Source organism: Lycium ferocissimum, chromosome 10, assembly GCF_029784015.1.
Source record: "Lycium ferocissimum isolate CSIRO_LF1 chromosome 10, AGI_CSIRO_Lferr_CH_V1, whole genome shotgun sequence".
NCBI classification, from domain to species: Eukaryota; Viridiplantae; Streptophyta; class Magnoliopsida; order Solanales; family Solanaceae; genus Lycium; species Lycium ferocissimum.
This window is the reverse complement of record NC_081351.1, coordinates 6,393,963-6,466,051: the sequence shown is the minus strand read 5'-3', so window position 1 is coordinate 6,466,051 and position 72,089 is coordinate 6,393,963. Positions and strand designations below refer to the sequence as shown.

The window sequence follows — 72,089 nt, the reverse complement described above, 5'->3', positions numbered from 1 at the left end:
GCCATAACATTTTACTCGCAAGTCCTTTTAAGCTCCACTTTACATATTTGGAAATGTCTTTCAAAGATATACAACTTCTAATAGAGGAAGTTTTCCCAAATTCTCAACAGATTTTCACGAAATTGTCCTACATGACAAGTCAACAAAAAATAAGCGATTTTAAGAACTCTTACGAACTTCACTACTAGGTCTTGATCTTAACTCAACTATTTCCACCCAAAATCATATTGATAGGACTTCATATGCATAAAATGTCACATTACTTCTCATTTAATACATTCACACCTAACTCAGATTTACGGAGTGTTACAAGTACACCACACTTATAAACAGGAGGCTGTGGGATATTTAGGAATATTGACCTTTCTTTCTCATCTTAGACCGTGCGATAGAGAGATGTTATGAGGATTCCCTTTTTCCTGACCATATGCTATGATTTTAGTAATGCCTGTGATGAGGAAAGCATCAGCGGCCTAGACGGGCAAGTCAGTGTCAGGTAGGAGGACTGGTCAGGTACCGCCTGTAGAGGTTGAGGAGCGCGAGTCCCAGAATGAGGTTCCATCTCGGACCTCTCATGCTCCGCCCTCTCTAGTGGAGCATAGAGGAGCTCCAGCCTCTGCTCTAGCTCCAGTACCCCCAGTTCCTCCACATGATGCCTTAAGCCAGGAGATGCAAAAGGCTATTTGGTTGTTGACTCAGTTAGTAGTCGCTCAGGCCCAGTGGCAGGTACAGGTTATTGTGACACGACTATTAGTGACAAGGTTCGAGATTTTATTAATTTAGACCCTCCAAAATTCTTTGGATCAAAACCAGACGAGGACTCGCAGAATTTTATAGATGGGATGTTGAGGACGTTACGGGTGATGAATGCTTTAGACACTGAGTCAGTAGAGTTGGCTTCCTATAGATTAGGGGATGTTGTCATTCACTGGTATGAGACCTGCATATAGTCAAGAGGGATTAATGCCCCCCACCCCCACCCCCACCCCCACCTCCACCCGTGTGGTAGGAGTTTACAGATGCCTTTTTTCTGCATTATGGCCCGAGCTGATAGGTTCTTGAACCTTAGATAGGGGAACATGAGTGTTTGGGAGTACATTCTTCATTTTAACTCTTTCCCTAGATATGCTCTAGCTGTTGTAGCAGAGATGGGAGATCGTCTTTACCGGTTTATGAGTGGATTAGGGCCACATTTGATTGATGATTGCACGACGGCCTCTCTTCAGACAGGGTTGGATATTTTCCATATTTTGGCGCACGCTCAAAATCTAGAGGAGCGTAAGAAGCAGCGGAGGGCCGAGCGTGAGCATGATGGGGGTCAGAGTAAGAGAGCCAAATCTTCAGGTGCTGCCAATGAGTTGAGTGGTTGTCAGAGATAGCACCACCATAGGCATTCAGGCAACTCAGCGGCTAGTTCACCTCCGCAGTTTGCAGGTCAGAGATTTGATCGATCTACTTATTCAGGACCAGGTCAGGTTCCATAGACTCAGGTCCTCAGTATAGAGGTGATTCAGGCCAGATGAGGCTACCTTTACCATGATATACTCAGTATGCTAAGTTACATATGGGACAGTACCTCTTGGGTTCAGAAGTTTCTTATGTTTGCGGTCAGCCAGGCCATATTATGCGTGAGTGTCCGTCGAGAGGTGGTAGAGGTATAGTTCAGCCTACAGGATTGACAGCTGGTTCATCATCATCTGTATGGCCTCCGGTGAAAGTCTCTCAGACATCAGCAGGTTATGTTAGAGGCAGGGGGAAGCGTCTAGATCGAGCGATAATCAGAAATACATCTATGCATTGGTTGGTCGACAGGATCTTAAGTCTTCACCTAATGTTGTTACAGGTATACTATCAGTATCTTCTCATGATGTATATGCGTTGATTGATCCAGGTTCTACGTTGTCATATGTTACTCCTTTTATTGTTGTTCATCTTGGGGTGAAACTCGAGTCAATTAAACTTTTTGAGGTATCTAGACCCGTTGGTGATCCAGTGATAGCTAGACGGGTATATAGAGTTTGTGTGGTTATAGTCTGTAATCGTCATACTATGGCAAATTTGATTGAATTAGATATGGTAGACTTTGATGTTATTATGGATGCGGATTGGTTGGCCTCTTGTTATGTTAATGTTGATTGTAGAACGAAGATGATCCGATTTTAGTTTCCAGGAGAGCAAGTTCTATAGTGGAAGGGTAATACAGCATCACCGAGAGGTAGGTTTATTTCCTATCTTAAAGCAAGGAAGATAATTGCCAAGGGTTGTATTTATCATTTATTCCGAGTTTAGGATACAGAAGCAAAGCCACTGACTCTTCAGTCTGTTCCAGTAGTTAATGAGTTCTTAGATGTATTCCTAGATGAGCTTCCAGGTCTTCCACCAGAGCAGGAGATTGATTTTTCCATTGACATATTACTAGATACTCAGCCAATATATATTCCTCCTTATAGGATGGCGCCTACTGAGTTGAGGGAATTGAAGGAGAAGTTGAAGGAATTGCTTGAGAAAGGCTTTATCACGCCTAGCATATCGCCATAGGGACCACCACTGTTATTCGTGATGAAGAAAGATGGATCCTTGCGGATGTACATTAATTATAGGCAACTGAATAAGGTGACAATAAAGAACAAGTATCCACTCCTGAGGATTGATGATTTATTTGATCAATTACAAGGTGCTAAATGGTTCTCGAAGATAGATTTAAGACCAGGCTATCACCAAGTGAGAGTTAGGGAGAAAGATATTTTGAAGACAGCTTTCAGAACCAGATATGGTCACTTCAAGTTTCGTGTAATGTCGTTTGGGTTAATCAATGCACCGGCGGTATTTATGGATTTGATGAATAGCATATTCAGACCCTTCCTAGATCTGTTCGTGATTGTGTTTATCGATGATATTCTAGTATACTCTCGATCAGAGGAAGAGCATGCAGACCATTTACGTGTTGCCCTTAAAGTTCTTCAAGATCGAAAGCTATATGCAAAGTTCTCTAAATGTGAGTTTACGGTAGAACTTTGTGACTTTTCTGGGGCATATTATTTCAGTTGATGGTATTGGGGTGGACACGCAGAAGATTGAAGTCGTAAAGACATGGCCGAGACCCACAACACCAACGGAGGTTCATAGTTTTTTAGGCTTGGCAGTTTATTATAGGAGATTTGTAGAGGGTTTTTCTTCCATTTCTGCACCATTGATGAAGCTGACTCAGAAATCAGCTAAGTTCCAGTGGACAGATGCTTGAGAGCATAATTTTCAGGAGTTAAATAATAGATTGACTTCGGCCCCAATTTTGACTCTTCCAGAAGGATCGGAAGGTTATGTTATTTATTGTGATGCTTTAAGTATTGGGTTAGGTTGTGTATTGGTGCAACATGGTAAATTTATAGCTTATGCTTTAAGGTAGTTGAGGAAGCATGAGAAGAACTACCTAACCCATCATTTAGAGTTAGCTATGGTGATTCATGCATTGAAAATGTGGAGGCACTACTTGTACGGCGTTCATGTTGATATTTATATAGATCATAAGAGCCTTCAGTATATTTTCAAGTAGAAGGAGATGAATTTGTGTCAGATACGATGGCTAGAGCTAATGAAGGATTATGATGTCAACATCTTGTATCATCCTGGGAAGGCGAACGTAGTAGCCAATGCCCTTAGCCGCAAATCTTGAGTAGTTTATCTTATGTTCAGCCGAAAAAAAGGGAGTTAGTTCATGAGCTTCAGCAGTTAGTCAGCCTAAGAGTTCAATTATTGGACTCGGGCAATATAGGAGTTACTATTCAGGATTTGGAAGTCTTATCTCTAGTAGTTAAAGTTAACGAGCGCCAGTACGAGGATCCTGTGCTAGTTCATTATAGAGACACAGCCCCTCAGAAGGAAAATTCAACATTTGAGATTTCTGTAGATCGAGTTCTCAGATATCGAGGTAGACTATGTGTTCCTGGTGTTGTACGGCTAGTCGTCAGATTATGGGAGAGGCCCATTACTCCCGTAATTCTATTCATCCAAGGAAAACAAAGATGTATCATGATATTAAAGAAGTTTATTGGTGGGATGGAATGACGAAAGACATAGTAGCGTTTGTATCTAGTGTCCTAACTGTCAACAGGTGAAGATTGAGCATCAGAAGCCCGGTGGACTATTACAGGCTATCGAGATTCCGACATGGAAATGGAAAGTAATTAATATGGATTTCATAACAGGCTTTCCCCGTTCTCAGCGTAAGTTCGATTCCATATGGGTGATTGTTGATAGACTTACAAAATCAGCCTATTTTCTGTCTGTCAAGACTACTTACTCAGTTGAGGATAATGCGAAGCTTTATATCAAGGAGATAGTAAGACTTCATGGTGTTTCGGTGTCCATTTTCTCCGACAGGGATACGCAGTTTATAGCTAACTTCTGGAAGTCCTTCCAAAAGGGTTTGGGGACTCAGGTGAGTCTTGGCACAGCATTTCACCCCCAGATAGATGGTCAGGCTGAGCGTATCATTCAGACCCTCAAGGATATACAACGGGCATGTGTGATAGACTTCAGTGGTAGCTAGGATGATCATTTGTCACTTATTGAGTTCGCATACAATAATAGTTATCATTCCAGTATCCAAATGGCCAGCTTTGATTCAACAAGCAGTGGAGAAGGTCAAATTTATTCAGGATCGACTATTGGCAGCCCAGAGTCATCAGAAGTCTTATGCAGATAATCACCGACGAGACTTAGAATTCCAGGTTGATGACTGGTATTCTTAAAGATATCGCCTATAAAAGGCGTTATGATATTTAGCAAGAAGGGTAAGCTTAGTCCTCGGTACATTGGGCCTTACAGGATTGTACATAGAGTGGGCCAAGTGGCCTATGAGTTAGATTTAGCTCCAGACTTAGAATCAGTCCATCCAGTCTTTCTTGTATCGATGCTTCATAAATGTATTAGAGATCATTCCTGAATTGTACTCATTGATGATGTTTAGTTTACCGAGCAATTATCGTATGAAGAGGTTTCCATTGCCATACTAGATAGACAAGTACAGAGATTGAGGACTAAGGATGTAGCTTCAGTGAAAGTCCTTTGGAGAAACAGGAATACCGAGGAGATTACTTGGGAAGTTGAGGAAGATATGAGATCCAGGTATCTGTACTTGTTTTCATTTCTAGAGGAGGTCCAGACAGAGACACCATTGCCTTCAGGTGCGTATTGTCTCATTTCTTATAATTACTGGTAGAGTGTGGCCATTGTTGTTATTGCTTGTGGTGGCCTTGTGTGGCGTTGTATACTTTGGGTTGCTGTGTTGGTGGTTGGTAGTGGTACAGTTACAGGGGAGACTCTGCTGAAAATCTTTTAAGACCCCAAGGAGTTTAACATTCGAGGACGAATGTTCTTAAGAGGGAAGAATGTTACACCTCATCTTTCGCATACGTTAAGGTTTCGTTTTAAGACGGTTGTCATAGGTTCATATTGGAAATAATTTGGGAAGTTGTGTATGAGGATTATAGGTGTATCTTCGAGTTATATAAGTTTTTAAACATGTTTGGAAAAGAGTATGAAGGTTAGACGTCAATCGAATCAGAAAAAATACGTTTTGCCGGAAAATTGGACCAAGGCATTTTCACGGCCACTTCCATGGACCGTGAATAATTTCACAGGCCGTGAAAGAGGTAGTTGGCTACCGTGAATTAGTGGCAGTGGATGGAAGCCACTGGAATGATTTCACGGCCACTTTCACAACCAGTGAAATAATTCACGGTCCGTGAAAGTGAGCCGTGGAATTGAGGGGGTGGAAATTTTCCCCTTTGTTATAAATTAATGGGCCATGACTTGGGATCATTTTTCACCAAAATCATATCCCTAGTACCTCTCCAAGCTCTCTCAACCATCCCTAATCATCCATAAACATCCCAAATCATATAAGAGAAGATCAAGCTCTAAAACCCAAAGCTAGTTCATGAAAATGATTGTTCTTGCTTCTACTTGATGTTGTGGTAAATTTGTTCTTGGAGTAAGTTGTGTGAGGTGAAATTCTTTAAGTATAAGGTATGTTATTCACTCTATTACTTATGTTGAGTTGAATAGGAGGTTTAGTAAGCATTAAAAGTGATAAGAATCATGGTAGAGAAGTCATAAGTTATTAAGTTGAAGTATTGGTTATGGATTAAATTTGAAAGGAAGTTTTGGAATGATTTGAGTTTGATTTGAATGTAATCTTTTGGCTATGGTATCGTTGATGTTGTTATAGATGTTTGGGAGTTGTTTTGGAATTTGGTTGAAGTAGATGATATAGGGGAAATGCTGCCCGATTTTCGTTAGCTCACCAGTTAATTTAGTTTGACCTTATGAGAGTTTCAATGACTTAACCTTAGTATGAATCATCTTGAGTATAGATTTGCAAGCTCGGGAGGATAGACATTAAGTGGTTAAATAGACGAAGAGATATGTTAAGGTTGTCCCTTTCTTTCTTGTGGCATGATCTTATTGATGCGAACTTAGATAAACAATATCCACGATGATTCCATCCTTAGAAATGTTAGGAGCTTATCTTCTTAATCCTCTTATGGAGTTATTGAGCTTTATCTTATGATTGTTGATCTCGTCTTATGATTATTGATCTTGTATATTGTTGTTGATCTCATCTTATGGTCATTGGTTCTTCCAAGGTGAGATGTGCTGATAATGATAGTTTCATAATGGTAATCGGAGGTTTACCGACCTTACGTAACTCCAATGGAGTCATAACGCTTCTTTGAGCTCTCATGCATGCTTTATATATATATAGCTATCTTTTGACACCAAGTCGCGCTATAGCCGGGTACGGCACATATTGTACACACCACTACAATTGGGTACGAAGAACACCGAGCCTATATTGGCCGGGTACGAATGACATCGAGCCTATTATAGCCCGGTACGGTATTATGATATATATATATATATATATATATATATATATATATATATATATATATATATATATATTTATGTGTGTGTGTGTGTATGTATGTATGAAAATGTTTTTTTAAAAGGAAAGCATGCATGTTATCTGCCTTAAGAGGCATTCAGATGTACAAGTTATTTCTCTTATCTCTTGTTACTTTCATATCTTTATTATGTTGTTCTTCATGCCTTACATACTCGGTACATTATTCGTACTGACGTCCTTTTGTTTGTGATGTTGCATTCATGCCCGCTGTTAGACAGAGAGATGGTTCAGACCCTTAGGCTGCCTTTTCAGCGCTTGTACAGGAGCACTCCACTTGTTCCCGAGTTGCAGTTCAGCTTGGTATGATTCTGTTGTGTATATATGGGCATGGTGGGATCCTGTCCCATTCTTATTATGTTATGTACTCCAGTAGAGGCTCTAGACAGATATGCACAGTCAGATGTTCTATGACCTTCTTGGTCCATATTTTGTTATATCATTTTGACAGCCTTGTCAGCTTGTATACTTGGGTTCAGCTTGATGATGTATATACATTGATCTTTTTGGGCTTGTGACCCTTAACAGTTTATGATATCTATTAGTTAGCATTATGGTCCACTCAATATGATTATGTGATGGATGTATGTTTTGGGTTGCTCGATTGGTTAGCTCCGGGTGCCCGTCATGGTCCTCCAGTTGGGTCGTGACATATACAAAATGAATACTACCTCAAATAAGTATATCTACAATGCCATTCTTTTCACTACATCATATTGTGACATAACTGCCCAATTGGCCGTAGCACGGTGGTCAATGCATAAAGCCCAACCAGTCGTAGCTCGGTGGTAAATACATGACAGCCCGACCGGCTATCGCCCAGTGATAAATGCATATAACATAACTACCCAACCGGCCGCAAATCGGTGGTAAATACATGACTGCCCGACCGGCCCTAGCTCGGTGGTAAATGAAGATGTAATAATCAAGCCTGTATACGTACTATATATATATATATAGTATCATGTCTTACTCTTACGAAAGTACATAAGGATTAGGAAACCCTTTAGGATCTTTAGAACTTCCTTCGGAGTGACATAAGGTCGTTACACCTCTGATTACATTATGAATACTAACATCATTACCATGAGTTTCAATAAGACTTGAAATCCGATATACAACATGCTTGAACACTATCTTAAAAAATGAATGACTTGGAGGACCTTGCTTACTTGGAGTGGAGTGTTTTGGAAAACGTTCGTTTACATTTCATTTCATTTTAAACCATGCCAAGAAGGAAAGATTTGCCTTAACGTACCTGATCTTGACCCACCGTCTCTAGAGCTCAACTCGTATCCGCTTCACGACCTCATATAGTAGCTCCAATTCAAAATCCAAGAGTTACCAAGCTTACAAACACCCTTAATGGCACTACAACATCATAGAGATAGTTTCCTTATATTTTCCACACTTCTTGCATTGGATTTAACTTGATTATGCTTGAGTTCACCTTTGAACCTTTATTAAGTGTTTAGGGTCTTAGAGAGAGATTAGGGTCGAGGTTTGGATGAGAAATTATGAAAAATGAACTCTCCGACACTTTTAAAACAAGAAAAGTCAGCCACCGACTCCCATGTATGCCCTCCATGTATGTCCCGTACTTGGATCCCATACCTGGATGAAAATTTCCAAAATCTTACTCAACATGTACGTGATCCAACCCTCCAAAGTACAATTCGTACTTCTATGTACAGGCCATATAATCCCCCCTCAAAATTGATTTTCAACGAAACGCATTCTCTTCAATTCGTTTAGCCCCTAAACCTTAAGGTGCATACTAAACACTTGTTAAAATTCCTCCCTAATCTTATAAGAGTTCCATGGCCTCATTGGGTTTACACTAATTCACTTACAATGCAAACAATGCGAAAATTTCTAAGGTGCAACAAATGCACTAGCCAATAATAAATGTCGGTACACATATGCTAGCGGTCATTCCGTCTAGTGATGAACCATGGGGGAATCGCGAGGTCCATATACCCCTCACTTCCATCCGGGATTTTCCATCGGAGGGTGAGAACCATATCATATCATATATTATCACATTATATAATGTCGAATCATATCACTCGGAACCATTTCCCAACAGGCTGTGGGAACATCATTCTTACCTCTTTACGGGTCTCAAAGGACCAACTCGTACCTCATTCAGTGACTCACTTCAATAAGTACATATGTATGTATGAATGAGTACCGCATGCACGGTATCATATGCTAAAAATGTCATGAGAGTATGAAATGGGTATGTGTATACCATGAAATTACATAATATCAACTCAAATATCAAAAATGATTCCTCTTTCACAAATTATATGAAATATGGAGTGATGAAGGTACAATGAATCAATAATCACAAGTACGAATCAAGCATGGCTATCATAGCCTATTTAAACAACAACCACACCAAATCAGTGAATTTATCACCACAACCAATGCTCGTAGGCTCAACATGCTTACCCCGTCACAATACACTTCTTTACATTAATTATCCGAACAAATACACCTATACCCACCTAAGTGCTCATCTCGGTCACTAAGGTGGGGCTCCCTTTCACGCCCAATATCCCTTCAATATTTATAAACTATATACGTCCTCTAATCAGAGTCTAAAGAGTAAACCGTAACCTACCTCGAAAGCTGCGCGGGAGCTGCGAACACTCAAACCTGAGCCTTTTCCTTCTGAAGTGCCTTCGAACGATCAAAGACTATCAAATACAAATTCTACGTTAACACACGAGTCCATAGACACCCATATTGCTATACATCTATTTGGAACCCAAAAACGGACCCTAAAATAACCAAACGTAACACCAGCCCCAAGGGAAAAACTGGAATTTCAACTTAAATTCATCTTACCGATAGTCTAAATAGTAAGAATTCTAGAAATCATGGAAATCTGATCACATTTAAGCCTTCAGTTTCATGGAAACCCCTCTCTTAAGATTTAGGGATAAAACTCCCACTTTTCTACTGACCCTAACATGAAGACTAGGCTAAATAACGGATTAAACTTATGGGAAACATTAAAATAGAAATTATAAACTTACCACCCCCCCCCCCCCTCTCCCCCGAAGAAACAAAGCTCTAGCACTTCAAATCGCCTCTAGCTAAGCTCTCTAACCCAAAATGTGAAATAAAGAAGTCTAGGTTCGAAATGGGAATTTAAATGGGTTCTGTTCCTCGTAGATGCGACATATTTTCCTCCCCTACAAGGTTGCTTCTACGCACAAAAGCTCGTAGATGCGAGCCTCACTTATGACTCACAGCCATAGGTTCGCAGGTGCGGACATTCAAGCGCAAGTACGCATCCGCTCCTGCGGCCTACCCTTCGCAGGTGCACAAACCTACCCCTCAGCCAAGTCTCGCACCTACCGCCCACCTTGTGCATGTGTGCTTCCCTCTACGTAGGGGCGAAGCACCAAAAACTAGCAATAGCCTAGTCCCAAAAATCCCAAAAACTTCCGATCCAACACCCAAAACACATCCCCGACCCCACAAACACAAACTAAACATGCTACCCAAGTATAAACGACGCTACGAACTTTCTTGTGCACTCAAAACACTAATCCGACATCATTAAGGCACGTTTTTCCACAATATTACCCTAACTTTCTCAAAAACCAAAACTTAGAAACCAAATGTCCAAAACCTTCCTGAACCCCTTGGGTCACGTACTAACCACTCAACTAAGTCAAAAATCACGTTCCGGACCTAGTGGAACTATCGAAATTCGACTCCAGACATGTTCCCCAAAACTAAACTTTTAGTCAAACTTTTCAAACTAAAATCTTCAAAGACTCAAAACTTAGGTTTTCTTCTCTGATACTAATACGATTGCCTAGGTAATCGCGTTGCCCATCCCTGTAGGTCAAACATGCCATAATAAAGCTAAGAGAAGGGTCGTTAGGGTAAAAAGGAGTAAAATCCTCAAAACGATCTAACAGGTCGTTACGGTTAAATATCTATTTGAGAAGGTTGTAAAACTTATTATAGTCTTATTTATAAAAGAAATTCTACTAAATATTTATTAATCTGAAGAGTTAGCTAAAACGTCTGAGTCAATAAGTTGGAAACAAATTTAGTATGTGGCCTAGAATTCACCTCAAGCTTCACGTATGGCCATAACCTAATATTCGTGGATAAATGTTTCTAAGCGGGGATAATGTAAAGCTCCGTTATTAACGTGCTAAAATAACCTCGAGGAGTATCCGGGACTGCACGAGAGTAGCTAGGATGTTTGGATGAGTGAACGTGCATAAAAAACCACTGGGAAAGGCTAAGAAGGAGAAACGACCCAAAGGAATCGAGAAAGTAAGATCTGGGAAATACCAGATAATCGGCTACATCTCTAAAGCATCTTAGGACTTTAGAATTTGTGGGAACTGACCTGGGAGCTTAGGCCTGGCACCCTTATGTGAAGGAGATGTGATACATAAGGGGCTTCCAGGAGATATAGTTGCAGCGATGTGATTCATATGTGGTACATATGAGTTGAAATTGGTCTGTTGTTATAAAAAGGCCATTTTGCATACAAAGAAAATTAAATGTTTTTAAGGTAATTTGAGCTCTTGAGGTGGAGACTCGGATAGGACAATAACTACCCTTTAAGGTGAGTCATTTATGATATTTTGGATTAGAATGCTTTCATTTAATTCAAATCATTGGAATCTTTAGATTCTTCAAGGATTGTTTAAGAACTCAAAGAGGAACAAAATCTAGGGTTTTCTTCAAGAGGTAAATTACTAATTTCTCCCTTACATATGAGGAAATGAGTATTTGAAACACGTTTGGGAGTAGAAATCATAAGCAGTATTTATTAAGTTATGGAACAAACCCTTATAGTGGGTGCTCTTGAAATGGGAAGAACACATGGAAGAGAAGTTGAATAGCATCTTTGGTTGAATTATGAGTTGAATATTATTCCCAAGGGGTCATTTGGCATGTGGGATAAGGATAATCATCCCGTGATAAATTTGAAATTAACTTTATCCTATGTTTGGTTTGGGATATTTTAAGTTAATTCCGGGATGATTTTATCCCAACATTTGTACTAAAATGGTGGGAATACTATCTCATATAGAAGGTGGGATAAAATAATTGCATAGGATATCTTTGCCTATCCATTTCTCATACAAAACGTCCCCTAATAGTCTTGTAAGCTTAATAATCATCAAGTATTTACATATTAAGTGCGACTTGTAATGATATGATGTTTAGGATGAAAAGAGGGTTCTTAGCGACTCTATGAAGTTGAGCTAGATTTTCTCTGAGTATGAATTAATGGAAAATCTATTCTTAGTCTATATTGAGTTGAATTGAACTTGTCGAGCATTGTTGAGGTAGCTGTTGGAAAGATAAGCATGGTAAGTTAAGATGTAGATCCATTCAAGGAATATTTGTAAAATGCGTGAAAGATAGGATAAGGTTTGGACATGAGAATTATTCACTTTTTCCGGAAAAAATTCCACTTTATTTGAAAATCATCGTTTGGCCGTGAAAATTTCAACTACAACTTCAAGTTGTATTTGGAATTTAGTAAACAACTAAAACCATTTTTCACTTTTTTTACTTTTAGTACATTCAAATAATCAAATATTCTTTGCAAAAACTATATATAACCAAATACAACGCCATCTGCAACTTCAAAAATTTCATATAAAGTGAAAAATATTTGGTTTCTATGGCCAAACGCCTACTTAGTTCATGAAAATATTTAGAAAGTTTGTATAGCTTCGTATAAGCGAGCTTTGAATTTCATATTTAAAACGAGTTGTGCTGCCGTATAGTTAAATTTATTATAGGATGAAAATCATTTAAACCCCTCAACTTTGTTTTAAAAAATAAACTCTCCTCTCAATTTTGAACAACAGACATTATCCCCATGTATCCTAGTTATCTTATTTAAATGCCTATTTGCCCTTACATTATCAACCTTCGTCTTTCTTTTCTTTTTTTTAATTCTTTAAAATCATGATATTCTTCGATTTTTTATATATATAAAAGTTCCTATAGAAAAAATTGTAGCATTTGATTCGTAACTGGTTAGGAAACTTACGGGTTTCTTCATAGCGGAAGGGGATCTGCAGCAATCACGACTCGTGTCACTTGTCGTCAGAAATTCTCATGAAGCGCTAGCGGATGAATCCCCTCTGTCCACAACCTAAAGATCGCTCTAACAGATGATGTAGAGATTCTTTCATTTATTTATTGTAAACCCTTACCGTCAACAATATATGAAAAATCATTTGTTTTCCTGCACCCACAATGGTGTATTTATAGGCTAGTAATGGAATTTTAGGAGAAGGACTAGCTAATAGGTTAACAGGTTAGTTAGCACCCCTTATTGGTGGACCCGACCCAATAGCAATTTTTCAACCTAAATAAATATTATTTTCAAGACGAAAAAGAAAGTGAGAGGTAACAATTGAGAATATAAGTTAATGACATTCTATAATGAAATAAATAAGCAGAATAAAAAAAATTATTAACATTAAACAAACCTCTAATATCTTATGGGTGATAATAACTAATTAAAGTAGAGGTATGTCTTATATTAAATCGATGAAATGATTAGGCTATAACTAAAATGTTGATCAAAGCAATTTAATTTAAACTATCAAGATTAGTATTATAAATGTGTATAGAAATGAGAATTCAATTTAAAGATATTTAATTATTGACTGAACAAATTAAATATTGAACTAATTATAATAATATTTAGTTATCTCTATGATATTGATTTTCTTACTAAGATTATGTCTTTGGTAAGTTTTAAGATTCATAGGTTTTGGTCTAATTTTGATTTGTGATCAAATCTAATGTAAACCGATATAAATAAGGCTATGTACAAAGTTCTCAAATTTCATCTTGTAAAAACACCTCACGTCAACTATAAAAACCCTTCTTTTGTTCCTTTAATTTCCACTAACGTAATGTCCAGTAATTGTCAACGATTACTTGAATGAATGCCAAGGGTGCAATTGTATTTCAAAGGCCTAGATTTAGTTATTACTACTTCTTTATGTATTTTCTTTTTACTCCATTAAATAAATAGCTGTTAAAATAGTAAAAACATAAACTATATATGCCGTTTTTACACTATTTTAACTGCTATTTATTTAATGAAGTAAATACAAAATATATAAAGAAGTAGTAATACATACAAACTAAATCTAGGCCTTTGAAATATAACTGCACCCTTGGCATTCATTTAAGTTGTCACACCCTAACCTGTTAGGGCATGATAGGCACCCGACCCTTACTTAGGGCCGAGCTAACCGCTGACTCTCGTTATACTCGTAATCATGCAGGGCCCTTAAATCATGACATGAATGCATACTGAACGTTTTTCAAACGAAACATGATCCTCGTCTTTTTCCAAATCAAATAAAATCTGTACTCATAAGAAATCTGTCATATAATGCATAAGGGTACATCGGCTTATAGAGCCGCTTACAATCGACATATTATACACGTGACTCTGTCTGTAAAGTCTCTAACATAGAACAAGCTGTCATAACATAACCACTCTGACTCGGCAGCACTCCGGAGGAAATGGAGCTCGCCAATCCAGCTGGAACATCTTCTGCTAACATCCTCTACTCATCTGTAGGTACACGCGTGGCATGAAACGCGATCCCGAAGAAAGGGGGTCGGTACGGAATATGTCGAGCATGTAAAGCATGAAATACGGAACGGGATCATAACCGAAATAGGGATTACGAAACAAGTATACTAACCGAGAAACACCGTAAAACGTGCCTTTGAAACAGAAATCATGCATGTCATTGTCATATCCAATTAATTATGAGACTTAGAAACAAAAGTGAAAATCATCTTTTACATATGCATATACATAACGTGTCCCGGCCCTCTAGTGAGGGACTCGGTAAATAAAATCATCTTATGCGTGAACAAATAACGTGCCCCAGCCCTCTAGGGAGGGGCGCGGTAAGTAAAATCATCATATCATGTACATATAACGTGCCCCGGCCCTCTAGTGAGGGACGCGGTGAATGAAGTCATCATATGCCATCCTGGCCGCCTCCCCCATATCATCATATCATGTAACGTGCCCGGCCCTCTAGTGAGGGACGCGGTGAATATGCGTGCCCCGGCCCTCTAGTGAGGGACGCGGTGAATAATGCAGTGGAATTGCACGAATACATGCCCTGGCCCGAGACGCAGTGAAAGAAGTAACAACAGCTCGCACGAGCAGAGTAGTGAGAAACCATATGCACACAAATCATCTTTTAAGACTCGATGAAATAATCTAAACGAACTGTCATTCGAAAGTTGGGACAATAGTGATATCAAATATCTTTCGGACGCCACTCGGAAACATATCAAACATCATAAACATATTAAAGAACCGTAAGGACCATAGTCATAGATCAAACCAATCCGAGCCCGCCTATGAGAGTTACGCGCATTATACGTTATAGAGTCATTTGCGAATATATCAAAGCAATCCGGTTCTGTCTATGAAAGTTACGGACATTTTTATACATAGGATCTTTTAAGAACAAAAATCTTTATGCAACCTTTAAAATCCAATCGCACAAATGACATAAAAACCATAGTTCTAGTACACTAAGAATGCCATCATTAAGAGATGAATAAGAATCGTAATCATGCTCGGATCATGAGAGTGGAGTTACCGAGGCTCGTATCATAGCCTACTTACCACTAAGACATGCCAAAAGAAAGAAGGGATTAGCTTCACATACCTTGTCCGCTTCCTACGCTAATCAGAATTTAAGTCTCGGCTTCTCAAAATCTACAACAACATCATTGGACATCAAACATTAGTCGTAAGCACTGAAGGATTCAATTCCAAGCCATCATTTTATCTACTGAAATTTGAGGCGACATTTCCTATAAATTAAAGCATCAGAATTCAACTCGGCCAAATCTTCAACAACAATACCAACAACCATATAAACAACATCAATAATGAATTCAAAACGCATTCTAATGTTAGTAACTCTTTTCTACATAACTCATCAACATTCCACTTATCTTCCATTCAACTACATACATTCAAGTCAACATCGACGCTCACATATTCAAATACTAATCCGAGATCATTCAAACAAGATTCAAGAATACTTCCAACAACCCGCACAATATTCAAAACAATCCAATCCACATACAACACAACCCGAACCTTTCCAATATCAATGGAAACGACAACAATGCATTTCTTTCTTCCGAATTCATAAACTATACTAACAACCACATATTACAATATCATTCATGTAATGCAAGAAACTATATTACCAATATACTAACTTCTACATTAGCTCACAAACGGTTCCAACTTCAACTTGTATCATCCAATACCTTCATTTTCATCACAAAATCCATAACACAACAATCAAAATACTAAATAAAATTAATTCTTCACTCCTACACAACACCACATATACACGGCCTAACACCCACACACACGGCTCCACTTCAACATACATAATTTCATAAATTTCATTCATTTCCACACTCCACAACATGTACAAATCATTCATAACATATGAAAAAGAGGATTGAATCTCACCTTGTCCACCTAGTCCCTCCCTCGGCTAGAGTTGAGAATTGCAAGAACGAACGCTTTGCTTGCTTCAACAACCACTCCATATTATAGAGGGCCTTCCAATTAGTAGAAAAGCTAGGAGAAAATAATTTTTCTTGGTCAATTTTTTCTTGCTCTTGCTCTGCTCAAGCTTGGCCGAATGGTCTCTTGATGTGCCGTGAAATTATGGCACATTCGATACTTTTTGGCTATAAGTTTTACTTGTTTTTGAGCAAGTCTAGGTCATTTTTGATGTGTTTGTGACATGTTGCGGTGTTTACCGTGATTCGAGCAAGTCGTGAAAATGGAGTGAAAAAGATGTTCGAAAAAGAAATTTACGAAGACGAGTTATACGGAGGAAGATACGGACCGTAGAATATTCACGGTCCGTAAAATCATCGTACATGCTCAACGGAATGAGTCTTTGGATGAAGCAAATGTCAGAAGCGAGAAGTACGGACCGTATAATATTTACGTCCGTAAAATCCACCGTATATTGATTCCCGAAGAGTTGTTAAGCCAAAGAGATTTACGGGCAAGTTATACGGACCGTATAATATTTCTGATGCGTGAAAGTTGATCGTACATTGGACCTTTGAAGAGATTTCACGGAAGGCTTTCATTGTTTCTACGGACCGTATAAAAATGCGGTCCGTACATTGGTCCGTCGAGGCAATTTTGTCGATCCGGTTTTGCACGGTTTTGACTCTTATAAATACCGATTTTAGGTTTTCTATTATCATTCATTACGAGTTCGGTTTTTCTTTTCCCTTAGTATTAGCACTCATATTTTTGAAGTCTTTTGGAGATTACAAACAATTAGAATTCAATTCTCTTCAATTCCAAACAATCAATTGTAAGCATTATGTTTCTATTCTTATTATTATTCTCTCTCATTATGAGTAGCTAATTTCCCTTACTAGGGTTGTGAACCCAATTGATGGGTGTTTTGTGATTGGGTTGTGATTGATATACACATAATGGATTATTAGGGTTTGTTTATTCTTCATTCTTCATTCATAATTAATGGTTGCAAACATTGATTAAAGCCAAAAAAAAAACCTTGATTTATTTGGGAAAATAATCAGGGTTGGTAAGAATAAATAACAAGAACTCAAAGCTTTAAACTTTGTTTAATAAATTCACTTAGGAATAAGAAGAATTTACTTGGCATGATTAATCGTTCTTCATAGTTACTTTCTTATATTTGGGAAAATCATAGAAAGAAATAATCTTTATTTATTGGGAAATAGTAGAGATTCATATAGGGATTAAATGCATTCATATAATGATCCATTAGAAGTATGTCAAGATCAATGCCCATGATCATACACTCTATCTAACGGGGACACAACCTTAGTTTATTTTACCATAAATTCACAACCAAAGCAATATTTAGCAATTAGTTACTAAAACACCCAACTTTTACCAAGATCATCGGATTAAGACATTAGACCTAAACATAGCATTCTACGAATTTAGTACCCTTTTCACACCTATTCCTGTGGGATTCGACCCCAACCTTGTTGGGTTACTATATTTGACAACATCGCGTTATACCATTAATCGGTGTAATTTGAGCGTATCAAATTTTGGCGCCGTTCTTGGAATACGGTTTTGAAATTACTAAATAGTGTTTGCTTTATTGAAGTCTTTTGCTTATTCCATCACACCTTGTTTGCTACTCTGTGTAAACCGGGTGAACATGAATCGAATCGGCAAAATCAACGCCGATAACGGGGAATCGGTTGAACAATCGGGCGAATGATTCGGACGATGAGAATGTTTTACGAGCTCGTTCCGAGAGGAAGATTACGCATACGCTATTGTTCGGCCTCGAGTTAGAGCTGACCGGTGTGAAAATTAACTCCCTCTTTATATCGTTGTTGAAGCTTGAGGGATATTTTCGGAACTACCGAGAATGATCCTCAACGCCATTTGTAGAATTTTTGTGGACGTGTGTGCTAGTCATATCCGAACAACGTTCCACAAGATGCTATCCGGTTAAGGTTATTCAAATATTCCTTACCGGGGAGAGGCAAGAACATGGTTCGAGAAGGCGCCCCGTAATTCGATTACTACATGGGCGAGAGATGGTTGTTGCGTTTCTCACAAAATGGTACCCCACAGCAAGAAGGCTAAAATTCGGGACAAGATCTATGAATTCAAGCAGCGACCGGGAGAACAATTATATGAAGCATGGGAGAGATTCAAGGATTATTTGTAGAAGAGCCCAAATCATGGTTTTTCGGAGAACATATTAATGGAAAAGTTCTACCGAGGGTTAGATCCAGTGTCGCAATCAGTTGCGAATAATGCAGCAGATGGTTGTTTCATGAACAAATCTTATCGACGGGTAACCACCATACTTAACAAGGCGACAACTCATAATCGGGCTTGGCACTCAAACAATGCGATGTGGTACCGTTCGGTAGTGCTATGATCCAAAATATAGTGAAGGAGAATCGGGACACTCGGCAAAACTTGCAACAAATATTTCCTGGCGACGAAGAAGTTTGATGAATCCCAGATCAAGAAGGTCAATGTTTGTGAGGAGGAGGCAATTTTACCAAAAGGGATGTACCATGCTCAAGATGGTCCATTCCACGAAGGGCCTCCTATGCAGATTGAAGATGCTAATTATGTGAATAACTCTCAAGGGGGTTACCAGAGACAGAATTACCAGGGTGGTTATCAGAGTCAGAATCAATGGCGACCTCAACAAGGTCAAGGTGCTTATAACAACTGCGGGAACTACAACAATAACTATGGTGGTGCGAACCAAGGGAGTTACAACAACAGCAACAACTTTGGGAACAAAAGTTCCAACCCTTATATACCACCGAAAAAGGCGGTCAACGAGCGAGGGTAGTTCAAAGGTTGAAGCAATGCTTGAGAAGATTCGGCAAATCGGTCTAAGTACGAAAGAACTTTATCGGGGTGAAAGAGAGAACGGTGGGCTCATCGGCGGCCCCTATTAGAAGCTCGAGTCACGGATGAGGGATATTTCTAGAGAGCATCCTCCTAAAAAGGGAGGACTTCAGTGATACTATTCCAAATCCAAAGAATGGGGAGGCGGTGTAGACCGTGTGTTTGCCATCACTACTAGGAGTGGTAAAATACTCCAAGGGGCTGAAAAGAAGGTGATTGATCTTGAGCCGATAGATGAAGATGAGGTGCGGTCTCAAGCACCATTCGTTGATGAGATTATTCTTACGAAGAAGGGTGCCGATATTCGGAGATAGTGAAGGCGGTCGAGAACACAAGTAAGCACGGCACAAAAAGGGGCTCTCCGCCCTTTGACTCAGCTTTTCAAATATACACCACCTTTTCCTCAGAGGTTGGTGAAGAAGAAGGAAGATGCTAAGTTCAAGAAATTTCATGATCAGCTGAAGCAGTTATCTCTTAATTTCCCCTTCTTGGAAGCTGTAAAGGAGATGCCCGATTTTGCTAAATATGTGAAGGATTTGCTCACCAAGAAGAAGACGGTTCAACATGAAACCGTCAGTTTGACGCACACTGTGAGTTCCATCATCTCAACGACTACTGTTCAGAAAAAGGGAGATCCTGGGGCGTTCACCATTCCTTGTTCAGTTGGGCACCATGATTTTGCTCGCGCTTTGTGTGATAATGGGGCGAGTATTAATTTGATGCCCCTTGCTATATACAAACAATCAGGCTTGGGGATGCCAAGGCCGACTACTATGAGGTTACAAATGGCTGATAGGTCGATCAAAAGACCTGTTGGGGTGGTTGATGATGTATTTGTGCGGGTTGGAAATTTTATGTTGCCCGCTGATTTTGAAATTCTTGATTGTGCTGTTGATAGGGACATTCCAATTATTCTGGGGAGACCTTTCCTTGCTACAGGGAGGGCTTTGATGGATTCGGAGAAAAATGAAATCAAGTTCCGAGTCAACAATAAAGAAGTGACTTTTCAGGCCAGCAAGGGGATGAAGTTACCCAGTGCTTATGAGAGCATTTCGGTAATTGATTCGGTTGACGTTATTGATGAAGCAGTAGAGTTCAAGATAGAAGAAGAAAGTTTGGGTGAAGCTCTAGCTGGTATTCTAGTTAATTTTGATGCTGAAGATATGGAAGGTTATGTGGAGACTAGAATTCGCTTCTTCGGGTTGGGATCATATTCTTACCAACCAAAGAAGCGAATCTTGATCCGGAAAATAGAATAACTCCTCCAAAGCAAAGCCTTCGATCATTGAGCCACCTAAATTGGAGCTTAAACAACTCTCCTCACATCTGAAATATGAGTTCCTTGGTCCAGACAATACATTGCCAGTGATTGTATCAGCTCTACTGACTGAGGAGCAGATTTTACAGCTGTTGGAGGTGTTGAGGGAGTACAGGCGTGCTATTGGGTGGACCATAGCAGACATTCGGGGTATTCCATCTGGGATCTGTGAGCACAAAATCCAGTTGGAGGAAGGTAGCAAACCAAGTGTAGAGCATCGAGGCGGACCGAACGAGAACATGTAAGAGGTAGTTAAGAAGGAGATCATCAAGTGGTTAGATCTTTGGAGTGGTTTACCCAATTGTTGATAGTAAATGGGTGAGCCCAGTCTAATGTGTTCCTAAAAAAGGCGGCATCATTGTGGTGCCAAATGCAAAGAATGAGTTGATCCCAACGAGAACCGTGACTGGATGGAGAGTTTGCATGGACTATCGCAAGCTCAACACAGCCACATGCAAGGACCATTTCCCCATGCCTTTGATTGATCAGATGCTTGATAGGCTAGCAGGGCGCTCCTACTATTGTTTCCTTGATGGTTATTCGGGCTACAATCAGATCAATATTGCTTTGGAAGACCAGGAGAAGACTACTTTCACATGTCCTTATGGGACATTTGCATTTAGCCGGATGCCGTTTGGGTTGTGTAATGCACCAGCCACTTTTCAGAGGTGCATGATGTCAATTTTCTCTGATATGGTAGAGGATTACTTATAGGTATTCATGGATGATTTCTCGTAGTGGGGATTCGTTTGAAGAGTGTCTTGGCCATACGGGTCAAGTCTTTGAAAAGGTGTGAGGAGACCAATCTCGTTCTAAATTGGGAGAAGTGCCATTTCATGGTAAAAAGTGATCGTCCTTGGTCACAAAATCTACGAAAAGGAAATTGAGGTACATCAAGCGAAAATCGATGTGATTGCAAAACTTCCACCACCTATCTCGATCAAAGGTATTCGAAGTTTCTTGGGGCATGCGGGTTCTACGGCGCTTCATCAAAGATTTCTCCAAGATTGCTAACAATGTGCAAGCTTCTTGAAAAAGAGGCGAAGTTTGCATTTGATGATAAGTGCCGAAAGGCATTTGATGAGTTGAAAGAGCGTCTTACTACTGCTCCCATTATCGTTGCCCCTGACTGGTCCTTGCCATTTGAACTAATGTGTGATGCTAGTGGTTTTGCAATAGGCGCTGTGCTTGGGCAGAGGCACAATAAAATTATGCACCCGATCTATTATGCGAGCAGAACACTGAATGCTGCCCAGATGAATTACACAGTGACGGAGCAAGAGCTGCTTGCCATTGTGTTTGCCTTTGAGAAGTTTCGGGCCTATTTGTTGGGGTCCAAAGTCGTGGTTTACAACGATCATGCGGCCTTGAGATATCTCATGGCAAAGAAGGAAGCAAAGCCGCAGCGATCGGATGGGTCGCTGCCGCAAGAGTTTGACTTTGAGGTCAAAGATCGCAGAGGGCACCGAAAACCAAGTTGCGACCATCTCTCTCTCTTGAAGAGGCCGGGAGACCTTACGATGAGCTTGACATAGATGATGCTTTTCGGATGAGAGGGTGTTGGTTGTGCACATAGAGGTGGAACCATGGTATCTTTGATATTGCAAATTATTTGGTCACGGGTATAATTCAGAAGATATCAAAGCCTACCAAAAGAAGAAATTCTTGCGGGATGCTCGAGAAAGTACTTGGGACGAGCCTTATCTTTTCCGAACATGCGCTGACAACATCATTCGGCGATGTGTTCCGGAAAGTGAAGTGATGGCGATTCTAAAGGCATGCCATGACTCTCCTGTTGGGGGTCATCACAGTGGAACGCGGACAGCAGCTAAGGTACTTGAATGCGGTTATTATTGGCCGACCATATTTCATGATGCTAATTTATTGGTGCGGTCTTGTGATCAATGTCAAAGGCAAGGGAACATAGGCAGAAGGCAAGAGATGCCTATGAATTTTGTTATGGAGGTAGAAGTGTTCGATGTCTGGGGATTGACTTCATGGGACCCTTTGTGAGTTCAGGTGGCATGAAATACATTAAGTTCTTGTGGATTATGTGTCAAAATGGGTAGAAGCGGTGGCTTTACCTAATAACGAGGCCAAGAGTGTCATGGGGTTCCTCAAGAAGAACATATTTACTCGCTTCGGTACTCGAGAGCTATAATCGGCGATGGTGGATCCCACTTTTGCAATAAAGCTTTTATTTGGATTGATGGAGAAATATGGAGTAAAACATAAGGTGGCAACACCTTATCATCCTCGAACGAGTGGGCAAGTTGAAGTGTCCAATAGGGAGATCAAGAGTATTCTAGCAAAAACGATCAATGCAAATAGACGGCGATTGGGCCCGCAAGCTCGATGATGCTCTATGGGCATACGGATAGCTTCAAGACTCGATTGGGACTTCACCCTTCAAGCTTGTATTCGGAAAAGCTTTTCACTTGCCGGTTGAACTTGAGCACAAGGCTATGTGGGCTTTGAAGAAGCTGAATATGGATTGGGAGGAAGCAACCAAGCTCAGGTTGTTCCAACTAAATGAGATGGATGAGTTTCGGTATCAGGCATATGAGAGTGCAGCACTGTATAAAGAAAGAATGAAGCATTACCATGATAAAAAGATCTTAAAGCGAGAATTTTACAAGGGTGATCCGTATTCCGTTTAACTCCGTCGAAGTTCTTTGCACGGTAAGCTTAAATCGAGGTGGTCTGGTCCATTTGAGGTGGTTGGTGTTTCACCCCATGGAGCGATTGAGTTAAAGTCCGGAGATGGGACTCGGACGTTTAAGGTGAATGGGCAGAGATTGAAGCACTATCACGGGATGGTTTCGGAGGATAGGATTGTCGATCGATACAGGTTGAAGCACCTCGGAACGAATGATGATCTGGTGCACACTGATAAAGAGTGAATGGGCACCACCGTCGTGCTGCGACGTTAAATCAAGCGCTTCTTGGGAGGCAACCCAAGTGTAATGTTTATTTTTCATTCTGGTTTTCTTTGTTTTCAAAGTATAGGGTAATGTTTGTTTTGGTGCAGGATGCAAAGGATAGACACTGGAGTTGATTTACGCCAGAATATACGGTCCGTATATTATTTACGATCCGTATATGGAAGCGTAGATTGAAGAAGAAAATTGATGGTTCACTGTTAATGATCTACGCCAGAATCTACGGCCCGTATAAATTATACGGTCCGTAGATGGACGCGTAGAACATGAGTCAGACAAAAGCCCTTTCTGTCCTTGATTCACGCCATAACATACGGACCGTAAAATTTATACGGAACGTATGTTCCAGCGTGAACCAAGGACAGAAAGATCGAATCACCGTCGCACGTCTACGGCCAGATCTACGGCCCGTATAAATTATACGGTCGTAGATTTGGCTCGTAAAAGGCCAGGTAAGTTTAAGTGATTAAATTTGCGGAAAAGAAAAAAAGAAAAGAGACAAAGGGTATAAATCAAAGACGTTACTGTATTTGCTTCAACTTCCACTTACGTGAAATCTGCCTTCTCCCACTCAAATTCAAATCCCCTTAATTCACTCCCCCAATCCTTCCACTACCAAACCACATCCCTAACATCACTCCCCATATTAATCACAAAATCTCCCCTACACCACCATATCCACTAAACCGAACCATATCCACTAAATCGAATCACCAACCCCAGTTGAAGCAAGCAACGATCAGGCTTTTTACCCTTTCGTACCAATTTTCATCAGTACAGTTACTCATCTCCGTCCTATCAGGTTTGTTAATCCCCTTATACCCTAGTATTGATCTCATATGTATCTTGAACACCTTTATGGGTGATGTCGGGAATTTTTTTCTGGGCTGTAAAGATTTTGAAATATGATGGGGCGGGGATTTGGTTGTATTGATTAGCATAGGCCTCATGGGAAACGACCAGTTCGACAATCCCATTGGGTCGGTGGGCATTGTGAGTGTGTAGGTCTGTAAAGGATACATCCATTTGTGATGCCCACCAACTGTCCGATAAAATGCTTGAATGAGAAAATAGAGTAGATTGGGGTGAAGTCTGAGTAACCCCGACATGATACGAGCAAAATAATACGGTTCCATGTCTAAAATCAAGTTTTGAATGCGTAGGGTCGGGGAGAAACATGGGTGACTGATTACAGAGAAAGGGTATATATACGGATGGATTTACGAACCGTATAAATTATACGGACCGTAAATCTGTATCGGATATATGTCATGTTCAGTGAATCTCTCTGTTTCTGTTTTACGACATAACTTACGGACCATAACTTGTGTCATAAAACAGTTGCCTCAGTTCCCATGTTTTCTGTCCAGAACTTACGACGAGTTTTACGGACCGTAAAAATTATACGATCCGTATAAATTCATCGTAGACTCACCATGATAAACATGTCATTCTGTTCCAAATCTACGGTCTGTTTTACGGACCGTATGTTTTTCACGACCCGTACATATAAAAAAAAAATTCTTTTCTTCTTTGTCTGCTTTACGAGTACTAACATGTCGTCCACAGGAATGGCTAAAACAAGAGGTCGTGTTCAGGGCCGAGGTCGTGGCCAAACCCAAGTTCAATCTAGGCTCCGTGATGAAGACGAGGCTCCTGTCGCCCGAACCACACGGTCGCGAAGAGCTGCCCAAACTTCAGACCATCCACCGTCTGATGAAGGGACTAGCAGTGATGGGGAGCACTCATCAAGCTCTCCTGATTTGCCGAGTCGAGAAGAGGCGACTAATGCACCGGATGAATCTGATGCTGAAGAGGCGGCACGCCTCACGAGAACGAGAATGAAGGAGCGATCTGAGCATGCCATTAGGTTCTCGGTCCCAGGTTTAAAAGAAATATATGATAAGGGGCTAGAACCAAAGGAAGGAGGACAGGGTTTCCGCCGGAACATCTATGAGGAGCGGCGAATCAGTTTCGAAGGGTTGGAACACTTCCCAACCATACAAGCCATTATTGATCACCATGGATGGGGATTCCTTAGCCAACCACTCGGTTCATATGAGTCCACTGTTGTGAGAGAATTCTACGCCAACTATGCGGCGGAGATCAACAACAGGTACAGGCCATCCCAACAAGCAAAGACAGTGGTCCGGCTCCAAAAGGTGACGATTAGAGGTGAACGGGTTGATTTCTCCAGCAAGGCCATCAACAGCTTCTACTTCGGGGACAACTACGAGCCGCCGGCAAACACTGATGAGTTAGACTACAGATTGGCAGGAAACAGGGCTGACCAGATGAGAGAACTACCATGGGTGGCCTCGGTGATTGCTAGAGGAAATCCAGTGTGGCGCACAAATTCGAGTGCCCCGATAAAAAAGAAAGATCTTTCGGTTGAGGCACAGTTCTGGTGGAGTGTCCTAATGCACAGGCTACAACCAACTCAGACAGATAATCAGCTAACCATAACCCAGGCGATTATAGTGGCGGCCATCATGTCCCGGTATGCAGTGGATATAGGAAAGTTGATAGCAGATGAGGTTCGGGTGCGGGCAACTCAGCTCGGCCTTTCCCTAGTGTTCCCATGCTTGATTACCGCTCTTTGCTTGAAGCTTGACATCCAGAAGTTCCCCTACTGGGACCATAAGTTCGAGGCTAAGCACATCTATAGTTTGATAAAGAGCAAGGATCAAGAAGTGAAGGATAGATTAGCTGCAGCCCGAGGGGGTATGACAGCCCCAGCATTTGTGCCATCTGAGTATGATCAGACTGAGGAAGAGGGCACTACATTAGAGGAGATCACTGAGGGTGTTGAGGCTGGCACGCCACGGCATGCGGTCCCGACAAGCGTTCGGAGTCATCGTCGGGCCCCGCCTCTTCACGCCCCCTGCGGTTACTGCGAGCCGGTTCCACGCTCGCACCACCTGTCACTAGAGTGACCTCCACCTCTACGGCACTTTCTGGGGGTATAATGATTCCATTTAACAGACAGAACTTCCACGACTCCTATGTGAAGGCGGACAGAGCCGATCGACAGATCACTAGCCTATTGGGGGAGTTGGAGGAAGTTATAGCACGGGCAGTTCATAAGGAAATGGAGTCCCTTACCCAGTCTCACCGTCAGATACACTCACGGATTGATGGTGTTGAGAGGCGAGTTTTAGAGTTGGAGAAGGTTTCGTCTTCAGCAGACCTGAATTCAGTCAAGAAAGAGATTTCTCAGCTGAAAGACGATATCCTTGCGATTCAGGTAAAGGAGGGGGGCGTGTTTGAGAACCCCCCTCAATCAGCTATGCCGATTGATTTGGCATCCTTGGTGCCCGTGGTGCGATTATCTAGGGAGGAGCCTTCGGCCCAAGACAGAGGAAAGAGGCCGAGGTCAGAGGACGATGATGACAAGGTTGACATAGTGGAGTTAGAGGAGCGCCAGCTGAGGCATGCCACGCGGCAATCCTTGGTTGACTTCCACTACACAGGGGCGTCGAGCAGTGTGGACCCCCCTGTCGAGCAGACGGTGCCTAGCATTGGGGTGCCAGAGGAGGCCGGGACTTCTGTTCCACCAGCGGACCCACTTTCGCAGACTCAGACCGAGACTCCCAGCAGCACAGTTGACCCAGCACCCACTGAGACTGGTGCAGTGGAGGCTCCGCAGGCAGAGCATGGCACATAGTGTGCTTCAGGTAGTCCTATCCCTTGTCTTGTTATGCTTACGATGATGCACTGAGGGCAGTGCCTGATTCTTCAGTTGGGGGTGGGACTATCTGAGTTCAGTATAGTGTAAATACGTGTTTAGGAACCCCCTCGGCTTTTCTTTGCCAGAGTTCTTTTCCTGAGGGGGATTTTATTTGGTTGAAACTGGCATGTTTAGGATGTTGCTTAGGTTGAGTAGAGTAATTTTGACTTATTTGGTGTTATTCTGTAACTGATGGCATGTGTTATGATTTGTTTGAAATTTTAGAACCCCTCGAAATTTGAAAAATACATACTTAGAACAGTTATTGGTTGACATGATTGATTCTTTATATGACATTATGATTATTGGGGTATTGTGTGTGATGAATGACTACTTGGGAGGTCACAAGTGCAAAAAAAAAAATGATTGTCCTTATGCCAATGTGTGTGTGAGTTGTTAGTTGGATTCTGTTTATGCATGTATAATCTAGAACTTGCCCGGTTGGTCTTGTTTGAAATCCGGAAACGAGTTTGGTTGTGAAATGATCTTAGGCTTCCCTTGTGTAAATAGTCACTTTGCCTAAATACGCCTCACCAAAAGTAAAAGTATCCCTAGTTTCCCCTTTTGAGCCTGTTGACCTTTTTCTTGACTAGCCAACTGTGAAACCGTTCCCTTTGTGAAATAAGTCCATCTTCGCACCCGTTCCCTCCTTGATGCTACGAGATAGATGAGGCAGAATGCCTACGTTGGGGGTGAATTAAATGTGAAATAGATGTTAAAAACATAAGTTGGGGGTGGTGGAGGTTGCTAGTGGAGACTCGATGTGATAGTTGTATATATATAAAAGAAAAAAAAAAGCAAATAAAAGCAGAAAATTGTAACACAAAAAGATTTGCGAAATGGTTAGGAATAAAATCACATCGAGGTCGGAAACTTGAAAGGAAATAAAGGGGGTGGAAAGAAAAGAGGTGAAATTACGGTGAAGAGATGTTGTAGTGTTCAAGGAGGGTGAGTCACTAATATCCAAAAAGTATCCTACCCGTCCCTAAGCCTACATTACAAGCCAAAACAAGCCCTAATGTGATCACGACCGAACGAGCCTAGGATGAAAACATAGAAAATAAGGGCAAGCCTATGGTATTTGCATGTGTAGATGTGAAGTTCTTTGTGAGTGTGAGTGTTTTTCTTCTCTCTTTCGTCTTCGTCCCCGTTCTTATGGTATATATGTTTGTTGGGACATTCGTTGGTCTTTGTGAGGGCATAAGGATGAAAATTGAGCAAATGAAGTGACCGCCTAAAGTAGCGTTTGTGTGCATCATAATATACTTGATAAGGTAATGTCATGCATTGAAGCTTCATTGTTAGTTATAGCGTTCTTGTGTATCTTTGCTTTAAAAGAGAAAATTGAGGTGGTCCTTGGAAGAAAAACATGCATGCCGGTAGTTCAGAGTTAAAACCAATGTAGACATTGTTATTCTATGATATCTAGGTGTTAGATTGAGTCATTGTTTGGGATGACTAGCTCGCGGACAAGCAAAGACTTTAAGTTGGGGGTGTTGATGTGCCGTGAAATTATGGCACATTCGATACTTTTTGGCTATAAGTTTTACTTGTTTTTGAGCAAGTCTAGGTCGTTTTTGATGTGTTTGTGACATGTTGCAGGTGTTTACCGTGATTCGAGAGCAAGTCGTGAAAATGGAGTGAAAAAGATGTTCAGAAAGAGAAATTTACTGAAGACAGAGTTATACGGAGGAAGATACGGACCGTAGAATATTCACGGTCCGTAAATCCCATCGTACATGCTCAACAGAATGAGTCTTTGGATGAAGCAAATGTCCGAGCAGAAGTACGGACCGTATAATATTTACGGTCCGTAAAATCCACCGTATATTGGTTCCAGAAGAGTTGTTAAGCCAAAGAGATTTACGGGCAAGTTATACGGACCGTATAATATTTACGGTCCGTGAAAGTTGATCGTACATTGGACCACTGGAAGAGATTTCACGGAAGGCTTCCATTGATTCTACGGACCGTATAAAAAGTACGGTCCGTACATTGGTCCGTCGAGGGCAATTTTGTCAGTCCAGTTTTGCACGGTTTTGACTCTTATAAATACCTGATTTTAGGTTTCCTGTATTATCATTCATTACAGAGTTCAGTTTTCTTTTCCCTTAGTATTAGCACTCATATTTTTGAAGTCTTTTGGAGATTACAAACAATTAGAATTCAATTCTCTTCAATTCCAAACAATCAATTGTAAGCATTATGTTTCCTATTACTGCTTATTATTCTTCTCCTTTTATGAGTAGCTAATTTCCCTTACTAGGGTTGTGAACCCAATTGATGGGTGTTTTGTGATTGGGTTGTGATTGATATACACATAATGGATTATTAGGGTTTGTTTATTCTTCATTCTTCATTCATAATTAATGGTTGCAAACATGATTAAAGCCAAAAAAAACCTTGATTTATTTGGGAAAATAATTAGGGTTGGTAAGAATAAATAACAAGAACTCAAAGCTTTAAACTTTATTTAATAAATTCACTTAGGAATAAGAAGAATTTACTTGGCATGATTAATCGTTCTTCATAGTTACTTTCTTATATTTGGGAAAATCATAGAAAGAAATAATCTTTATTTATTGGGAAATAGTAGAGATTCATATAGGGATTAAATGCATTCATATAATGATCCATTAGAAGTATGTCAAGATCAATGCCCATGATCATACACTCTATCTAACGGGGACACAACCTTAGTTTATTTTACCATAAATTCACAACCAAAGCAATATTTAGCAATTAGTTACTAAAACACCCAACTTTTACCAAGATCATCGGATTAAGACATTAGACCTAAACATAGCATTCTACGAATTTAGTACCCTTTTCACGCCCTGTTCCCTGTGGGATTCAACCCCAACCTTGTTGGGTTACTATATTTGACAACGTCCGCGTATCATCTCTCTCTCTCTTTCTCCATGCTTCTTGAATTTTCTAAGGTGCTAAATGATGAAGATGATTTAGTTAGTCATCTTTTGTGTGCATATATAATGTATCCATGTGGCCCATGGCCCACTCCACCTTGGCCGGCCACTTGGCTTTTAATTTCATGAAATTTTAACTTTCCAAAATTAATTTTTAACCCCAAATTTTCCTTAATATTCCATGCCAATAAAATCACAAGCAACTTATGCCTTGTCCATAACTTGTCGCAACCAACTTAAAATATTCCAACGTACAAAGTAAGGGATATAACATAAGTAACCGTTAACAATAACTGAACATTACCTTATTGGAAACCAAAAGAACAAAAGAAGGGTTTCTATAGTTGGTATGAGGTGTTTTTACAAGATAAATTTGAGAATATTATACATATATATATATATATATATATATATATATATATATATATATATATATATATCGGTTTACATTAGAGAAATCATAATTAGACCAAAACCAATCAATCTTAAAAACTTACCAAAGACATAATCTTAGTAAGAAAATCAATATCATAGAATGAATAACTAAATATTATTATTATTAGTTCAATATTTAATTTGTTGAATCAATATCTAAACATCTTTAAATTGTATTCCCATCTCTATGTACATTTATAACACTAATCTTGATAGTTTAAATTAAATTACTTTGACTCAACTTTTTAGTTATAATCTAATCGTTTCATTGATTTGTTATAATATACATCTATTTTAATTATTATCTATTACCTGCATTAAAATATGTTTATAAAGTTATTATCACCTGCAAGATATAGAGGTTGTTTATTGTTAATAATTATTTTTTATTCTGCTTATTTATTTCATTATAGAATGTCATTAACTTATATTCTCGATTATTACTTCTCACTTTTCTTTTTTGTCTCGAAATAAAATTTATTTTTCTATTAAAAAAAAATATATATATATATATATATATAAACGAAGAATAAAGGCTCGGTGTGGCGGGCGGCCGGGGGGGGTGGGGGTGAAGAGCGGAAATGATTTTCTTTATAGGAGTATATTCTAAATGATGTTGGTCAAGTTATTGCGTTGAAATTAAAGATAACACGAAAGTGAAATGATGGAGCTTACTGACACTTTATGTTCACATGTTTTAACTTGAATTCAAATATTTACTATTTGTTTTCAATTTAACGTTAAAGTTATTTTCCACAGTTGATGCTGAAAACGTCCATGGGATATATAATCCAAACTCTTGAGTGTTTATGGATCTAAAATGGTCAAACAATGACGTAAAATTAATGTTTTGGGAGAACTTGAACACTGAGAGGGCATTCATTTCTAACAGTTAACATGTTTATCTAGAAATTACACGTTCGGATGTAGAACAGCAGTTAAACAAAAAATGATTACTACTCATACCAACTTCAAAGAAAGGGTATATTTAGGGTGGTAGCCCCCGTAGTGTTGCCTTGCCGTTGCATGTCAATTGTCCCTCGTGATACTTTTACATAGCATAACTATGATGATGATGATAATATATAAAGGAATTTCCCAACAAAAGTAAGAAAGTTAAAATTTTCTTTGACTTATGTTATTTCTCACCTAACTTGTTTTTTAAATTTTGAGTTGTTTAAAGCTTTAATTTATTAAAATTCATTGTGATAACATGTCATGAATATCATTTATACCATATCCCAGAGTTTCAGGGACATTACGCAAAAACCTTTTTTGGGAGGAGTCAATGATATTTATGAAGTTCAATTTGATAAAAATTATGCTCAGCCTTCTTCATGGGAAAACTTGTGGTTTCATATCCTACTCTTTGTGGTGTGTGCTTAGGCGTCTTCTCCATCCTCCACATTACTTTTGGTGAGCCACACTACTACTTCGTCGGGATCGAAACAAGCAAAGATCTAAGGCTTTCTTTGCTCTGCCTCTGGGCCCGAGAGCGAGGTCCAACGATCCACTTTTCAATCTCTTACTTACTCTCTCGTGCGATTAACTCTCAAGCCATAGCGAACAAGTAAAGAAGGAATGACCGAACGAAGTCGCTTCTTGGATGAACAGGGATTCATGCTCCTGCCACCATTCTCGTGTACTTTTTTAGAGGTCCCAGCACATTGTGGGTGGTCTATGTGCATACATGAGATCTATCATTTTGTTTCCCGTGTTACGTTAGTTGAGGTTTGTTATTTCCTTTTCTTTATTTACTTATTGATATGGGAACTGGGTAACTAAAACAAAGTAGTCCGCTCGTTGTAAATTAAAGGCACTTGGTGCCGACTGCGCCTACCTTAGGAGCATGACACTATAGTGCAAAGAAGAAGTCTTGATTTTCGAATAGTAACCTGAAATAACAGATGCCTACATAGTAAAAGTGTTGGAAATTTGGGAGAGCAGGACAAAAAACTCACTAAAAGAGAAATGGAGGAAAGATGATTTTCTATTCAACTTGACTTAATCCAAATGGCTAGATTACATGACTATTTATAATTAGTGAATTCATCCATGTATCTAGCCTAGCATAGATGTATCACTATTAATAATTTCACACTTCACATCCTCTAAGTACATGAATAAGAACTCACTAGACTAATCTAGAATTTTTTACCAATTCATGTATCTCCTAATACATTAATTTCCTAATTTATGAACTAAATTAAATATAATGCGAACAAATTAAATAATGTGAACAAGTTTATTTTTTCAACAAAAAGTTTGTGAGATGTAATGGTGAGGCGATGGAGGACGATTGTAGTGAAATCACAGTAGGGACTGGAAGATGTTTTCTAGGTAGGAAACATGTTATTGAGGGGCTGTAGATTCTTGTTCCAAAAAATCGTCCCTCCATGGTTTATCTATGTGTGTAGAGGAAAATGAGCCCCGGGTGACTAAGAATTTGAATTGAAAGAAGGTGACTTTGACTTGGTCAATTGATATTAAATGAAATATGAGCCTAATTATAACAATTACTCCTTCCATCTCAATTTATATGAGGGTGATTTATTCATGAAACCAAACAACTTTTTCATTGATTACAATTAATTTCAAAAATAGATTCTTTGAATATTTATAATAAAATTATATTTTTGAAAACTACATAAAAGGTACTATATTACAGCATAATTACTAATTTAAAATATATAAAAAGAGTTGGAGAAAATCGTAATTAATAAAAAAAAATTGGAGAAAATCGTAATCAAAGAAAGACTTGTTTGATTCTCCAAATACCCTGATATAGAATGAAGAACTTGGGGGTATCTTATGTGAGTTGTGAAATTGTGTCAAGTGAGCTGTGAATTGAAAAATAGAATGTGTGTCGCTGGTTGAAAAATTTTGAGAAAATGTCCAACAAAATGGAGCTGTTCCGAGATCTTTAATGAGGGATCGAAATTAATGGAAGTAAATGGGGACTAACATAAGAAATTGGGGAGAGGGGAAGGGGTTAGTACCAGTAATATTTTAGCAGAGGGTGGGTAAAAAGGAGAGGGGAGGTAACCAGTGGGTTTTAAATTCGCCCCACGTAGTGAACACGTGGCAGAATCAGGTGATAGACAAGGTCATAGGAGACTAATTAATCTCTAATGATTTTTACGTCTGCAAATAAGGGAAAATTTCTCCCAATTTGGTAATGATAGGAATATGTTTGACCGTAATTATTAACGGAGAAAAATGTAGATTATTTCGCATAGTTCAAGTACAATTTTAAATCTTTTCCCAAAAATCATAGGCAAATAAGAATATTTTGACGACTCCCACAACCGTGAAAAGAGAATTTTGGAATGAGAAACAAGTGGGACTAAATTTTACACCAAGGAAATTCAAAAAACGACAATGAAGTGATGCTAATGAAGTTCGAGAACCTCATACAAATCTTGGACCTCCTTGACTATTACCCTAGATACATTCCTTATTTTAAGAAGATTCGAACGAATTTTTATTTATGCTTACATTGATAAAAGTGAGTTTTTAATGAAATGGATTCAATCCACTCTAGATTAGAAGTTAGTGAAGAATAAAGTGACACTTATGATGAGCAAGAAGATCTTGTCCAACTTTATTTTGAATATACATACTAGCTATACTTGCTAGCTGTCGAGTTATTTCTTGGGCAATATGGATTATGTAAGTGTGTCCATAGAGATTTATAAAAGTCATGGGTCATTCCACCTATTACATTAAAGGTTTTTGAGTTGGAAATTTAGATTTGTTTTACTTAGTATTAGAACAGGCAAAAATTATACGTTCAAGTTTCAGCGCTATCCTCGTCAAAAAGAGTTGCCACATACTTGGCTCAAGGAAACGATACGTGCTTGCACATGAGGTGCGATATTATTGACGTCACATAAAAAAATATGTATTCCTTGTTTAATATTATATTTTAACCTTTCAGATAAGAAAGTGACACGCTTCAACATGCTATAAAAACCAGTCCCTCTCATATGTCGGGCCTCTAATTTTATGTTATCCATGTAGGCATGTGGGGGGAGAGGGTGTTAGAGTCCCACATTAGTTGAGGACCTGAGCTTTTCGCTTTATATGGTTTTGGAAAAAATTCACCTTATGAGCTAATTTTTAGAGTTTGAATTAAGTGCAAGGTCTATTTTTGGTTCATTCGGACAAATGCCCTATTTCAAGGTGGTCTTTAATTTTTGTCCCTCGAATCTATGGTCTTTAATTGTTGCCCTCCAGCAATTTCAGTAAAAATAAGAGGATGAAAGTGCCCCCTAACTCCGATATGTTACGAGTATAGTTATGTTGTAAATGATATTAAGAATATGGGAGGAACGTTATAGGTGGATGAATGTAATGTAGTATTATGACCATGGTTATAGATGCCCTTGAAATGGAAGTAGGAGAATTGAACAATGTATGGTTGATAAGATTGTTGAGTATGACATTATGAATATTGTTATTGATGTTTGGGAGTTGTTACATTATATGGAGAAAGTTGTAGAAACAAAGGAAATGCTGCCCAATTTTCGTTAGCTTTAGCCTAAGCTTAAGTATGCTTCCGAATATCTAATCGTAGCACGAATTCCTTTGAATGTAGAGCGACGAACGTGGAAGGAAGCGTATAGTCGACAAGTTAGAAAGACGAAAAGGTATGTAAGGCTAGTCCCTTCTTTTCTAAGGCATGATTCTTATGACATGACTATCCTTATTCTCCATGACCTTCTTACATTTCGGAAAATACGAGTGAAAGTTTATAAAGATTCTAAGGCTTATGCTATGTTACGAATATGATAATGATGATGATGAGTTTAAGTCTAAAGATTCTAAAGCTCATGATATGATATTTCCACGAAGTTAATGATCCTTATATGGTTTCTTTGATGTTATTCATTATTGCTAGACCCACCTTATGATGCTAGTTCCTTCAAGGTGAGGTATGATGATTATGATTTCTCCATAATGGAATCGGGGGTTCTCGACCTTACGTCACCCCGATGGAGTTATAGTTTGTCTTAAGTTCTTATGCATGCTTTATGAGACGTATATGATGATGAGATTACACCGTGCCTATATGGCCGGACATGTCACCGCAAAGATGGGCTGCATACGATTCCACCGTGCCTAGATGGCCGGACATGTCACCGCAAAGGCGGGCTGCATACGATTCCACCGTGCCTAGATGGCCGGACATGTCACCGCTAATGCGGGCTGCTTATGATTACACCATGCCTAGAAGGCCGGACATGACACCACTAGTGGGCGGCGTGCGATGGTTACCCGGACGCGGGTTAACGATGATGGTATATGTGATATGTATGACATGTGTTTTCTTTTAAAGGCTAAGCAGGTTGTATCTCCACCCCATGCTCCATTATTTCTCTATTATGTCTGTATTATTCATGCTTTGCATACTCAGTACATATTTCATACTGACGTTATTTTCATTTTGGACGCTGTGTTCATGCCCACAGGTAGACAGGGAGACGGTGCAGATCCGTAGGAGCTTATCAGCGGATTCACATGAGCACTCCACTATTCCGGAGGTGCTACTTATGATTATTCTTTTGTGTATATGTTTGGGCACGACGGGGTCCTGTCCCGTCCTTATGTCTAGTACTCTAGTAGAGGCTCGTAGATACGTATGTGTGGGTAGTTGATGTCCCACGATGATCACATTGTACTTCTGTATATCATTTTTGCAGTCGTGAGGGCTTATATATATATGCATGTGATGCCTTCGAGATTATATGTGTTCAGGATAAGTACGATGATTGGCATAATGAGTGGTGCTCGATAGTCAACTCCGGGTACCCGTCATGGCCCCCTAGTCAGGTCGTGACAGAATGGAGACTTATCTTGAGGCTTTAGATCTTTGAGAGGCCGTGGAAGAGGATTATGATGTTCTTTCGCTGCCAAATAATCCCACCCTGGCCGCATCAAAAGCCAAAAAGAAAAGAAAATAAGAAAATCAAAGGCGAAAGCAACTTTGTTTGCTAGTGTGTCTGCAACAATTTTCACAGAGTTATGGCTCTCAAAACAGCAAAAGAAATTGGGATTATCTAAAGGAAGAATACACAGGAGAGGCATGAAGGTGTTGAATTTAATAAGGGAATTCGAATTGCAAAGATGAAGGAATCTGAGACAGTCAAAGAGTACTCAGACCGGCTTCTTGGCATTGTTAACAAGGTAAGGTTGCTTGGCACTAAGTTTAAAGATTCAAGAATCATTGAAAAAATTCTTGTTACGGTGCCTGAAAGACACGAAGTATCCATAACTACCTTGGAAAACACAAAAGATCTGTCCAATATTACTTTGGCAGAATTGCTAAATACATTGCAAGCACAAGAGCAAAGGAGGCTTATGAGGCAAGATGGTATGGCTGAAGGAGTCTTGATAGCCAACCACAAGACTTGAAGCAAGGGTGATAATTCAAAGAAAAATTACCCACCTTGCCAGCATTGTGGCAAAGGGTCATCCTCCATTTAAATGTTGGAAGAGGCCAGATGCACAGTGCAAGATCTGCAACAAACTTGGTCATGAAGCAGTGCGAATTGCCCTTCTTTTGGGGTGGTCTTTAAATTTTGCCCCTTATATTTGCTGCGAATTGCCCTTCTTTTGGGGTGGTCTTTAAATTTTGCCCCTTATATTTGAAATGTTTAAATTTTGCCCTTCGCTAACACCCATAGGTTCCAGGTTCGAACCCGCGCCGAAATTTTAAAAAAATTCGCAAGGCAATTTAAATTTCGCTATGCCGCCACAACAAGATACAATTGTTAAGGAATTACATTTTATAATACTCATGCAAAGACTTGGCATAAGTATGCGGTCCGCATAACTTTGATAATTCCTTCACAAAGTTATGCGGTGGGGGCATACTTTTAATGGGCAAACTTTTATGCCGGACCCGGCATAACTTTGTGAAGGAATTATCAAAGTTATGCCGGACCCCGCCTACTTATGCCAAGTACGCCCGTAGGCATAAGTATGCGGGGTCCGCATAACTTTGGTAATTCCTTCACAAAGTTATGCCGGCGGTGGGGGCATACTTTTAATGGGCAAACTTTTATTCGGATCCGCATAAACTTTTGAATGAATTATCAAAGTTATGGGACCGGCATCTTATGCCAAGTCCGCCCATAAGGCATAAGTATGCCGGTCCGGCATAACTTTGGTAATTCCTTCACAAGTGTATGCCGTTGGGGGCATAGCGAAATTTAAACTTGCCTTGCGAATTTTTTTTAAAATTTTGACTGCACGTGGGTTCGAACCTGGAACCTATGGGTTTATGCGAAGGGCAAAAATTAAAGATTTCAAATATGAGGGGCAAAATTTAAAGACCACCCCAAACGAAGGGCACTCCGCGCAAAAAAATGAAGCAGTGATTTGCAAAAACAAATCTCCAAAATATGAAGCAGATGCACAAGTCGCCAATGAAGAAGAAGAAGAAGACCACTTGTTTGTGGCAACATATTTTTCAACCAAGAAATCTGATTTTTTGGATGATTGACACTGGTTGTACAAACCACATGACATATGACAGAAATATTTTTAAAGAGTTTATGTCAACGAAAAATAAGAAAGTCAGAATCGGGAATGGTGACTATATTCCTGCAAAAGGAAAAGGGACTATTGCAATCAAAACAGTTCGTGCACAAAAATAATTTCGGATGTTCTTTACGTGTTCGATATTGATCAAAATCTGTTAAATGTTGGCCAGCTAGTGGAAAAAGAATTTAAATTGTTAGGCAATATAAGTACGGTCGAATCTTTGATGCCACTAAGCAGGAGATTTTACGATTTTAAATGAGGGGTAAAAACTCTCGTTTAATCCAACGGAAGATGAACACATGCCGTAAAAACCGCAAGACCAAAGATGAATTGGCGATTTGTTCACGAAGCCAATTAAGCCAAGTCTAGAGTTTGTAGTTCCAAAACCAAGGTGGAGTGTTAGAATATTTGCTTTTGGATCAGCAAAGTAACTTTGTTTCATCGCTTTTGAATAAACTTTGTTTTACTGTTAGTAATTAGTAAGTTAGAAATATATTTTGCAGCAATATTCTAGGTTAGGTTGGTTAGTTAAAGATATACTCTGCAGAGATATTTTAGGCTAGTTTATGATTATTTTTTTATTTTATTTTTTCCTATAAATGCAGAGCTAAACATAGCTAAATAATATAATTCCTTTGACCGCATTGCAAAAGATATTTTTCTCTCGCATTTTTCTCTGTTATTTCCTACGTTTCTTTGTTAAAAACCAACAATTTCACCAAAAGCTTCACGGCCAACCTTGAACATCCTGCCATTTGTTGCTTTTCGTCAGCAAACCAAGAGGTCACCCTGGAAAGATCGAAACCACATTCATAGGCCGACAATTTTTCTGGATAGGTCAAACTATTTGAAGAAAACAAGAAAAGGAAGACCGAGTGAGATCAAAGAAACTAGCAGACTGATCACTAAATAGATACAAATACCGGTAATTCTAAATCATGAATGCTTGGGAAAGAGCCGGAGAGTTTGGGATTGTCCAGAAGAGCATGGTGTCTCCAATTGTTGGAGTACTTCAGAGCAGCCAGATCCAGTTGTCGCTGAATTATCATTTTGCTCATCTGGAGAGACTTCAAAAGTTTGAAACTGTTCGGAAGAGCTTGGTGCTGCCAATTGATCAAATACCATGCAGGAGGTAGCCTCATTTATCACTTCATCAACTCGCCGATCAGCTGGAGGAAGCTGTATAATTTGGGGCTGTCCCCAAGAGCATGATTCTTCCCTTTGTTGGAAGCTTTGAGCTGCAGAAGAGCAAGGTGTTCCCAATTGTTGACAAGGAATTATTTGGAAAGTTTCATCACTGGGAGAGCATGAATCATTCATCACTTGACGAAAATCAAGACGTCTTCTCTTAACAGAAGCATCCTCCATTTTCAGGCCTTGATCATCATTAGATTCTCTAAACAGGTCAGCATCCCGAGATTCCACATCACGCTGGACTGCAATGGTTGATTGATCTATCTGTTGAATTTTATTCTCATACACCAAAAGGAGTCCCCATTTTGTTGCAATGTCCGGGTCTATAGATGCCTCAAAGAAGTAATAGTCATTAGGCTTCTTGCCTTTCTCACTATCAGAAGTATGCCATGGTGCTACAAAAGGTATGTAGCTAAAGCAAATGGCGTATTTACTACCATGAGAGCAAAATGTTTGGCGAGCAAAAATCAAACACTTTTTCTGGAATACATCGTGTTCTTGCCTGTTATATCTTTGCACTAACTTAGCAGTAACTTTAGTGCATCCAAACCTGCGACTTCCTCGTCGTGATTTAGCATCCGAAGGCTTTTGGTTCTGAACAATACCCAACGGCACACGGAAGCATATAACAAACCCTTTGAATTTGCTTTCGTACCAACATGGATCAAGTTGAATGGAGAATCTTTTCGTTTGTTCTTTTCGGTAATAAGTGAACCTGTTCCATCTTATATCTCCAGGGAAGAAAATGCTAAATGGCGGCCTTTTCTCACACTACAAAAAAGAAACATGTATCAGCTCCAATATCCCTTAAACATAATAAGATAACGTAGGAAATTCTTTTATTTGAACTCTTTGAAAGATCTCTACAATTCTCCTCTACTTCTCTACTACATGAAAATAGCTAGCAACAAACCTATTTAAAATAGTGCATACCCTAGTTTAGTTGGGACCGAGAAAAACAATTCGGATACCAAATCCTAAACAAACTTGGTTTCCTACAACTTTGAATTCTTCAATAGATAAGCAGAAAAATCACGAGAGAGAGAGAGAGTTATACCTGTGATGCCACACTAATTGAGCGGATGACAACGTGCAAGATATCAGTCAGTTCACCTCTGTTCTCAGTATGGCGTGTGAATGACACTGAATGCAACTCTGAATATTTGGTAAGGAAATCAGGGATACTTTTCAACACTAAAGGATCACATGCATATAACTCCTTTATGCATGGTGGAAGTTGGGGTAATGCAAGCTTCTCACAAAATGTTATATCTAGGTAATGAAAAAGCTGATTGGTGCTTTCACTGACACTAGTCAAATCCAAGTGAGCCAAAGAAGATAAGCCTCCAAGATCCTGAAAATGTTCTCCACTACATAGCCTGGAGTATTTATTAAGCTTTAACACTCTCAACGACGATACACCTGATGCAGGGGGTAACAGAAAAGTTGCACCTTGTCTGTATCCAGACCAACGAGAGAACGATAAAAAGTTTAGTTCACCAAGGTCTGCAACTGAAGGGGGTAACTGGGAAATTGCAGTACCAGATACTAATAGTTTCTTCAATAGTTTCAAGTCACCGATCTTTTCTGGCAAATCCACTAATCTTTTGCAGTTGTAGATCAGAAGAACTCTTAGATTCTTCAGACAACAAAAGCTGTTTGGAATGCTTACCAGATCTTTACAATGACTTAATCTTAGTTCTTTGAGGGAACGAAGATTTCCGATTGACCCCGGAAGCTCTACTATTGGAACATATTCTATAACAAATCCCTGTAAACCGTGCATCATGTCGGGTGGAGGCAATGTTGTTATTTTTGGAAGACAAGAAAGTTTGAGAGTCTCAAGGGATTCCATATGATCAAAACTTGGAAACTTCTCAAGGGTTTGACAATTAGTTAGCTCTAATGTCAATAAACGGTGCAACCCTTTGGTTTCTGGCAGTTCCTTCAATTTTGGAAGACAAGAGAGTTTGAGACTCTTAAGGAATTCCATCTTAATACAACTTGGAAGCTTCTCAAGGTTCGGACAATCTATTAGCTCCATTGAAGTGAGCTTCATGAGAACTCCAAAGGATGGGCTGACTTCTCTCAAACTCTTACATCCCTCAAGCTTTACTTTCTCTAAATTTGGCATCATTTCAAAGCTTGGAACTTCTTCCAAGTGCTCACAGTAGCTAAGGTACAAAGTTTTTAGTTTGTCCAAACCCTATTTAGAATGGGAAAAAAAAATAAGTATATGATAACATCAGCCAAATTTAAATGAAGATGACAGACATCTCGGGCAAAAGGGCAGCCCAGTGCAAAAAACATCCGACGTTAGCAAGGTCCAGTGAAGGGCCGCACCCCAAGGGGTGTGATGTAGACAGCCTATCCTAATGCAAGCATTAGTGGCTGCTTCCACGGCTCAAACCCTTGACCTATAGGTCACACAGAGACATATGACAGACACCTCATAAAGAACAATTTACCTTTGAAATTGACCAGAGCTTCCGAAGTGTAGTACTTTCAAGTATTTCAAGACGAAGAAGCTTTGAAGGTTCAAAACTCTGTGGCAATGAATTTAGAGGGCAACCTTCCCAATCAAGCCACCTTATGCTGCTAGGAAGATGAGGGATGGGGTCAACAGAGCAGAAATTTGTTGCTCTAACTACAAGCACCCTTAATCTTTTCATTCTCCCAAATGCTTCACTTATGTTGTAATATGATATATCCTGTTTTGGAGTGTAATTCCTTGGGATCCATAGGCCCTCCACAGCTTCTGCATCCTAAAAAGGAAACAAAAGAAAACCTTTAAAGAACACTAGTTTGTAAAATCATTTCCACAGCCAAAAGTTAGATTAATACTTGAAAAGTTCATGTCAACATGAGTTTGCAAAAGAAACATCTGACAACAAAAGAATGTGATTTCTAGTAGAAAGAATACTCAGATGTATGAGTTTGTGTCTGTGTATCAAAATGATTTAATTAAACATCATAAGGGAACCAAATCTGAAATACAAAACTATTGTACCCATTATGCACTTGTGAATAACAAAATTGATCTCATTCAGTGAACTAACCAAAAAAAAAAAAAATGATATGAAGTACTAAAAAGTGATATGATTGATGCAAGTGAGAAAACAAAAGTACAACACTATTATGTGGCAAAATAATTTAAGAAGAGAAACTCGGGAAATAACGCCAAAGTGCATGATGGCTTCAATACAGTTCATATGTATGAGATAGTGACATATCTTACCAGATTTCCAGTAAACAAATCCTCGATGTCCTCAGGAAGCCAAATTCTACTCATTGTTGTGTCACCTTGTCTCGCGATGTGCCAGGCCATTTCTTGTATCAAATCATGCATTTCGATTGTATCATATGGTGAGATAGATAAGAGAGACTTTTCAATTAAGACTCTTATTGTAGATCCGATATCACAACTCTCAAGCATTTCCTCTACATAACTCCTCAATTTTCCTCTATAAAAGCATCCAATATCTAGAAATAGTCTCTGATCAGAAGAACTCAGCCTTTCAAAACTTATCTTAAGCTTAGCAAGAACATGATCCGGGATATCCTTAAGTCTGTCCACTGTGCATCTCCAATCATTCTTGTCTAGTCCGTAGAGAGACGAACCTAGAACTTTCAGAGCTAAAGGGAGCAAACCGGAATTCTGTACAACTTGATTTAAAAGCTCCTCAAAATCCTTCTCAGGAATTCTTTGCTTAAAGGCATGTAGACAGAATAGCTCAATAGCCTCATTAGGAGTCATCAAGTTGACTGAATACACTTCATCCACCCCGTGATTATGTAACAGTTGTTTATCTGTTGTTGTAATCAAAATTCTACTGCCAGTACCAAACCAGACACGCCCTCCGACTAACATTTCTAATTGGTCTTTTTGATTTACATCATCAAGAATGATCAAAACCTTCATTGAGCGTAGCCTTTCCTTTATGATTTTCATGCCTTCATATACACTTGCTATAGTTAACCTTACCTTGAGGATTTTTGAGATGAGAACACCTTGCAGATATTGCAGTCCACGCGTCCTTTGCACTTCTGCAACATTATCAAGAAAACAAACACCTTCAAATTGTCCAGAATATTTGCCAAAAACAGCATTTGCAATTGTTGTCTTGCCAATGCCGCCCATACCCCAAATTCCAATAAAACGAACATCAGGTTTTTCCATCCTTAGTAATGAACTTACTTCACGCACTCGAGATTCCATTCCCACTAAATCATTTTCAATGGCTGGAGTAACTTGACATAATTTACTCAGTATGTCTTCAACAATATGCTGAATGCAATTAGATTCATACCTGTAAATGCAATGGCAAAAACAACATGAGACATCACAAACAGAGTGCAAAGTTGATATGTGTTATTATTTCTAGTCCTTCCAAGATCATTTCATGGCCTCCAAAAGGTTTATATTTCTAATCCTTTTGGAGACCATGAGAAATCAGAAAATAATGTGGAACTAATGTGTTCAATCATTTCTCATCTCTCTGTTCACATACTCTCTTTGGTTCTCTCCCTGTTAATGGTTGAATCCTTATTTTTCTCATGTAACCACTTTTTCATCATTTATAGATTTATCTTTTGAGAAACGACCACACTGTTCAGAAATTAGACTTCACATCTAACTTAACCCCAAAACCTATCTCATGACATGAGAATTGACCAGCATCATATGAGGAGACAATAACTCATATCCAAAACTAATGTCGGACTCCAACACCCCTCACACGTCCAGAATTAGACATTTGGACAACATAATAGGGGATGAATTTGACTCTAATTAATACCATGTTAAGAAAATGAATCTTAGGCCAAACTCAACTGCAAAACTAGTTCATGAAGTAAGGATTGTCCAAAACCATATAAGGAGACAACATCTCATACCCTCAGCATATGGTGGTACTCTTAAACACACAAAGCAGCATTTTTTTTCAACCATCTACCCTTTCTTTCTCTATTTTAAATTGCATAAGGATAGTATAACTACTGTAGTTTCTCTAAAGTCATATGATTTTAGTAATAGTAGTGATGTTCAGCAAAATCCTGAGGTCACTGTTTAATCGATGATGACTAAGCTTTTAAATTGCTTTCCCAGTAACTCGTTAATATGGCTGACTGAGAACACATGTCCAGTATACTGGCTAAACTACAGGAATATTTGTCCTGTAGTTTATGCAGAATGAGTTCCAAACTTGCCCTGACGACCTCGGAATCTAGCCAAATTTTGCCGATAAGTCCCAAATAGCTATCCCAGGCTACCAAAAGTTTTGCAACATGATTTGGACTTCAAAAATAAAAAAATGGTCGGGTTATCACAATATTTTTCTTCAGTGAGAATTTTGTTTTCGTCACATATATTCTACGCCTGACAACTATGATCCCCCTCACTTCACTACCCTAACTATTTGAATTAATTATAATGTGCTAAAAGGACTCGGAATTTAAAAAAAAAAATACAAAAGAGAGCCAATTGTACCCGTCGTAGGCATTTGGTAAATCATATCCTGCTATTTTGCCTGCTTCACGAAATGCATCCCTCCAGCATTGTACCTTCTCCACATCATCTTTCAAATTTTCCTCATGTTTGGCAAATGATTTAGCAAAACTTCCACTTTGCTTGCTTACTTCTGAAGGATCTACATCATAAAATATGGGCATCACTGTTAGTCCCAATTCTTTCTTGCATTCCATGATCTTTGCAAGTTCATCCAAACACCATGTGGATGATGCATAATTCTTGGAAAACACAACTATGGTAAATCTTGATTGTTCAATAGCTTTCACAAGTTCAGGTGAAATGGACTTTCCTCTCTCCAGCCTCACATCATCTTTGAATGTATGAATCCCTTTTTGTTTTAGAGCATAGTAAAGATGACCCACAAATGTTTTACGCGTATCTTCACCTCTAAAACTCAAGAAAACATCATTCTTCCAATTTTGAGAAGTAGAAGCCATTGTAGATGATTATGAAAATTGTGTTCTCGATTTGCAGTTGAAGACACTCTCTTTATTACTGTTCTTAAGTCTTTGGTTGACTTGTCACACGGTTTCACAAAGACCTACTGGCCACCCAATAATTCTATATTGAAGAAAGTCAAGTCTGCTCCTTTCTTTATGTAGGCCTATATTTTAGACGTTTTGTCACTTCTTGGTAAATTCCACCAAGGTACCTTGAAACAACATTGTTCCTTGGGAAGGTGTACAACATAAAATTCCAATAAAGTAAGTAATTTTTTAAAATTTATGATATAAAACAAATACTCCCTCCATTTCAATTTATGTGAACTCATTTGAATGGACACGATATTTAAAAAAGAGTAAAGACTTTTGAAATTTGTGGTTCAAAATAAGTCGAGTCCGGAACAAAAATGGCTTAAAAAAAAAATTTGAACCAAAATCCCCCAACAAAAAAAAAAAAATAACGTATTTTTTAGCAATTTTTGCGCTAAAGCAAAATAATACGGATAATTTTTCCAAAAAATAGGAGTTTTTTGTCCTACTTTCTTTGCGTTATCTTTTATAGCGGATTTTCTTGCGTTATCTATATAAATAAAAAAAATTATACTCTTCAACATAAACCGATCGGGTTAAATGATGGTCCCCTAAGTCGGTTTTAAAAAAAAAAGAAACCGCCATTAAGAGAAAAAAGAGATGGCCCCAAAAAACGTCACTTTGAATGAACTATTTTTCAAAGTTAGAGGGTAATATTCCCTTTTCCGTAAAACAAATACCCTCCATTTCAATTTATGTGAACTCGGCGAATGAGAACACGATATTTAAAAACAAAAAAGATTAAGGACTATGAATTTTGTTATTATTTTATTATATACATTATATTCTAAGCATGCTTAACAAATCTTTGCTATGTTTCAAAAAAAAAAAAAAAATTGTTCTTTTGAACCAAAATACTTTTGCCAACATTTTTTTATTTTTTTTTTTGGTTTAAAAAAAAATGTTTATGAATTGTTAATTTGTTAAATGTTTATGAAATGTTAATTTGTTATATGTTTATGAGTTGTTAATTTGTTAATTATTTATGAATTGTTAATGAATTATTATTTTGTTAAATATTAATTATGAATTTATTAGTTGTTAAATATTGTTTATGAATTGAAAGAAATTGATTGGTAATGAATTATTATGTTGGTAACACTTTGATTGGATGATTGTTATGTATTATTTTGACATTTTTCGCGTTCATATTGTATAGGACCAAATCAATGGTTACATAAAATAGGACCTTTACTCGTTACATAAAAATTAAAAAAAGTAACAATCAAAACAAATATTGTATTTAAATTAACAACATAAAAAAAAAAGTAACAACCGCCGTATAAGTTGTAAATGATTATGAATTGTTATCTATATAATTTTAAAAGCGTGAATATATATATGTTAAATAAAAAAAGATTATCTAAAAAAGAATAGTTAAAGTTCTTCGGTATTTCATAAATACATAAGTTAACGATAAAAATGTAAAGATTATCTAAAAAAGTAACAATCAAAACAAACATTGTATTTAAATTAACAACAAAATAATTAGCATTGAATCAACCATAAGATAAGTTTAAATGATTATGAATTGTTATTATATATTTTATGAATATATATATTATATTAAAAAAAATTGCTTAACATTTAATCTTCTTTTCATAAAAAAAAAAAAAAAAAATTGTTGTTTTATGGTCGACGAATATACTCTTTTAGTCTAATTTTATTTTTTGTTATTTTTTTTTTCAACTAAAAATATATCAATATTCAAAAATGTTTATGAATTGTTAATTTGTTAAATGTTTATGAAATGTTAATTTGTTATATGTTTATGAGTTGTTAATTTGTTAATTATTTATGAATTGTTAATGAATTATTATTTTGTTAAATATTAATTATGAATTTATTAGTTGTTAAATATTATTAATTAATTGAAATAATTGATTGGTAATGAATTATTATGTTGGTAACACTTTGATTGGATGATTGTTATGTATTATTTTGACATTTTTCGTATTGTGTCATATTGTATAGGACCAAATCAGTTATTATGGTTACTATAAAATAGGACCTTTCGTCGTTACATAAAAATTATCTAAAAAAGTAACAATCAAAACAAATCGCGTATTTAAATTAACAACATAAAATAATACAATAGGTAACAACCATCCGGCCATAAGTTGTAAATGATTATGAATTGTTAGCTATATAATTTTAAAAGCGTGAATATATATATGTTAAATAAAAAAAGATTATCTAAAAAAGAATAGTTAAAGTTCTTCTTTTCATAAATACATAAGTTAACGATAAAAATGTAAAGATTATCTAAAAAAGTAACAATCAAAACAAACATTGTATTTAAATTAACAACATAATATAATACAATAGCATTGAATCAACCATCCAGATAAGTTGTAAATGATTATGAATTGTTATCTATATAATTTTAAAAGCGTGAATATATATATGTTAAATAAAAAAAAAATTATCCAAAAAAGAATAGTTAATGTGTGTGGACTTCTTTTTCATAAATACATAAGTTAACGATAAAAATGTAAAGTATGTAGAAAAAATGTATTTTCTAATATCGTTGTACGTTATATATACTCTTTTAGTCTAATTTTATCGCCTTATGCGAGGAGGTGTTGGTTATTTGGTCAACTAAAAATATATCACATATTCAAAATAGAGTTCTAAACAAATATTACGATGCGGTAAAACAATTTCGATTCTCAAACTAATTAACTTAAGATGATTCTCAAAAATGTCTTTGCCATCACATATGTGTCCTTACTATCACATATTAAATTTGCCGCATATCCATGTTAATTATTCACAAGATATATAATACTACATAATTCACATATTCCCTACAAATTATTAATTAGTTAATATAATTTATCTTTCATTTCAAGAATAATGACTAATTTAGTTTTGTATGTATGTTCGGACTCTTTCATGGATCCGAATGTTCCCCATGCAAGATTACGGGCCGGATGTTCCCCGAGGCCCGATACTTACGGGGGGCCCTCTCGTTCACGAGGGGACCTTTATTTAGATTTATTTAATCGCATTGAATGTTACGTTTTTAAAAAATAACCTTTTTTTTTACATTGAACACAAACTTATTATGGGTCGCGTTTAGGCATGTTGGGGGGATATATGCCTTAGGCTCCGCCCCCGTAGGCTTGCGGCGGAGATGGACGGATATCGGAGGACCCCCCACACCCTCGCGTCTTGGAGATATTGTTTCGGGGCGCCGGGAGGAGGACCGCGTGTCCGTTGGTCGGAGTACGGCCAGGATTGGGCGCTGCATCCGGGGACGCCATGGTTGAGTGGTGGAGGCCGGTGGTGGAGGACACCATACCTAGATGAGGCGGATGAGGCCGATCCCATTCCGAGAGGAGGGCGTTCACGGTGAGTCCATCCGATTACACTTCGTTCCGGATGTGGAGGTCCTATTTGGATTGCCTACGTTTAGATGGAGAGCCGAGATACCGGGTATACATCTTACCGGTACGAGTATACATGGAGGAGCGTGATAACGTTGATTGGGCGACGTTATGTCACGCCCGAACCATGGCACAGGCGAAACACGGCACTCGGTGCCGTGCGCGTGCGACCGAGCGAACCACGTGGCCGCATTAAATCATCGAGGCATACATGAGCGGAATATAACGTGAATGCATAATGAGCCTTTATAAAACGTAGTAAGTCATAATACTTAATAAAAATACTTGTTTAAACATGAGTGCGGAAATAACATGAATGAGCCAAAGATGGCTAAACACTTGTACGTCTAACATAACTAAACCGACTAGTCTTGAAACCCTAATCATGAATCTTGACCGAAAAACGTACTTACGTTATTTATTTTTACCTATAAATGCATGACTAGTAAAATAAAGATAACCGACTAAACCCGGGAGATGAGATGGGGCTCTGGGGGGTCGATACGAGCAAATCTTTACGATGCGTGCGGCGTCCGAGCGTTGTCGTGAAATGCGCCCCCCGGCACATATGTGTGTGGATTTTTCGGTTCTCCCGTAATATAACATGAGACATGAAATAACATGATAATATAGACAAAACTCGGACATGAAAAGACGAGCATGAGTACATATATATATATAACATATTTTAAAACATATCGTTGTACAGTTTCATGGGCATGGGAAATCACCACGTTTTCGTGGAGCTGTACCTGGGCCGGCCAGTAGCATCACCTCGTATAAGGTAGTAAATCACTTACGTGGGCGAGAGTCCGGTGGACGGCGGCCCCATTTTGATCGGGATGTGGTATCGTGCCCGATGGGTATTGTAAAATTAAGGTATCGTCTTATCGGGCGGAGCGATCCTTGTCACGGTGGCTACGTAGTTTCGGGTAAAACAGCCTTTTAAATTTACATCCCCAAAACATTAACATAATATAAAGAAGTCTTTTCCATAATTTTCGTGAATTAACTTGTACTTGTCTTGTAATCATGATTTCACGAAATAACTTGTAAACATGGTTTCATGAAATAACTTGTAAATATGGTTTCATAATATAACTTGTATTTAGCATGTATGTATCTTGAGTCATGGTATGGACATAGTTATAAAGTACAATTGCATGAAAACTTGTAGACATATAGGATATTCATGAAATAAGCATTTTTATTCAAAAACATGCGCAAGAACCCATGGAATACAAGATATGGGTTTTCATAGATTACGGATGATTCTCAATAATCATAAAGAAATATTAAGAACACAATGATGGAATTATAACAATTCATACATAATATAATCATGGACATGGACCTAGGGTTATCATGAGCACGGTATTGAAACCCTAGTTTTGTATTGAAACCTAGTTTAGTAGAGAAATCATAATTTTATGGATTTTGAGGCGCGGGGAAGAACAATGATGTTCCCACACGTAGATAGTAACTCTACATACCTTAATTGCTCCAAAACTTGAATTAAAGACTTGAGCTTTGAAGAGAATTTCCAAAATCTTGAATTCTTGAACCTTGAGATGGGTTTTCTTGAAAACCCTAGTTTTGAAATGATAAATTTCTTGTTTAGATTACAAGGATATATGTTAGAATGGAGTTGGGATAATTAGAATGGACTTACCTTGGTGTTCTTGGTGTTGGAGGAGAGTAGGAAGGTCGTTCGGGCTTGAAGGAATGAAAAATAATGATTAGAAGCGATATGGACGAATATATATCGTTACGGAAAAATAAAGGGCCTATTAAATAGGCGTATTTCAAAATACGGGCCGTATTTGGAAATGCTCCGTATTTTGAAATATGGAGATCGCTCGTTCAGTAAGAAATGGCCATAACTTCCGCGCACACGGATGTCCGTTTGACCCCCGTAAGATACCGGTGGAAAGGTATTTCAATGCTCTACAACTTTCATCAAGGAAGTTTTCTCAAATTCCAAACACGTTTTGAAATACGGCCGTAAAGTGAAATACGATCCGTATTTAACCATATGACCTCAAAATGTCAAATTCCGAATGTTCGTAAATTCTTGGTTTTCGGCTCACGGCACCGTTCATGGGCGTAAATTGGAATACGACCCCGTTCAGCGGGCGTAAACCACCATATCACGGTCGAACGGAAAAATCTCAATTCCCACATTCTTTATCTGATTTTCTAAGTCTAGGATCGTGGTTAAAGCTTAGGTCAAAGATACGGGGTGTTACACGTTACGCGCTTCATTAGCTGATGAGCGGCCTGTGAGGAATTTAGAGGGACCCAGGATTCTTGACTTCGATGAGTTTTTGATCCCGGTTAGTATTTAAAATGCTTATTTGTTCATTTAAATTATTTATTTAAATATATATATATATGTTACTCATTATGTAGTAATATTTTATATTTTAGGATTCGGCGCCAGCAGGTCCACCAGAGCCACCCACTCAGGCGTTTTCTCATGGGTCTGTCGAGCCGCCGGTGTCTTCCCATATGACCACCGAGCCACGGGTAGGCTTTTTATTAAAATTTCTTTTATTCAACATAAGGTCAATATAATATATATATATATATATATATATATATATATATATATATATATATATATATATATATATATATATATATATATATTTGATTATTTAAAGTACTTATTTTAAATATGTATGTTACTTATTATTTCGTTATTTTGATATTTTAGGATTCGACGCCAGCGGGTCCACAGGAGCGACCCATTCAGGAGCATTTTGGTCAGCCTGCCGAGGCAGAGGTGTCTTCTCATGAGACTACTGAGGCGCATGTAAGTTTTTTACTTAAAACTACTTTTATTCAATATAAGGTAAATATTTATTTAATTTTTATAACCTTTACTTGGACTTCGAACAGCATCTCGTCCAGGAGACTACCTCATATTCACCATCACACTCATCTGAGGAGCCTACAGACCCATCTGAGGAGCCTACTCAGGCGCCCGTTGACACACAGGTTTGATTAAATAAATAACGTTAATGTATTCAATATAAATAAGAAATGGTACTAATTATTATATACCTTTCAGGTTCATCCTTCGGCGCCTGAGGTGGCGACTCCAGACGAGGAAGTGGTTGAGTCTCCAGACCTAGCTCGGCTCGAGGTTCGAGCGTGTCGGCGGAACAGATCCCCGAAGAAGCACGTTCTAGTCAAGGGCGCACGGGCTGGGGAAGAGGAGATGATCATGACTTGGAGCGTCCGGTTGTTAAGAGGAAGAAGGACGATGGAGACGATGGCGAGGGCGGTGGGGATGGCATGAGCCTTAGGCTAGTGGATAGTCTCCGCATACTACATGTGGGACCCATCCACGATAGTGTATATACATTAGTGTTATACAATTTATCGTAAATATTATATATTTTTTGCATATTTATATATATTATCTTAGTTTTTATTATTGTTTATAGTTTCACATCCTAAATTGATAAAAAAAAAAAAAAAAAAAAAAAAAGGTGACACATTCGAAATAAAGTTAAGCATTAATTTAAAAATAAGACGAAACCCTAAAAGATAAATAACGTAAAGCTAATAACTACAAGTCTTCAAACAAAAAAGGACTTCGAGCACTTTTCAACCACTAAAACGACAATCCAAAGTATTGCGTATTCTTTATGTATTGAGCCTATCTTATTAATTGTACAAATATAAGTAGGGTTCTATATAAAATATTGAAGTTTCGGAGTATCAAAGCATGATTAATATACGGCTAAACTACGTAAAAAGGAGTGAAATGGAAAATGGCGGACTACTATAGCGAAGAAAATAATGCGCTATAGCTAATATCCATCTATCTATAACGCAAAATACTGCGTTATAGGACAGCCAAGAAAACTCCTTTAGCGCAGTATTTTACTGCGCTAAAGCACTTAACGGTACCGTTACGGTTAAGTGCTTTAGCGCAGTATAAAGGTACATTGGTAACTTTTTTTTTTTGTTGAGGTATTTTGGTTAAAAAAAAATTTTTAAGCCATTTTTGTTCCGGACTCAAATAAGTCTTGAATATTTGTGTAGTTGTAAATCACTTCATAAAGTAAATTTGTTTCCAAATTAAGAAAGAGGTCATTCATTTTGACACAGACCAAAAAGGAAATAAGTTCACATAAGTTGAAACAGATGGAGTAATACATATTGTCATCTCATTAAGCATATAATAAGAAGTTTAGAGTTACAATATTTTTAAATATAAAAAAAGAGTCATTCTTCCTGAGGAATGACTACTTACTACCAACGTGGCTTTTACTCTTTTAGATTTCTTGTATTTAGAAGAAAATAACGACATTCAAAGGACGTGCATTCATTAGAACGCCTTCGTTGCCTCGCAAATGATGTCAAATAATGGTCAGCAAAATAGCTAGACCCGATTATAGTGGCCATTTGGCAAAGTTCCTAAATTTACTTGTTCTGGAAGCGCTTTTATAAATAATACTCCATCCATCCCAAAATACTTGTCGTCCTTGTCCCAAAATACTTGTCGTCTTTGTCTCAAAATAGTTGTCGCTTTATTTAACCAAGACAAAATTAAATAGCTTTTTTCTCATTTCACCCCAGCACTCATTAGCAACAGTTAAAAAGTTCTCATCATTGATGTAGAAATATTTACTGAGAGATTACATCATGAAATATGTTAAGAGGATAAAATAATCAAAATGCTACACTCATAAATGCTTTCTTAAGGGCGTGTAAATGGAACAAATGCGATAAGTATTTTGGGACGGGGAGTATTCAACTTGTTTCCCCTTCGCGCTCAAAAAAAGTAAATCCTCACCAGTCGTTCATTTCCTGTCCATCCAAAACACGCTCAACCATCCTATCATTTCTCCTCTGCACATGCTCCCAAAAAACGTACTTAGTATACTTTTCATACCAGAAAGTCAATTCCTGGATCGCTGATGAAGCCAAATGTAGAAAACAAACATTTCATCTGTAAAATAAAAGCTTGAAACTAGACCAAGTGGCTGAGACAATTTTCCAGCAGTCTGACCCCTCTGGGTTAATGTACGGCAAAAGAAAGAAGCATACACACATCACATATTGTTCCAGACTGGCAAAGTTCCAACTAAACAGACAAATCCATATCAATAACAGTAACTAGGTTATGAAAAGGCACAGCAAACAAGATAAGCAACGAACCCAGAAGAGAAATCAAGCACATTAAGTATCTCAACAAATAAATGCCTCAGTACCGAGATATTCTAATGGCAAAACCACCTATCTACTATTTCCACAAACCCAGAGAAAAGGAGATAAAAGCCACAAGGATATACTCCCTAACAGTAAATACTGCAACGCTTACGGACCTGACCTACGCAGTTCTTCTGCTCCATGTGCAAAGTGGCACTTTTCTCCAAAAGTGCACGAACTTTTGGCAAAGTTCTCACAAATTTTGGTTTTATAGTTACTCGTTGCAGAGGAGTTGGGGTTCTTCATCAGGGGTGCAGCAGCTGTTGTAACACTCTGAATAAGCTCACGGACCATTCGACTGGCGTGTTCAATCTGATCAATTGTACCCTCAAGTTCTATGTTCCTCAAGTTAGGATCCGACTCATGATCCCTAACAGAAAATTTGGCTCCAGTGACACGACAGATTTGCTTCGAGTTGACGCCGCCTTTTCCAATAATACGTCCAGCAAGAGAGGCATCTACACTAATCTTAGCAGTCGCAGAGGACCCAAAGCTGGCAGCTGCACCAAGGCCTGCAGGATTTGTCTCTGGTCGACTAACATACCTTCCATGCATTTGGAACATACCATGGGACTCCTCATGAAATGGAGCTGCTGGCCTGCCAAGTTCCAAATCCCCATGTGCATAATGACATTTGTCACCAAATTTGCAACCTTCAGCAGTGTTGTATTTGGTGCATAGACGAGTCTTAACAGCTGGAGGAGATGATCCATCATGGAAAGATGGTGGAGCTATTGAATTTCTAGAAGCTGCAGGAAACGCTGGGTTGCTGCCAAGCATTTGAGTCACAGCTTTAAGGCCTCCAGGCACATAATGCAAGAAGTGGCATCCTTCGCCAAATGGGCATCCCGTAGTACTGCAGAAGAATTAATTAATACATCAAACAAAGTTGCATCATGAACCATTAGGATCAAGCTTATCAGCAAGAAGATCAATAACAGCAAAAGCCTAAATCATAACAGTAGTTCAGAGTTTCTTCGCATATCATAAATATGGCTCTGTTTCTTAATTCTTGATTAAGGCGTCAAACATAAACATTCCACAAAACCCCTTTGTTGTCATGGCCATCCAAAACGACCAAAATTCATGCTCTGAAACATTAAGAACCAGAAAGAACAACACATGCAGGATCAGTCAAACCCCAATAGGTCACCTACTTTAAGGATAACTGCACATCACTACTCAAATTACGAGTCCTGGAACTCATACGCAAGTAATATTTGAAATTGGACAACGCACGCTTATCAACAGGAAAACAGAGTAGATAGGAATGAACAGAATAATTTCACATTAACCAAAACGTGATCATGCATATTGTTTTACTAGACAAGCACCAAATATGCGCACATGCTTCTTGAAATCCACCCATTGTGTATTCACTGCTGCACAAGCTTTTGACAAGAAATACAAAATAATATAATTAAGTGAACAAGTATGTTCTATCAATTTGCCTAGCAATATCTCAAAAAAAAAAAAAATAATAATAATAATAATAATTACTTCTCAAGATACTGTTGATTATCAAACATAATTTCACTTTCTCATGACACCGTTTAAGGATCAGCCGTATTTTAGCAATTTGGCCTATTTAAAATATTTTACAATAAAGAATGAAAAAAGGACAATTCTCAGATATATATACTCGAAAAGCTCAACTAGATCTAATATAAACCACCACAACCCAAACAAAATTTTAAAAAAAAAAAAAAAGGGAAAAAGGAGTTTTGTGTTTCCTTTTGGGAACTTTACTCAAATGGATAGGGATTTCTCTCTTTTCACATAACCGAAAACGACCATCAACATCCACAGGCAGCAAGAAATCAGAACAATAACCTCTTGGTATAAATTAAGTGGCTCTAGGTTAGTCCCCTGCAGAAGAAAAGAAAACACTTTGCAAACAACAGAGATTGAAGTTTTCTCATTGACATTTCATCTCCTTGAAAAGTCCTCTGCTCATATCACCTCAAACAAAAAGAGAGACTCAAGAGCCAAAATCCAAACTTAATTCATTGAGACAAATCTCTACCCATGAACCAAAGGCAACAGCGATTCATTGACACCTTTATAGCAAAATGTCAATCATCACGTCTATGGTCATTTTCACCAATCACATAAACGTCAGATTTTCAGATGGTACCTATGAATGTATCCCCCTTCCAAGTCTCTATGAAGGCATCCTCATCCGAAGTCTTTAGTGTTTTTTTTTTTTTTTTTTTGATGACATGGGAACCCGCAGCCGCTACCCTTCGGGTGCGCACAGGGTAAACCCAGCTCCTATGTAATAGCTCGCAAACCACACAGGAGAGATAACCCGCACTAGGCAAGCCCGTGCGACGAGCTCGACCCGGCAAGGCAAATCCCTGCTGTCGTAGGCAAGGGGTTTCGAACCTGAGACCTCCATTATGAAAGCCCCATGCTCAACCAACTGAGCCACCCTTGCGGGTAATGCATCCTCATTCCAAACCTCTAGTAAATGTATTACTACATGAAATAACTACACAGATTTCATCACCCATAATAATAGTCTGACTGTGTCAAGACAAGTGTAATATCCGGAGAATGAATGTAATAGAGCAGCAAACCAGATGCATACTATTTTTGTAACCTTCAGAAGCTGGTTTACAAATATCCAAGAAAAACTTAACAATCAATCTTGCACTTTTCTTCACAGATCCACATCTCAATATCCGATATCAACACATACTATACTGATTATTCATCCAACTAAGCACGAAAAAATTAATTTAATTTGACAAAAGAAAAAATTATAAACATAACACTTGAAATAATATTACACTTATATAATATAGGCCAACCCTTAACCAACCCACCCATTTATCACCTAACACATATTTTAGCCACTTGAAATAGGGGCAAGTTGAAACCCAACCCATTTTTGTTCAACCCATTTTCAACCCGCCCAAATCCGACCAATCCCACCCATTTGCCACCACTGCTTGTACACAATCAGCCAACTAGAAGAAACTAAAGTCCTTTCTATCTTTTGAAAGATACCAACCATGCACACCTATACAGACAAATTTCAAATTATTTATTTTTTATATACGTACAACTTCAAGTATGAATGTCCTGCCCTTCAGAATTTACCCATGAGTATAACAATCATCTAACCAGAAAAATTTGGTAACATTCTCCTTTTCAAAAAATATGCATCCGGTGATTTTTCTAATCAAATGACTTGAAGGGCTATTTTCTGCACATAGCATAATTCACCAAGACAGCCACAGAAGAAATATATCAAAACATGGTACCTGGTTCATGTCAAGCATGTACTCTTCAATAGGCCAAAAACAAGGCACCAGTAAATTCTTCTCACAAATTTGGTGCCTGTAGACAGAAAAAGCGAAAGCTTATTACTTCTGTCTCAATGTAGTCACCGATAAACTAAGGACATTTCTGCAGCTTTTTAGACCACTCTCTAAAATACAAGTAAATCCAACTATTACATCCATGTTCGTCTATCCTTTTTTTTTCTTTTTCTTTTTTTTTGGGTTGTTCTATGTTCATCTAAGCTTTAACCAGCTCCATAGCAAAAGCAGAATCTTAAATTGTTGATCAAAGTTTTGTTGACAAGTAACCAGCTAAACTTACCAGTATACTACTCAATCTTTCCAGCCTAAACATCTTGTCAGATTAATTGCATCTTCAAACAGCAACTTTAAGCTCATAAAACTGCTACAAACTTGCAATCATGGCACAACATAACCCAATTATGGATAACTTCATAATATTCCACCTAGTTTAGGGCTTAACCCAATTATGGATAACTTCATAATATTCCACCTAGTTTAGGGCTCTTTTCTGTCTTTTGATAAAGAAGAGAGCACCAAAAATTTTATCAGAGATATTATAACCTTTTTTGTTACATAAGGTGAATTACCAGCATGTCACTGGGTGGTTGTTGTTGTTGTTGTAAGGTGAATTACCAGCATGATCATATTGATGGCACTCTTCAAAAAATCAAAATAGAACAATTTCAGCCCCCATCAAAAAGGCCATATGTGATCCAATGTGAACATAGCCTCCAACAAAAATTCACCTTTGAGGCCTTGGCCAAAAAAATCCTTGATAACTATTTTAACCTCATACTCCTGTTACATGGGTTGACCATATAAATATGTCTGACCTCACAATCATCTTGCACAATTAACTTTGGTGCCTCTTAACAGAAACCAAGGAGAGCACAAAAACCACAGAGCAACATCATAATCCTAATCTTCAAACTTCCAAATAAATTCTTCTATAACCTGACTCATCAAGAAGAACTGAACATATGATCCAACATTTGTACTTGTAGTTTGGCTCTCTTATATTGACGTAATTCTCGAACTAGGTGTTAATATGCACATAGTGAACCCATTAATTTTTTGTACCTCTCCATCTTAAAGATAACTGACGTATTAAGAATTAACGTCCTTGTGTCAGTTGACGGCTTGACGCGTAGGCCAAAAACTTAATGATGTCTAATACCACTAGCAGTGATATATCACGCCTAATCTTATAGAGAAAAATAGGCACATCAAAAGAATCAACTTAATAAATGAATTCACTGCTTTCCAACCAACGGGTAAGGATCACATTACTTGGGATGGTACATGTTAATATCATAAAACCCCATGTCCCCGTCCATTCATAAAACCCTTTGAACAAGTTGTTCTCTTAATTAGTTAGCCAGAAACACCTCAAGAAATGATATCACTTAACCAATTGAGACTTAGAACGCCAAGAGGAGAAGGTGTGGAATGAACACATTAATGCAAAGAAGCAGGAGGCAGCTAGTGAAGTCGCCCCAGAAGCATGATCACTTTTGAGACGTTTCAAGATTTTGTCACCTTGAACATGCTTGAGACGCTTTTAACCAGACATGAAAGCTACATCAGACATTTTGACATTCTATAGGATGAACTAAGCACCATATCTCTCCAACTTTGGTAACTCCGGGAGACTTCAAACGCACTATTTCTCATTGATTTTAAAAGTGAAGCACGAAAAGCGAAAAGGGAGAAGTAAAGCACACACTTCTTTACCGTGAAGCACACATTTACGGAAAACTAAAAGTACCATACATACATGATTTAGTTCTAGAATAATTAAACTCAATTAAAATAACTAATTTCAACATTTTACATATAATGATACTGATATTAATCCAACTCCTCAATATATCCAAAGAATTTCTCGAAGGAGTCACTTTGCAACTCATTGTTTGAACTGCAACGGCTTCGCCAATGAAGCAACGGCCCCTCGCTTTAAGCAACAAAGAGATGGCTTTTTAATAACATGCTATTTCTAAACATAGCTTAAACATGTTAGCTCACAAGATTAGTGATTCTTGAGATGCGATAGAAGTGGCTCGTAACTAACTTATCACAATACACGAGTTTTGTGTCCAACTTGAGGGCAAAGCAGTGAAGAACAAACCTAACTATTGTATTCTCACAATACATAATTAGCGCCACACCTTTTTATCTTTATTGTGCTTCAACCAAGACGCACTGAAGGATTTATGATACTAGACTAAGATCCGAAGAACCAAAGAGAGAGCATGTCATGAAACAGAATCGCTTGAGACGTGTCAAAAAAGAAGCTCGTGTTGAAATCACTGAAAATTCTAAACTTGATTAAACATGGGTCAAACATGTACTAAAATTGTAAGATGAGCACCAAATTGAAACCTGGAATCATCCTTTAGAAGATGACTGTGCTACACACGTTAAAAGGTATCTCTACAATAAAAAACTCCTTACTTTATGACGGCGAATTTCTTGTGTAATCCCTTCTTTTTCCTATAAGTGAATTCCTGTATAATTCTTCACCATAAAAGGCATTTATTCCACTACATCAACTTAACTTCTTTATTTAACCTACATTAGCTTAGTTATCCTAAGTATAAATATCTCTCTCTAGTTAATGTTGACTTACAAAACCAAAGAGTCCAATCTTACATAAATTAAACTTGAAAATCCATATTTTGGAACTTCAAGAACAATGTCTATGCACACACAGAAAATAATGTGTTACTGCATAAAGATATCAAAGTTAGACAATTATGCATACATCCTAAAAGACCTTTCTCACTGAACCCTGTCGCACAGATACTTTAAAAAGATTTTCTTGTCTTGACCATATCAAACTTTGTATCCCATACAACACTTACAGAAATGTATGCCTGATACATTGTTGACCAGATCTAAACACTTCCTCACTTATTTGACAATGGCAGACAAGTATTCTTTAAATATTCATAACATGTCTAATTGTCCAAGAATGAACATTTTTCCTGACAATGTTTCTTTGTGTTCCCTCGAGGATGCAATGAACAAAGTTATATTCGAAAAACCTTTGAATAACAATGTAAATGGAGGCAAAGATAAAAGGAAGAAATGTTGGATGACAAATCACCATCTTGAAACTGGAAGAACCCACAAGAAGTATCACTTTGGTCAATAATAAAACATCATATTCTTAAAATCAGTTCATATACACGTATGACTTTAATGAATAGAACAATTATCGTGATGGTGGCTCACCAAAGTTTCTCACCAATTCATCTATCTGCCACTTCGTCTAAATATTTTCACCAAAGTAAGTCACAAATTATATAGCAACATTTGCAGGGCATTTACTTGCAACATGACTAGGTGTAGCATTATACTGGTTTATGTAAATGCAGTATAGGTAAAAGTTTTCCCCCACTACCCGCAAGAGTGGCTCAGTTGGTTGAGCATGGGGCTTTCATAATGGAGGTCTCAGGTTCAAAACCCCCTGCTTACGATAGCAGGGGATTTGCCTTCTGGGTCGAGCTCGTCGCACGGGGCTTGCCTAGTGCGGGTTACCTCTCCTGTGTGGTTTGCGAGCTATTGCACAGGAGCTGGATTTACCCTGTGCGCACCCGAAGGGTAGCGGCTGCGAGTTCCCATGTCATAAAAAAAAAAGTTTTCCCCCACTAATCAATTCTTTCATTACATAACCTGACCAAGTTTTCAATTCAACGTTTCTCAAAATCATCCCATTTCCTTTCAACAGCTGTTTTCAACTTAACAACTATTATCCCTGTAACACAGCTTTGGATGACCAATCCATTAGTCCAAAAAGGATTTGAATTATTGGAATAACTACAACATAGATCTTGATTAGAATTTGAGAAGTTAGAAATAAACAATAAATTACACTTAAGTACTTATTTTAGATGAGTTAAGATTAGAACCTGAAAAACTTTGTGCACGGCTTCGATTTGCTTCCTATACCAGTTGGAGTTGACTCCAGTTCTGTTGCATAACATTAATCAATTGTTTTACAGATAAATTTGTGTTATTAACCTTCTATTTGAAAGACATCTAAAAGCCATTTATCACTCGTTTACATTATCAGCTATCTTCTACTTTTGTGACCAATATAAAACCATTGAGTTAATAAACAAATTTGCAGGAAGCATAACCAGATTTTATTTTCTCCAGAAACAAGAACTTGCACTTTTTTATAGGTTTTAACTCTTCAAACTCGCGGGGAAAAAAATAAAAAATGAACTCTTCAAACTCTAATTCATTTCAAGGTGTACACAGAACATATTTCAAGGCAATTTATTAACACAAACTTGGCCCAGTTCCATCTAACAGACCATGTTTTATAAATAACTTCAACAACGTTCCCGAAGAGACAGAAGCAAATACTAAAACCTAACTTCTGGTAGGTATAAAAAAACAAAAAGGGCAAGAAAGAATTAAGTTCTTCTCCTCTCTTGCTTGCAAGAAATCAAATTTTGAGAGCTCAATCGTGATAAAATATTTTATTACATTAGTTTCAAATTTGACTTCGCAAGTTTTTCTGTAACAATTTTTAGTATCATACTTTAAGAATTCAAACCTTACATTTTGGTGTGTGGCATATCTCTCTACCAACCTATATCCACTTAGATATTGTCATCCACCACAACTGATAACAAATATATATAAGCCGAAAAAAGCCCTATTAATACAAACCAATATGCGTTTCAGAAAAAGAAATAACCAACACATGACAGCAATGAAAAACCCAACAAATAACAATATCATAAGCATTACTCCCTCCGTACCAATTTGAGTGTCTTGCTAAATATAGAAAGAGAAGCTATTTTTTAGCACAGATCAAAAAGGAAAGTAAGACACTAAAATTGGGATCAAGGGAGTATAACCTTGCTGCACCGAACAAAATGACGAATAAACTATTAAATTCAAAAACGTCAAGAAAAAGTGATATATTATTGAATTCAAAAAACCAGGAGAAGAAAAAGTAGCAAAACCCTAGATTTGACAGCACATACAGATAACAAATAACGAAGCAACCAAACAAAGACTAGAAAAGGAGGATGAAATGCAGAGGAAAAGTATAGCAGAAAAAAAAAAAAAAAGTTACCTTGCTTAGATTTCTTGAAACCACCAGCATTACCATTCATAGGACCATGTGGCCTTCCTCTTTTTCTACCACCACCCAACTCCATTGAACCAGCAAAACAACTCCTATTGATTGGACTTAGGCTGTGTTTGGCAAAAAAACAAAAGGAAATGGAAACCCTAGAATCTCAGAGAAGAGGAAGGATTGTACGTGAGAGAGGTGACTCTGCGTATCTGGGTGAGGATATGGAAAAGAAGGGGGGTAATTAGATGATACTCTTAACTTTCCAGAAAGAGAGTAGAAAATCACGTGCACCGATTTGGGTAACAATTTGATTTTGAATCGAGGAGAAAAAGGGCTCAAAATAGTCCATTATCTTTGGAGTTGGGCTCAAACTGATCCTAATTCTTTCGGATGGAGCATTAATAGTCCACGTTCTTTAATAAAATGGTACTATTCTTTCTTTTTTATTAAAGCAAATGGGGTAAGGGAAGGATAATTATGGAAGAGGATTACAATGTGGGAATCAAACTCTCACCTAAGGGTGTACAAAGTAAATTGACAAACCGCACCAAATCGATAAGTCGAGTCAAATCGAGAAAAAAACTCGACTAGTGATTTGGTTTGACTTGATTTGGTTTTAAAAAAAAACCCCAACAATTAGTTGGTTTGGTTTAAAAAAAAGTCTAACCAAACCAAACCAACCCGATATTACATGTATTCAAATTTTAAAATATTTTATACTTAAAAATATTTATTTGTAATGTAATTTATAAATATTTCTTAAAAGTTTTCGTAGTTTTTTGTTTTTTATCATATTATTTCAAGCTTGAACTTAGAATTTTGAACGTCAATAAATTTTATATCCCATGGATGTTAGTAACTCAAATAAAGTCCAAACCAAAATCAACTCAACACTAATGCTAACAAAAGAAATTCAATTCTACCACTATGAATGACAATAATGTTGGATATCTATTCTTTAGTTTTGCATAATGGTTTAGAGAGTGAAAATACATAACTTATTTTTTTTTCTTTGTCATGTAATTAATACTTATTAGCCGTACTTATCTTAGCATGACTTAGTATTTTTAGATTATAGTCATTTTCTTTATGGCTCATTAATTTTATCACGACCCAATGGAGGGCACGGCGGCACCGGCCTAACCTACCGAGTACCTCTTAACATACTTCTCATAATCATATCTAGGTGAGCCACATGGCTAACTCATAACTACCACGAACTGGAAAGACACAAGTTCCATCGAACATATGCACGTCTATATAAACATCATTAATTATGCCGGTATGTATAAGCTGACAAGGCTACCAAAAATAATATATAAAATATGAACCGATAAGGTTATGGGATATCTAGCTATGTACATATGTTTACGAGCCTCTATGTGGAGTATGTAATATCATAAAAACGGGACAGGACCCCGCCATGCCTAAGTATGTACACAAAAAGAATAATACCAACTAAACTGTAGCTTCGGAACAAATAGAGCACTTCTATGCAATCACTGATGAACAGCCTAGGGGTCTGGTCCGTCTCTCTGTCTACCTGCGGACATGAACGCAGCGTCCACAAACAAAAGGACGTCAGTACAAATAATATACTGAGTATGTAAGGCATGAATAACAACATGGTAAAAGCATGAAAATAACATAAGATAAAAGAAAAAAACAATTTATACCTCATAATACCTCTTGAGACGACTGTCATGCATACTTAACCTTTCTCTAAAGGAAACATTTCATACATATACATATAATGATACCGTACGCGGCCATATAGGCTCGGTGTCACCCATACCCGGCCATATAGGCTTAGTGTCACCCGTATCCGGCCATAGCAAGGTTCAGTGTTATCCGTATCCCGCCATATAGGCTCAGTGTTATCCATACCCAACTGCAATGGTGTGCAAAATAGTTATCGTACCCGGCCATAGAGGCTCGGTGTCAGAAAATAGCTATATATACATATATGGCATACATGAGAATCCAAATGAAGCATTACAACTCTATCGGATTGACAAAAGGTCGGTGAGCCTCCGATTGCCATTATGGAATCATCATTATCACTATATCTTTAGAGGGTCAACTATCATAAGATGAGATCAACGAAGATGAACAAGATCAACAATATCATGGGAACTTTGAGAATTATGAGCTTCTAGCATTTCTAAGAAATAGGACATTATGGATAACATAGATGGCTTCACAATAAGGAAATCATGCCTTTAGAAAGAAAGGGTTAGCCTTAACATACCTTTACGTCTCCTTAATTACTTAACGTTCTCCTCCCAAGCCCGCAAATCTACATTCAAGAGGATTCATACTAAGGTTAAGTCTTGAAAACACTCTTAAGTTCAAACTAGTGTAATTAAAGAGCTAGCGGAATTTGAGCAGCACTTACCCTATTTTATCGACTTCCACCAAATTACAAAACAACTCCCAAATAACAATAATAACATCCACAATACCATAATCAAGAAGTTATGCTCAATTTAATCTCAGATTTATCCAAAATTCCCTTTCAAGTTCACCTCATAGTCATCAACTTCACTTCAACACTTTATGACTCCTCTTCTATGATTCTTTCCTCTCCAAAACTTGCTAAACCTTTAAATCAACTTAATCATATAAACAGGATGAAAAACATACCTTATAATGGAAGAACTTCACCTTACTCAACTCTTCCCAAGACCAAGTTCATCATCACCTTGGAGAGAAACAAGAACAATCACCTTCCATGAATTATCTCGAGGTTTTGATGTTTGATCTTCTCTCTTGATGGTATGGAAGGTTTTGGAATATTGAGGAACCTTCAAGAACTCTCAAGAATCCTCTTATAATGTGGGGAAATAAGTGTGGGAGGTAGATATGAAAATGGGATCTTTTAGAACTTAAAAAGGTGTCTAACTCGCCCACCTGCTTCAACTTGCGGTGGAGATGCGACTCAGCATATGGGATATGCGGCCGCATCTCCCTTCCTCTCCATGGGGAGGAGGTTGGGCAATGAGGCCGACCATTTTGATGAGCTTGCGGCCAATATGCTGCACAACAAACTCAGTTTGCGGCCGCATATTGGTCCACAAACTCCAGGTTCTGCGAAAACGCGTTCTTTTCGATTCGTTTGATCTCCAATCCTTATGGAACCTTCTTGGCACTTGTATAAAACTTCATTAACCATCTAAGGGGTCCTATAGCTCCCCCCTCAAGGTAAAGCTAAGCAATGTATAACTCAAATAACACCAAATCCTCCCAAAACATCACTCAAGTTTTCAATCCCTCAACGAACTTACTTCTACCGATTCATTTAACTCCGAAACCTTAAGGAACACACTTAAAATTATCAAATACCCTTCTTAACCTTGTAAGGGCTGCATGTCCACTTTAGGCTTGCGTTAGTTTACTCATAATGCAAATGACAAGAAATTTCCATAGTGTAACATTAGCAATATTTATTTTAACCAATTTTTTTTTTTTTTTTTGTTGAATATTTTAATACAATGTCATCACTCATCTCACATATTGTGTTATTTTCTTAAGAAACACCTTAATTATATAGTTGTATCTTACTAGGACTAAAGAAATATTTGAAGTAAAAGTTATATGTTTTGTATGAAGACTTTTCCCCAAAAAAACCCGAGAAAACCCAAGGTTGAAAAACCCGAATTTTATTAGTTTGATTTGGTGTATAAATTTAAAAACCCGACGTAATTGGTTTGATTTGGTATTTAAAAAATTCGATCCAACCCGATCCATGTACACCCCTACTCTCACCAATAAGGTAAAAGTTCAGGTAGTCAACCGACTGAACTACTAAAATTTTCCACGCTTCATTCTTTAATCTTAACACCGTTTATTTTTTAACAGCCAAAACAATGGATGATTATAATCCACAGTTGTCTCAAATTCATATGTATTCGTATTATTCGGCTTTGAAAGCTTTAAAAAATAATTCAAACTAGAAATTCGAAACTAATTTCATATTTGTAGCTCATAAATGAAGATTTGGAACTCATCGAAGCTAGAATCTCTAGCTCAGACGCTCTGATACCAGTTAGAATCTCTATGAAGAAATATACATGTTACCGCAGAGAGAAAACATAAAAAAGGGGGATTTCCAGAAATGAAAAATGTCTTATTACTTTACTCATATTCAAATAAATACTACTTATACGACCCAATTAATCTCTTACTACTTTAACTAACTAACTAACTAATTCAATAATTAATTATTAACTGCTCCTCTAACTAACCATATAGTAATTAGTCTAACTCTAAATTATCTTTCACTTGATACGTCATCGAGTTGTCCCTTCTTCAACATGTTCAATACTTAGGGCGTATGCCATCTGTCCCATATTACTTGTCCACTTTTCCCTTTACACACTCTTTAAAAAATCATAAATAAAAGATGTATCTTTATTACCTTACTGTTATCTCTCTCTGATAAATTGCACTATAATAAATATTGATTATTTCTAAGAACATTTAATATTAAAGGTAAGATGGGAAAATCTAATTAATTCTACCTTGATTTTGTAAATTGACAAATAATTCGTAACATCTATTTTTAGTAATGTAGACAAGTAATATGAGACTGACAAATAATTCGTAACATATATTTTTAGTAATGTAGACAAGTAATATGAGAGAGGGATAGTATATTATTAAGAGGGTTAAGGAGGGAGTGGAGAATTCATTCAACTTCTATGCACTAAGGCCTCATTTGTTTGCACTTAATGGGGGTCTAAATATTAATCATTTAGATCTCAGTCATTAAGTGTGTTTGTTTTGTAGGTCTGAATCTTAATTACTCAGATCCAGCCCATTAAGTGTATTTGTTTATTCTCTTTAAAAGCTCTTAATGGTACGAATAGATCTGAATGAATCGTATTTGTAACAAAGTCTTAACATGTGATTGATTTCTTAAATATACCCGCCTCTATTTCTGCGAAATTTCACGCTTTCTCTTCTTCTGTACAAAAAAAATTCACGCCTCCCTCTGCCTCTCCAACTATCAATCAATGACCAAATCCTTTTCTTCTTAAACTGGTATTATTCCAAAATCTTTACAGAGTCGATCAAATTGTTTGCTTGATGTGGATTCGACGGTCATAATGGGACTGTACTAAAAAAAATCGTTCCACATGACGGCGATATTTTCCTCATCTATTTTGCTTATTATTAATTTATTTCTTTGTTTCTTTTTGAATGAGGTTTATAGGACAAAACGCTAAAGTATGATATAATTTATAAAAGTTACTGTATTCCTTTTCAGTAATCACTTTGATACACAATTATTATAAAGTAATATTATATTCCAAGTTTAAGTTATGATAATCTTTTTGCTAGTATATATGATAGAATTTGGTCATTCGACAAGACATTTCGTGTAATAGTGTTGTTAAAATATCAAATAGTCATAATTTCTATCAGAAAATAAATTCATTTAGCTGAAATGAGATCTTTTAAAATATTTTATTGATATAAAGTTTAATTCCTAATTTTGTTTTAATTTTATATTGATTATGTTTAAAAAGATAAATTATGCATATTCAGATATTGAAAACAAACGGCCTTAACCATTCAGTGTTCAAAGGTAGAGGCAACATCTTAATATTCAGATGTGTATTCAGATCAAGACATCTTAATCTTAATGCACATCTTAATATTCAGATGTGTATTCAGACTCATACGTCTTAATCTTAATGGAAACAAATGTATGAATGAATATCTTTACACAATCAAGTTATCAAAAAGATATATACGTATACATCTATATGTATCTACATTCTATATCTATCTACATTATTATAAAAGCATGAATATAAATATTGGTTGACCAAAATATCCTTTAAATATTGCACGACATTTTTACCCTTAATAAGCTTTAATCCTATTTCTTTTCGAACATACTAGGAAACTTTATTCACGTTTGGATAAAATAATATTAATCAAAACCCTTCCTGAAATTTAGGACTTTGAACGTACAAGAAGTCCTTAAAATTTGGATTTTTCATCTTTGTTTGTTTTGTAACTTAATAATTTCTTAAGAAGAAGTAGAATTTTAAATGAACACTACTTCTGTGATGTCCATTTTAAAAGTCGAAAAACCAACAAAAAAAAAAAAAGAGAGAGAGAGAGACATATTAGATGCCTTCCGTTCCTTCTCTTAGTATTAAGCATCTTTAAAGCTTTATGTTTTTGTTTTTATTTTTACTAAAATTTACTTGGCATAGCTTACAATATTACCTATTTATGGAAGAACATAAGAAAGGACACAACCGGACTAATACACATTCGGATAACAAATTGTATCCTATTAAAAACTTATCTTACGGGACGCATTATTAGAATAAAAAATACAAATGTTAGAAAGCTAAATTTTGATGGACCAAAATATCTTGAAATAGTTAATCGATTTTCTTAACCTTCAAAGTTAATATTTGTTCAATATATAAATCCATGATGGTGGATAAAATTGTCGTATTTAGGAGGATGCCGAAGTCAACTGATAACATGCGTTTAAATTTTTTGTTGGAATATGAATCATTCTCTTATTTTTTTTCCAGTGAATCCTTCTCTTATTTGAACAAGAGTATTCAAGAAGACAATAGGCGTATTTCATACATATTCGAAGGTAAAATTATTATATATATATGCAATTAAAAATTATTTTTTAGGTATTTATTTTGTAGTATTTGAAGCAAGATATATTCGTGCAAAAGCATGAACATAGAGACTAGTTATTTTAAAAGCATAAATATAAATGTTGGTTGACCAAAATATTCTTTAAATATTAAACGACTTTTATACCATTCAATGGTTAAATTACTTTGCAAAAGATGAACTTTAATGTAGGATATAATTGTAATATTAAAAATATCTCTCAATATTTAGGTTAGAATTCTAATTCGACTTAAATACATATTTAACTACATTGACGTTCATTAACTTGTTGGAAAGGTGCTTTAATTCTAATTGCAATATAAATCAATGTCACTGGCAATCCCAATTCCCATCAGTTGAGATGACAGATGTTTATCAAAATTATATTTCAAGTGTGACTGCTTTTTGCTTCCTACAAAGTTTATTATTATTAGCGTAAATACTCCACCAGGAAACCATAAGACAATTTGCTTCCTTCTTAAAAAAAAATATTTTCCTTAATAACTTTAGGAATTCAATTAAAATTAAACACGTCAAGGACTCCTCATACGAACTATCGGGAAAAATAAGTTTAGGTTGGAATCAAATTCTTAAACTTTGCTCATCTATAAAAGACTTCACGGCTATCTTATATAAGCACACAATAAAATTTTGACAATCTGCATTGTGTAGGATAAGGTATGAATTTCTTTTTCATATATCTGTTTTTTTTTTCTGGTTTGTTTAATTATGTTAACTTTTTCTTCATGGGTGCAGACTGGTGAACTGATATATACTTATTTGTGGATTGTTTAGATGTATTTTTTATATATATATGTTCTTAATTTTTTTTTAATAGAAAATATTTTTAGTACATCTTATTTTTGTGATCAACTTAATTTTTTTAAAATTAATAACTAAATATTCTTAAAACTGATTGATATTAATTTTGTTTAGTGATGATTTTCAATACTTTTGTATATGTAAATGACAATAAGTAAATATATGATCCTTAATTCCTAATATTGGATTATCTTGGTTGTAACATGTTTTCTATATGGAAAAAAAGAAGTTAGAGAACATCAATTTTAAAGAAGTATTAAGTAGATACAATCCTATATTGTAGTGATATTTTTGTAACTCATAAAATAAATATATATAAGTACAAATAATATTAGTATTTAATAGTTTTTTACGATGATTGAGATTGACTGGGAATAGCGACTAGTATCTATAATAGGTGGAATTAGCATCTTGAGTAATAAAGCATGTTATGTACTACAATTAGTTAAAAGAAAAATTGGTTTCCCACTCGATGTCCGATATCCGCATTAGGGCCCGCCTAATCTGGATTCACGTTGCGTATGAGTCATTTAAACAATTAATTAAATTAAAATTTTCAACTTATATACATCGACAATGTTAAAACATAGGTCATCTAAAAGATAATCATAACTAATCGTCCATAAAAAGTCAGATTAGTAACTAGAAAATGAAAAATGAAGTGGGTGATCTGTTATAATAGATTAAAATACGTTGATAGAGTTAAACACTTTAAAATTTTCAGTTTATACAAGTTAAATCCGAATAAAAGTACATTGAAAGATAGAAAAAATGTACTCCCTCTGTTTCAATTTATGTGAACCCATTTGACTGGGCACGACATTTAAGAAAGAGTGAAGATTTTTAAAACTTGTGGTTCAAAAAAAGTCTTGAATATTTGTGTGGCTATAAATCCTTTCATAAAGTGAATTTGTTTCCAAATTAGGAAATAGATCATTCATTTTGGCACGGATTAAAAAGGAAATAGGTTCATATAAATTGAAGCAGACGGAGTATCTTTTTTTCCCCAACTTTAGTCTAACTATAAGAGCGCAACACGTGGTGCGGGTTAGACGTACGTAAGGGTCTGAATCTCGCTAAAAATAGAAGTTTGGTGTTCAAGTAGAGAAAAATATAGAGACAAGATTGATCAAGTTCTAAACTGTGCTTCATTGATCTACGAGGATTGATTGACAAAAAAAAGTATTTTTTTACAAAGTGTATGATTCCTTGCCTCTCGAACACTCAATGGAATAATATGGCTGATTGGTCTTGACCAACATGAGTTGTTTTTTCATCTTTTTTATATAGTTGGAACAACTCTGATGATTTTATAAATCAGGGCAGACCTACATGGTATCAAGATTTACTATATATATATATATATATATAGTCTTTAAAAAAATACACATGGATATTAAATTTTGATTTACACATATATATATATATATATATATATATATATATATATATATATATATATATATATAGTCTTTAAAATACACATGGATATTAAATTTTGATTCCACTTTTTTCTTCTTCTTCTTTAACTGGCTTTTCATTGATAATATAAGAATACAAGTTATGACGTTTGGCATACCAAACTTGTATTTTTGCTTTATAATATATATATATATATATATATATATATATATATATATGCTTTATACAGTATATATATATATATATATATATATATATATATATATATAGTCTTTAAAATACACATGGATATTAAATTTTGATTCCACTTTTTTCTTCTTCTTCTTTAACTGGCTTTTCATTGATAATATAAGAATACAAGTTATGACGTTTGGCATACCAAACTTGTATTTTGGTGCTTTATAAGCACTAGCAAAAGAGTAAGCCTATACAAAGCCAGTGAATGACTACTGTCTAAGCTTTTTAAGGGGGTTCAAAAATAAGGATAGCATCCTTTGTTCTTTTTGATCCAAGGGTG

General features: G+C 37.2%; 2 protein-coding genes, 1 long non-coding RNA gene and 1 other non-coding gene across 5 annotated transcripts; 1 reads left to right on the top strand and 3 right to left on the bottom strand.

Moving 5' to 3' along the window:
* Positions 1 to 18,678: 18,678 nt before the first annotated feature.
* On the bottom strand, positions 18,679 to 18,785 carry LOC132035649 (small nucleolar RNA R71). The gene has a single exon (XR_009409371.1). It is a non-coding gene; the product is annotated as a small nucleolar RNA R71 (small nucleolar RNA).
* Positions 18,786 to 39,160: 20,375 nt separating this feature from the next.
* Positions 39,161 to 45,665, bottom strand: LOC132035554 (disease resistance protein Roq1-like). The gene is made up of 5 exons (XM_059425856.1): positions 45,055 to 45,665; positions 42,805 to 43,876; positions 42,035 to 42,331; positions 40,624 to 41,772; positions 39,161 to 40,337 (listed from the first exon to the last, which is right to left on the bottom strand). Exons 1-5 carry the CDS (start codon positions 45,531 to 45,533, stop codon positions 39,309 to 39,311), a joined length of 4,026 nt encoding a protein of 1,341 aa, XP_059281839.1. The 5' UTR covers positions 45,534 to 45,665; the 3' UTR covers positions 39,161 to 39,308.
* A 6,073-nt stretch (positions 45,666 to 51,738) lies between these two features.
* Positions 51,739 to 52,164, top strand: LOC132034415 (uncharacterized). Its single transcript, XR_009409087.1, has 3 exons — positions 51,739 to 51,839; positions 51,926 to 52,024; positions 52,098 to 52,164. It is a non-coding gene; the product is annotated as an uncharacterized LOC132034415 (long non-coding RNA).
* Positions 52,165 to 53,971: 1,807 nt separating this feature from the next.
* Positions 53,972 to 62,919, bottom strand: LOC132035551 (zinc finger CCCH domain-containing protein 31-like). 2 transcript variants are annotated; one of them, XM_059425852.1, is made up of 3 exons: positions 62,663 to 62,919; positions 61,479 to 61,542; positions 53,972 to 55,106 (listed from the first exon to the last, which is right to left on the bottom strand). In XM_059425852.1, exons 1-3 carry the CDS (start codon positions 62,745 to 62,747, stop codon positions 54,359 to 54,361), a joined length of 897 nt encoding a protein of 298 aa, XP_059281835.1. In that variant the 5' UTR covers positions 62,748 to 62,919; the 3' UTR covers positions 53,972 to 54,358. The 2 variants fall into 2 exon arrangements, with proteins under 2 accessions (XP_059281835.1, XP_059281837.1); XM_059425854.1 differs by having other exon boundaries at positions 61,479 to 61,539; positions 62,663 to 62,915.
* Between the last annotated feature and the right edge of the window lie 9,170 nt (positions 62,920 to 72,089).

Bases quoted from the DNA above. Each gene is read 5' to 3' on its own strand.
- LOC132035554 (XM_059425856.1), bottom strand. From the start codon at position 45,533: ATGGCTTCTACTTCTCAAAATTGGAAGAATGATGTTTTCTTGAGTTTT. The intron at 43,877-45,054 runs GTACAATTGGCT...TTGCATTTACAG, and splicing joins TTACCAAATGCCTACGACGG to GTATGAATCTAATTGCATTC. The intron at 41,773-42,034 runs GTAAATTGTTCT...CATTCTAAATAG, and splicing joins AGCTCTGGTCAATTTCAAAG to GGTTTGGACAAACTAAAAAC.
- LOC132035551 (XM_059425852.1), bottom strand. From the start codon at position 62,747: ATGGAGTTGGGTGGTGGTAGAAAAAGAGGAAGGCCACATGGTCCTATG. The intron at 61,543-62,662 runs GTAACTTTTTTT...AATGTTATGCAA, and splicing joins TTTCAAGAAATCTAAGCAAG to CAGAACTGGAGTCAACTCCA. The intron at 55,107-61,478 runs GTTCTAATCTTA...ATTCTTCTGCAG, and splicing joins CCGTGCACAAAGTTTTTCAG to TACTACGGGATGCCCATTTG.